The following is a 72,089-nucleotide window of genomic DNA, read 5'->3' on the forward strand; positions in this document are numbered from 1 at the left end:
TAACATCCCATTTCACAGAACATACTGTTAAAATTAAGCGAAGCATGATTGTAATACAAAATTTTGGCATAGTATATTAATAATGTAATGTAATGGTGTAATAAAATAATATACACAATAACATTACATTATACAGAAACCCTGGCAGCGTAGTAATTAAGTGCTATGGCTGCTAACCAAAAGGTCGGCAGTTGGAATCTGCCAGGCGCTCCTTGGAAACTCTGTGGGGCAGTTCTACTCTGTCCTACAGGGTCACTATGAGTCAGAATTGACTCGACTGCAACGCGTTTGTTTTTTGGTTTGTAATTAATTATATCAAAGTTTACTTTTTATATAACATATATGCTATATAATATATATTGTGTATATAACAATAAATAATATTATATTGCATATAAAACAAACAAAAAAACCCATTGCCATTGAGTCAATTCCAGCTCATAGCGACCCTACAGGACAAGTGGAACTGCCCCACAGGGTTTCCAGGGAGGGCCTGGTGGATTCTGACTGCCGACCTTTTGGTTAGCAGCTGTAGCTCTTAACCACTACACCACCAGGGTTTCCATATTCCATATGCTATTATATTATTAATATATTCTATTAAAATATTGTATTATAGTGGTAGATTGACTAAAAACACATAACATTCTGTTTATTAGGATCATTATACGTAAAATGTATATAACATATTTATATATAATTATATTATGTATAATAATTATAATTTGATAATTATAATATATATTACATATATACGATATTACATTATATATATTATATAGTAATATGATATAACATATATAATAATATATGTTATAATTATGATATATGTAATATATTATTTTACAATTTATAAAAATATTTTATGAATGTAATTAATTCCCACCAGCAGTGTAGAAGTGTTCCAATCTCTCCACAGTCTCCCCAACATTTATTATTTTGTGTTTTTCTGTATTATTTTTGTGTTTTTTGGATTAATGCCAGCCTTGTGGGAGTGAGATGAAATCTCATTGTGGTTTTGATCTGCATTTCTCTAATGGCTAATGACCATGAACATTTCCGCATATATCTGTTAACTATCTGAATGTCTTCTTTAGTGAAGTATCTATTCATATCTTTTGCCCATTTTTTAATTGGGTTATTTGTCTTACTGCAGTTGAGTTTTTTCAGTATCATGTAGATTTTAGAGATCAGGCGCTGATCGGAAATGTCATAGCTAAAAACTTTTTCCCAGTCTGTAGGTAGTCTTTTTACTCTTTTGGTGAAGTCATTGGATGAGCAGAGGTGTTTGATTTTTAGGCGCTCCCAGTTATCTAGTTTTTCTTCTACATTCTTTATAATGTTTTATATACTGTTTATGCCATGTATTAGGGCTCCTAATGTTGTCCCTATTTTTTCTTCCACGATCTTTATCATTTTAGATTTTATATTTAGGTCTTTGATCCATTTTGAGTTAGTTTTTGTGCATGGAGTGAGGTATGGGTCTTGTTTCATTTTTTTGCAGATGGATATCCAGTTATGCAAGCACCATTTGTTAAAAAGACTGTCTTTTCCCCATTTAACTGTTTTGGGGTCTTTGTCAAATATCAACTGCTCATATGTGGATGGATTTATTCTGGATCTTATTTATCCGGGGCCTCTTTCCCTTCCATATGAAGTTGGCCATTTGTTTCTTCATCTCATTAAAGAATGTCGTTGGGATTTGGATCGGAATTGCATTAAATGTATGGCTCGCTTTTGGTAGAATAGACTTTTTTAAAATAATGTTAAGTCTTCCAATCCACGAGCAAGGTATGTTCTTCCACTTATGTAAGTCTCTTTTGGTTTCTTGCAGAAGTGTACTGTAGTTTTCTTTGTGTAAGTTTTTTACATCTCTGGTAAGATTTATTCCTAAGTATTTTATCTTCTTGGAGGCTACTGTAAATAGCATCGATTTGGTGATTTCCTCTTTGATGTTCTTTTTGTTGGTGTGGAGGAATCCAACTGATTTTTGTATGTTTATCTTGTATCCCGATACTCTGCTGCACTGTTCTATTAGTTTCAGTAGTTTTCTGGAGGATTCCTTAGGGTTTTCTGTGTATAAGGTCATGTCATCTGCAAATAGAGATACTTTTACTTCTTCCTTACTAATTTGGATGCTCTTTATTTCTTTATCTAGCCTAATTGCTCTGGCTAGGACTTCCAGCACAATGTTGAATAAGAGTGGTGATAAAAGGCATCCTTGTTTGGTTCCCGATCTAAGTGGGAATATTTTCAGGCTGTCTCCGGTTAGGGTGTTGTTGGCTGTTGGCTTTGTATAAATGCCCTCTCTTATGTTGAGGAATTCTCCTTCTATTCCTATTTTGCTGAGAGTTTTTATCATGAACGGGTGTTGGACTTTGTCAAATGCCTTTTCTGCATCATTTGATAAAATCATGTGGTTTTTGTCTTTTCTTTTATTTATGTGGTGGATTACATTAATTGTTTTTCTATTATTGAACCATCCTTGTATAAAAAAAAAAAATCCTTGTATACCTGGTATAAATCCCCCTTGGTCATGGTGGATTGATTTTTTGATACGTTGTTGAATTCTATTGGCTAGAATTTTGTTGAGGATTTTTGCATCTATGTTCATGGGGGATATAAGTGTGTAATTTCTTTTTTTGTGCTGTCTTTAGCTGGCTTTGGTATCAAGAATATGCTGGCTTCATAGAATGAGTTAGGGAGTATTCCATCCTTTTCAGTGCTTTGAAGTACCTTTAGTAGTTGTTGTGTTAACTCTTCTCTGAAGGTTTGGTAGAACTCTGCAATGAAGCCATCTGGGCCAGGGCTTTTTTTGTTGGGAGTTTTTTGATTACCTTTTCAATCTCTTTTTTTGTTATGGGTCTATTTAGTTGTTCTACTTCTGTTTGTGTTAGTTTAGGTAGGTAGTTTGTTTCTAGGAATTCATCCATTTCTTCCAGATTTTCAAATTAGAGTACAATTTTTCATAGTAATCTGATATGATTCTTTTAATTTCAGTTGGGTTTGTTGTGATATGGCCCATCTCATTTCTTATTCGGGTTATTTGTTTCCTTTCCTGTATTTCTTTGGTCAGTTTGGCCAATGGTTTACCAATTTTGTTAATTTTTTCAAAGAACCAGCTTTTGGCCTTTTTAATTCTTTCAATTGTTTTTCTGTTCTCTAATTCATTTAATTCTGTTCTAATTTTTATTACTCGTTTTCTTCTGGTGCCTGACGGTTTCTTTTGTTGCTCTCTTTCTATTTCTTCAAGTTTTAGGGACAGTTCTTTGATTTTGGCTCTTTCTTCTTTATGTATGTGTGCCTTTATTGATATAAATTCACCTGTGAGCACTGCTTTTGCTGTGTCCCAAAGGTTTTGATTGGAAGTATTTTCAGTCTCATTGCATTCTATGAATTTCTTTATTCCCTCCTTGTTGTCTTCTATAACCCAGCCTTTTTTGAGCAGGGTATTGTTGGGTTTCAAAGTATTTGATTTCTTTACCCTGGTTTTTCTGTTATTAATTTCTACTTTTTTGACCTTATGGTGTGAGAAGATGCTTTGTAATATTTCGATGTTTTGGGTTCTGCAAAGGCTTGTTTTAAGACCTAATATGTCATCTATTCTAGAGACTGTTCCATGTGCACTAGAAAAGAAAGTATACTTTGCAGCTCTTGGGTGGAGTATACTGTATAAGTCTATGAGGTAAAGTTGGTTGATTGCAGCAATTAGATCTTTCTGTCTCTATTGAGCTTCTTACTGGATGTTCTATCCTTCACCCAAAGTGGTGTGTTGAAGTCTCCTACTATAATTCTGGAGGTGTCTATCTCACTTTTCAATTCTGCTAAATTTTGTTTTATGTATCTTGCAGCCCTGTTATTGGGTGCATTAATATTTAATATGGTTATATCTTCCTGGTCAATTGTCCCTTTAATGATTATGTAGTGTCCTTCTTTATCCTTTGTGGTGGATTTAACTTTAAAGTCTATTTTGTCAGAAATTACTATTGCCACTCTTGCTCTTTTTTGATTGTTGTTTGCTTGATAAAATTTTTTCCATCCTTCAAGTTTTAGTTTGTTTGTGTCTAAGTCTAAGGTGCGTCTCTTGTAGGCAGCATATAGACAGATAGTGTTTTTTAATCCACTCTGCAACTCTCTGTCTCTTTATTGGTGCATTTAGTCCACTTACATTCAGTGTAATTATAGATGAGTTTAGTGCTGTCATTTTGATGCCTTTTTTGGTGTGTTGTTGACAATTTCATTTTCCACTTACCTTTTTGTGCTGAGAAGTTCTTCTTTGTAAATTGTGTATCCCTCGTTTTCATAGTAGTTGAATTTATTTTTGCTGAGTCGTTATGTTTATCTTGGTTTTTATTTTGAAGTATGGAATTGTTAGACTTCTTTGTGGTTACCTTAATATTTACCCCCATTTTTCTAAGTAAAAACCTAACTTGTTTATCCCCCTAGATCTCCTTGATTTCCTCTGCATATGAAAGATCTATGCCTCCTGTATTTAGTCCCTCTTTTTTGCTTATTGTAATCTTTTACATAATGACATCAGTGATTCCCTGTTCTGAGCATTTTTTAGAATTAATTTTATTTTTGTGTGTGTGATTTCCCTATCCGAGTTGATATCAGCATATTCCGTTCTGTGACCTTGTGTTGGCATCTGATATTGATTTTCTGACCAAAGAATATCCTCTAGCAATTCTTGTAGCTTTGGTTTGGTTTTTGCAAATTCTCTAAGCTTGTGTTTATCTGTAAATGTTTTCATTTCACCTTCATATTTGAGAGAGAGTTTTGCTGGATATATGATTCTTGGCTGGCAGTTTTTCTCCTTCAGTGCTCTATATATGTCATCCCATTGCCTTCTTGCCAGCATGGTTTCTGCCAAGTAGTCTGAACTTATTCTTATTGATTCTCCTTTGTACGTGACTTTTCTTTTCTTCCTGGCTGCTTTTAAAATTTTCTCTTTATCTTTGGTTTTGGTAAGCTGATGATAATATGTCTTGGTGATTTTCTTTTGGGACCTATCTAGTATGGGGTTCGATGAGCATCTTGGTCAGATATCATTTCATCTTTCACAATGCCAGGGAAGTTTTCTGCCAACAGATCTTCAACTATCCTCTCAGTATTTTCTGTTATCCCTTCCTGTTCTGGAACTCCAGTCACATGCAAGTTATTCTTCTTGATAGAGTCCCACATGATTCTTATGGTTTCTTCATTTTTAAAAAATTCTTTTACCTGATTGATCTTCAACTATATTAGTGTCAGTTTGCCTTATCCTCCCTCTCCCCAACTCTGCATTCCAATTCCTCGATTCTGACTTCCTATTGAGTTGTCTAATTCTGTAATTTTATTGTTAATCATTTGAATTTCTGACTGCTGTCTCTCTATGGATTCTTGTAGCTTATTAAATTTTTCACTATGTTCTTGGATAACCTTTTTGATTTCTTCAACTGCTTTGTCAGTGTGTTCCTTGGCTTTTTCTGTAGATTCCCTTATTTCATTTCTGAGGTGATGCCTGTTGTCTTGAAGCATTCTGTATATTAGTTTTTTATATTCTACATCTGGCAACTCCAGAAATGTATCTTCATCTGGGAAAGATTTTGCTTGTTTGATTTGGGTGTTTGTAGAAGCAATCATGGTCTGCTTCTTTTGTGATTTGATATCGACTGCTGTCTCCAAGCCATTTATAATATATTGTAATGATTTATTTTATATTTGCTCACTGAGTCTTATCTTCTTGTTTTGTTTCAACACACCCAGATGAGCTACTAGATTGTGCTATCTTGATTGTTGTAGCCTTTGAATCACTTATGTCCTGTTACCAGCTGGTTTGAGCTGTTACCACGTATATGAGCTTGTGACTCCATTCACTATTCTTGAATAGATTCAGCTCTGGTGTCCTGATAGTGGGTCACCCAGTATGTGCTGTCAGTTCTCACCTATTAACTTAGAGGAGTAGTGGTGATGGTTGTATGCACCAGTTTCTAGTAACAGCAGAGGGTCACACTCCAAGGAGGGCAGGATGCTGACAGCCTTCCCCCAGGTGCCAGTGATACAGGAGTGTTCTATTCTCTAGAGCACTCTGTGCGTGGGCTCTGCAGCTGTACCTTAGGCATCCAATGCTTGTACCTCTAAAGATTGGTAGGCGCCACTATCCTCAGACCCCTTTAGCAGATGCCTAGTTGGTGTGGGTGGAGCCAGCCCTCAGTTCCCTGCTGTGGATTAGTGAGGGCTCTGTTTAATAGGTAGAGAGGTATCTGACCTACAAAACTTGCCTTTCCACTGCTCAGCTAAAACAATTACAGTCAGATTTCTATCAGAATAGCCTTTGCATTATAATAGGCACCTGGTTCCCAATAGCAGTGAAAGCCAAAAACTGTGGATCTCTTATGCCTGGATGGAGCTGGTTCTGCTTTGTTATTCCAGTTTAGGGAAGTCAGGGAAGGATTTTTCCTCTGATTGTTAATTGTTGCTTTTCTTAGTCCAGGAGAATGGGTTAGGAAAAAAAACCCTGCAGAGCACTTCATTCCCTGGCCCAGGGAATTCCAAAGTTAATGAAGACGGCTGGGGCAGGGAGGGGAGGGATAAAATAGATAGGAGAGAGTAGAGTGGCAAGGTAGACAAAGTTACTTATCATGTTTGGTGAGGACCGTTTTATCTGAGATTCCAGAGGGGTGTGTAGCCTGTGTGCACTGTCTGGGTCCCTGCTGAGATTGCCTCAGAGGGTTAGGGCTGCGTCCCGTGCTTGCGCAGTCTCAAGAAGCCATGATCAGCCCCTCCATGCTTAGTCCAAAGCCTAGCACCAAGGTCTCCTGGCTGGGATACTGCACTCCAAGCTCTGAAACCAGTCACTGCTTCCCCATGGCTTCTCATTCTCCTGTCAGTCACGTCAGCGTGCAGCCTGTGTGCACTGGCTGGGTCCCCGCTGAGGTTGCTCCAGGGGGTTAGAGCTGAGTCTTGTGCTTGCCCTGTTTCAATAAGCTGCGATCAGCCCCACCACTCTGGCACCAGGGAACCACTTGGGCTTAAGGCTGTGGCACGGCACGCTGGGTCTGGAAGCGGTCACTGCTTCAGCGGGTGGCTTTTTGCTCCCCTGTCACTCAGGTCAATTCCTTAGTTCTGTGTTTGATGGTCAGGGTTTGTAGATTGTCATGTATGTAATCAATTCTCTTGTTTTTTGAGTCTTTGTTGCAAGAGGGATCAGCAGAAGCTTCTACCTAGTCAGCCATCTTGTCCCGCCACTTTATAGTTTTATTTAGTTGTTCTATCTCTGTGTTAGTAGGTAGGTAGTGTGTTTCTAGAAATTTGTCCATTTCCTCTAGGTTTTCAAATTTGTTATAGTACAATTTTTCATAGTATTCTGTTATGATTCTTTTAATTTCAGTTGGGCCTGTTGTGATATCACCCATCTCATTCTTATTCGAATTATTTGCTTCCTCTTCTATTTTTCTTTGGTCAGTTTGGCCAATGGCTTATTGACTTTGTTGATCTTTTCAAAGAACCAGTTTTGGTCTTGTTGAGTCTTTCAGTTGTCTTTCTTTTCTCTATTTCATTTAATTCTGCTCTAATTTTTATTAATTGCTTTTTTTCTGGTGCCCAACAGCTTCTTTTGCTGTGCTCTTTCTATTTGAGTGGTAGGGGTAACTCTTTGATTTTGGCCCTTTCTTCTTTTTCAATGTGTGCATTTATTGCTATAAATTGACCTCTGAGCACTGCTTTTGCTGAGTCCCAAAGATTCTGGTAGGAATTTCATTCTCATTTGAGTCTATGAATTTCTTAATTCTGTCTGTAATTTCTTCTTTAAGGCAGTAGTTTTTGAGCAAGGTATTGTTCAGTTTCTATGTGTTTGTTTTTTTTCCTTGCTTTTTCTGTTATTGATTTCTACTTTTATGGCTTTATGGTCAGAAAAGATGCTTTATAATATTTTCATGTTTTGGATTCTGTTAAGGCTTGCTTTATGACCTAATATGTGGTCTGTTCTGGAGAATGTTCCATATGTGTTAGAAAAGAAAGTATATTTTGATGCTGTTGGGTGGAGTGTTCTGTATATGTCTACGAGGTCAAGTTGGTTGATTGTGGCATTTAGATCTTCTGTGTCTTTATTGAGCTTTTTTCTGGATGTCTTGTCCTTCACCAAAAGTGGAGTGTTGAAGTCTCCTACTATTATTGTAGACCTGTCTATCTCTTTTTTCAATGGTGTTAGAGTTTGTTTTATGTACTCTGGAACCCTGTTCTTGGGTGCATAAATATTTATTATGGTTATATCATCTTAGTATATTGATCCTTTAATCATTATATAGTGACCTTTGTGGTGGATTTTACTTTAAAGTCTATATCGACTAAAATTAACATTGCCACTCCCGCTGTTTTTGATTCTTGTTTGCTATGTATGTATTTTTCCATCCGTTAAGTCTTAGTTTGTTTGTGTCTTTAAGACTAAGTCATGTGTCTTGTAGGCAGCATATAGACAGACTTTTTTTTTTTTAATCCATTCTGCCACTTTCTATCTCTTTATTGGTGCATTTAGTCCATTAACATTCAGCATAATTATTGATAGGTATGAGTTTAGTGCTGTGATTTTGGTGTCTTTCTTTGTGTGTTGTTGACAGTTTCTTTTTTCCACTTAATTATCTGTGCTTAGTAGTTTTTCTTTATATATTGTCTTTCTTCTTTTTCACTGATGTTGCTTTTGTACTTGTTGAGTCGTTATGTTTTTCTTGTTTTTTATTTTGATGTGTAGTATTGTTCGTTTCCTTAATGGTTACCTTAATATTTATCCCTATTTTTCTAAGTTTAAACCAAACTTCCATTTCTTGATATTGCCTTGACTTCCTCTCCATATGAAAGATCTATGAGTATATTTTTTAGTCCCTCTTTTTTTGATTTAATAGTGTCATCTTTTACATAATGAAATCTCTGTTTCCCTGTTTTGAGCATTTTAGCTTTGATTCATTTTTGTGACATCCCTAATTGGGTTGATATCTAGTTGCTCTGCCCTGTGTTCTAGTCTTGGGTTGTTATCTGATGTTATTGGTTTTCTAACCAGAGGACTCCCTTTCTTGTAGTTTTCATTTGTTTTTTGAAAATTCCCTAAACTTCTGTTATCTGGAAATATATGAATTTTGCCTTCATATTTGAGAGACAGTTTTGTAGAATATATAATTCTTGGCTGGTAATTTTCCTTCTTCAAGGCTTTATATATGCCATCCCATTTCCTTCTTGCCTGCATGGTCTCTGCTGAGTAGTCTGAGCTTAGTCTTATTGACTCTGTTTTGTTGGCGACTTTTTGTTTAACCCTAAGCTGCTCTTAAAATTCTCTCTTTATCATTACTTTTGGCAAGTTTGATCATAAATCTTGGTGAATTTCCTTTGGGATTTGCCTTGTGTGGTATTTAATAAGCACCTTGGATAGATATCTTCTCATCTTTCATGAAATCAGGGAAGTTTTCTGCCAACAAGTCTTCAACACTTCTGTTTGTGTTTTCTCTTATACCCCCTGTTCTGTTACTCCCATCACTCATAGGTTATTTCTTTTGATAGAGTCCCACATGATTCTTAGGATTTCTTCATTTTTAAAAATTCTTTTATCTGGTTTTTCCTCAGATATATTGGTGTCAAGTGCTTTACCTTCAATTTCACTAACTCTGATTTCCATTGTCTCAATTCTGCTTCTATGACTTTCTATTGAGTTGTCTAATTCTGAAATTTTATTGTTAATCTTCTGAATTTCTGTTTGCTGTCTCTCTATGGATTCTTGCAGACTGTTAAATTTGTCATTATACTCTTCTCTAATCTTCTTAAGTTCCTCTAATGCTTTGTCTGTGCATTCCTTGGGTCGTTCTGCATTTTGCCTGATTTCCTTCTGCTGTCTTGAAGAGTTCTGTATATTAGTCTTTTGTATTCCACTTCTGGTAGTTCCAGGAATTTCTCTTCATCTGGAAGATTTCTTGGTCCTTTGTTTTGGGAACTTGCTGATGCCATCATGGTCTGCCTTTTTGTGTGGTTTGATATTGACCATTGTCTCTGAGCCACGAATAAGTTATTTGTATTAATTATTTTATGTTTGCTTACTGTGTCCAAGCTTCTTGTTTTGTTTTGTTTTGATATGCCCAAATAGGCTGCTTGAGTAAGCTAGTTTGATTATTTGTGCCTTTGAAACTCTAACATCCTGTTACCACTTCATTAGAGCTGTTACTTTGTATATGACCCAGGAGTCAGTTTACTTTTCTTGTTTGGTTTCAGCTCAGGTGTACATGTAGTTGGTCACTAAGTGTGTGGTGCAGGTTCTCACCTACAGTCTTAGACTAGCAGGGGTGATTTTTGTAGGCACAGGTGTCTGGCTGCAGTAGGGAGTCATGTGCTGAGCAAGGCAGGGGACTGACAACCACCTCTAAGTGCCTGTGATGAAAGTGTGTCCCTGTTCCCTAGAGCTCCCAAGTGGGTGGGTTTTGCAACCAGGCTATGGGCACCCTGTACTGCTGGCTGTAAGGATTGGGAAGCACCACTTATCCTTAGACCCCTGTCAAGGGTGGCCAGGCGGCAGGGGTGAAGTTACCAATTCTGAGGCCCCTGATGTGGATAGGTGAGGACCCTAATTTTAGGCATAGCAGTGTCATATGTTATGAACCTGCCTCTCCACCATATAGCTGAAACAGTTGAAGTTAGGCTTCAGGTATATGCCCTGTTGTACTGTGCTAATGAGGGCCTACTCTGTTGAAATGGGCCCACACAGGTCTATGCAGTGGTAAAAGGCATTCAAAGTCTGTGGACTGCTTACGCCTGTGCCTAGGCAAAGGAGCTGTTTCTTCCCTGAATTCTCACCTTAGGGGAGGTGGCAGATTATTTTTTTCCTCCTGTTTGTTAATTTGTTCTTTTTCTAAGGCCAGGAGGATGGATCAGGGTGCACGACAGGTCTTACTTCCAGCCTGGGGAAAGCGACTATCACTGAAGCTGGCTTGGGACCCAGTGCAGAGTGGGGAGGGGTCAGTTAATTGGGAGATCCTTTTTTCCAAAGGGGTGTTTTTTAGTCTCCCTGGTAGATTAGACACAAATACTTATCTTAGGCTGAGCATGCTGCTCTTTGCTGACACTGGAGGTGTAAGTGAGCTCTCTACCACTCAGTCTTTCACGATGTGGAAAATTCATCCAGAACACCATTGCTTGTCTCACCACACTCACACCATGCCAGTGGATCTGGCCTGCAGGGTGTTGGTGCCCACTGGGTCAGGTCTGGCAACTCCTTGCTGCTCTAAACCATCTCCCCCTCCCCCTCCCCTGCCACTCAGTCCAATTCCTCAACTTTGCCTTTGATGTTCAGGGTCCTAGATTGTTGTATATAATTGATTCACTTTTTTTTCCTGGTCCTTGTTGTAAAAGGGACCACCGGAAGCATTTGACTACTCTGCCATCTTGGCCCCACCTTTGAAAACCCTATTCTTAAATGGGATAACATCCAAAGGTATGTTGTTAGTGTCATCAGCTTGATTCTGACTCACAGTGACCCCATAAGACAGAATAGAACTGCCCTATGGAGTTTCCAAGGCTATAATCTTTGTAGAAGCAGACTGCCACATCTTTCTCCAGCAGAGTGGCTGATGAGTTTGAACCACTGACCTTTTTGGTTAGCAGCTGAGTGCTTAACCATTGTGCTTCCAGAGCTCTTTCCACAGGTATAGGGGTTAGGATTTACAACATATACTTTTGGAGGACAGTCTTAGTCATCTAGTGCTACCATAACAGAAATACCACAAGTGGATGGCTTTCACAAAGAGAAATTAATTTTCTCACAGTCTAATAGGTTACAAGTCCAAATTCAGGGCGTCGGCTCCAGGGGAAGGCTTTCTCTTTCTGTCATCTCTGGAAAAGATCCTTGTCTTCAATCTTTCCCTGGTCAAGGAGCTTCTCAGGCACAGGGACCCTGTGTCCAAAGGACATGCTCTTCTCCTGGTCCTGCTTTCTTGGTGGTATGAGGTCCCTAACTCTCTGCTTGCTTCCCTTTCCTTTTTATCTCTTGAGAGATAAAAGGTGGTGCAGGCCACACTCCAGGAAACTCTCTTTACCTTGGATCAGGGATGTTACCTGGCAAAGGTGTTAAAACCCCACCCTAATCCTTTTAACATAAAATTACAATCACAAAATGGAGGACCACCACAGAATACTGGGAATCATGGCCTAATCAAATTGACATATATTTTTAAGGGGAAAAAATTCAGTCCATGACAGGGACACAATTGAATCCATAACAAGAAGGCAATGAAATAATACATGTCATAGATTTAACACCCTTTCTGTCACATAATAACTGCTCAACAAATTAAAAGCTAGTTTTATAATTGTTGTTCTATCAACCTGATATTCCATTTCTCCATCTCCACGCCTTTCTGCCATCACCTCAAAGGGGGTTCTTTTGAGATGCTGATCTCCAGTAATGCCCCACCCTCACACCCTGCACCCAAACTAACCCTTGCCTGAGCAGTATCTCCCTTCTGCAACCATGTCATAGTTGTCAGTGGTTGCACACCAGGGCCTTAAAGTTAAGCCGTCAATTCTGGCACAGGAGGCAAATGGCTCTGAATGGTACAAAAATGGAATAATGCAGGGTTTTCTCAGGGTCACCAGGTCCTCAGCTGAAGAGAAGAAAGCAGTTGGAAAGTCCCTAGGTGGCACAAACAGTATGAGATTGACTGCTAATCTTAAGGTTGGAAGTTCAAATCCACTCAGTGTGCAATTGAAGAAAGGCCTGGGGATCTGCTTCTGTAAAGATTAAACCAAGAAATCAAACCTGTTGCCATGGAGTTGATTCCAACTCAGAGTGACCCTATCAGACAGAGTAGAACTGCTCCATGGGGTTTCCAAGGCTGTAATCTTTAAGGAAAGAGATTGCCACATCTTTCTTCTTCGGAGTTGCTAGTGGGTTCAAATCACCAACCCCTTGGTTAGCAGCTGAATGCTTAACCACTGTGCCACGAGGGTCCCTTCATTTGCACACACAGAGCTTCAAAAGCAGTTTGCCTCTGAACTTTCCACAATCACCCCTGGTGTGGCACTAAGGGTGCATTTCTTCACATGTTGCTAATTTGGAAATTGATCAGTCACCAATAGAGTTAGCAATTAATTACATTTATTGAATATCTTATGTGAACAAATAATGACATGAAGCATGTATTTTATGTTTCTCTATTTTGTGAAGAACATTTAAATGCTGGTACGGGGCCAACTGTGGAACAGACCATCAATTGCTCATATGCAAGTTCAAGCTGAAACTAAAGAAAATCAGAGCAAGTCCATGAGAGCCAAAGTATGATCTTGAGTACATCCTATCTGAATTTAGAGACCATCTCAGGAATAGATTTGATGCATTGAACACTAATGACTGAAGATCGGATGAGTTGTAGAATGACATCATACATGAAAAAAGTAAGAGATCTTTAAAAAGACAGGAGAGAAAGAAAAGACCAAAATGGTTGTCAGAAGAGACTGTGAAACTTGCTCTTGAAGGTCAAGCAGCTAAAGTGAAAGGGTAAGATGATGAAGTGAAGGAGTCGAACAGAAGATTTCAAAGGGTGGATCGAGAAGACAAAGTAAAGCCTTATAATGACATGTGCCAAGACCTAGAGATAGACAACCAAAAGAGAAGAACAGACTTGGCATTTCTCAAGCTGGAAGAACTGAAGAAAAAATTCAAGCCTCAAGTTGTAATACTGAAGGATTCTATGGGGAAAATATTAAATGATGCAGGAACCATCAAAAGAAGATTGAAGGAATACACAGTCACTATACTAAAAAGAAAGCGTCGAAGTTCAACCATTTCAGGAGGTGGCATATGATCAGGAACCGATGGTACTGAAGGAAGAAGTCCAAGCTGCACTGAAGACACTGACAAAAAACAAGGCTCCAGGAACTGAGCACTGTAGTTCTCTTTGCTGCAGAGGGATGGTGTGGTGCTTCTGTCCATAGTGCCATGTTGGCTCTGCCTCTAATTAGCAACATTGGGTGAAAGAGAAAAAAATGCTGGTGGAGTAATTAATTAATCTAAGTTTATGAATAAGAAAATCTCTCTTGAAATAAAAGTAAAATATCTATACTACGAATGTAAGTCCACATGGGAGACAAGTTAGCTAGCACCCACATGATCCATAAGGAAGTTCGGACCAGAAGAATCCTGTCTTTCACCTCCTCACACAGCAAGTAAGAAGCAGAATAGGGGTGTGTTGATCAGGAAAATTAGTAACTGACATCTTACTTTGGTTTTAAGGTTTTTATTACCCATAAAAGCAAATATTAACCTAAAATCCAGACCCAAACTACAAAGGCATTCATTTTCTTTCTGCCAGAAGATTCTCTAACCAAAAAAAAAAAAAAAACCCACTGCCATTGAGTTGATTCCAACTCATAGAGACCCTATAAGACAAAGTAGAACTGCCCCAGAGGGTTCAAGGAGTGGTTGGCGGGTTTGAACTGCTGATCATCTGTCTAGCAGCCATGCTCTTAATCACTTCACCACCAGGGCTCTAGAAGGTACTCTACAGCAATGTAAATTTAAAAAACCAAACAAACAAAACCCTTTCCTCTTGATTTAGTTAAAAAGACTCTAGGTTCTCCTAATTTAAATCTTCTAAGGTCTCAGGCTACAGGTGGGTGGAGGTCCAAATTTTTTAGCAGCCAGGTCAGGAGACACCTAGTAACATGATAGGCTGATCTCATTAAAAGGAGGAGGCAGGGTGCAATCAATCCCATTAATAATAGCCAGTGGTTGGTCTCTATTCTTCATTCTCCTATTCTCTTTATAACCGGAACAACCATTACCTACCTAATTTTCTAAAACAGCTCTTTCCAGCAGGAATGTTATTAGTTCTATCTTAGGAGGGCGTTGAGGCTTAGCAGTTTGCCCATGATATCTGTGGTTCTTTTAGATGGCTGATGTCTCAAACTCCTTCCCATCTGATGATTTTCCATCTTATTGGTCTTGGAAGATGGAACCAACCTCTCATTACTATTGCTCACAAAACAACTCTGACTCACAGGGACTCCAGGTTTGTCAGAGCAAAATTGCTCCACAGGGTTTTCAATGGCTGATTTTTTAGAAGCACATCACTAGGCCTTTCTTCTGAGGTATCTCTGGGTGGACTCAAGCCTCCAACCTTTTGGATAGCAGCTGAGACAGCATTAAGCCTGTTTGCACCACTCAGGTATCCTCCCAATGTTGTTATTCAGTGCTGAGGAGTCAGTCCATTTTTGACTCATAGCGACCTTATATGGAAGAGTAGAGATAACCCCTACAGTTTTTGAGGCTGTAATTTTTACCGGAGCAGATTCCCATGTCTTTCTCTGGAGGAGCCTTGAGATAAGTTTCAACCTCCAAATTTTTGGTTAGCAGACATAGATGGTGGTTTGCAGCTGGGGAGTGGGCATAAAACCTGGGTCTGATGATCAAACACCAGTCCCACAGCTGTGGGGCATCTGGGTAGAAAAATCCAGTACAGCTCAGATAGCAGAGGCATGAAGCCAAAGAGATCAGGGGAAAGGCCGACACAGGAGACCTGGTGGGAGAGGTCCACATGGTTGGGGAGGGGGGAGTGGACAAACACAGCTCTCTATCTTCCCCATCTCTCAAAGCTGGGCAACTGCCATTTATCCGCCCTGCCCAGAGCTGAAAGTTTCCTCTCTGGAGAGCAAGTGCCAGAGTCTGGACCGTGAACATGGGTCTGTGCTGATGATGCCGCTGAGAAGGAACACTGGAAAGAGAGTGTCTTAGGCTGGGTCACATAGAGAAGCAAAATGAGTGCAACATATAAATATATATAGAGAGAGGTTTATCTAAGGGAAATGGCTCACGTGGTTGCAGAGGCTGGAAAGTCTCAAGTCCATGAGTCATGCTGGTAGCTCTTTCTGATTCATGTGGCCACAGGTCTTGGCAGATACAAGATCAGAAGGTTAGATAGCAAGTCTCTGGCTCACAGATTGTGAAGGTAGGTGAATTCCAAGATAGGCAGGTAAGATGACAGGTAAGCTGCTAGCTCAAGTCCCAAGAACCAGAGGTCAGATGAACAGGAGCCAGTTGCAGGATTCACAGCAAGTAAAAGCCAGCAAGACTTGCCAGAGTGTCTACCTATATTGGATGCAGGCCACACCCCCATGGACGCTCCCCTTCAACTGCTCAACTGCTCGCAACGAATCTCATCATGGAGGTGATCACGTTATATCAGATATCATTACGGAGGTGAATACATTATTAAAAAGCTGCAAAACTACATCGTAACTGCCAAACCATTGATGGTCATGGCCCAGTCAAGTTGACACACAGCCTTAATCATCACAGTCCAATCCTTGCCAACTTGGCATGTATAGACATCTTCTTACCATACATAATCTCTGAATTAAGACAATTATAAAGTCATACTTGCACTTAACATGATACAACTAACACACATACAACCAAAACTGCACTAGCCCTGTTTACATCTTATATTTTACAAGTGAAAGAAACAAAAATATTTGACACACACATAAAAGGAAGAAATACTCATAACAATTACAGTCCTCATTTTTGCAATTGGTCACATGGTTGTAACTGATATTTAGAAATGCCTTCTTCTACCACCCATTCTGCACTTTCTTTGTTCTCAGCAAGCACCTCATCTGGCCCTGGTTCTTTGCCTGTTTGGGTGGCCCAAACCTTCATTCCTGAAGGATCTGGGTCATTAGTAGTCGTGTCAGAATTGAGTTGCTATAGTTTTCCATTAACTTTAACCACAGGGAATGGTAGTACAAAAAGATGCCCTAAGGGATCGCCTGCATTCCAGACATATTCTTCTTTACTGCTGTTGTGTAATATCATTCCTTATTTCCTTTTGGTAGTCAGGATCAATCACACCGGACAGCGTGGTAATGCCCTTCTTTGCTTGTTGATCCAGGGGTTTAAGGAACCCAAAGTGGCCGTGTGGTATTCTTAACTCCCACAACGGAATCAGTGATGGGTCTCCAAGTGGGAGCATTCCTCTCTTTGGAACTAAGATCTCTAGACCCCCAGAGGATAGGCTCATGGGACAGAAAACAAAAAGTTTATGAATAGGTCACAGTGGTAATAGTGAGTTGTGCCATCCCTTGATTCCTGGACCCATGAGTCCTGTCTGAGGGAGAAACAGCACTATATATTGCATGCTAGTTTAAACCATATACAGCCTCCTGGAGAACATTGCCCAAACCCTGCAAGATATTGCCACCTAGCTGGTGCTGTAGTGATGTCTTTAGAAGCCAACTCCATTGCTCTATCAAACCAACTGCTTCAGAATGATGCAGAACATGGTAAGACTAGCGAATTCCATGAGCATGGTCTGCACTTTATTTGCAGTCAAGTGAGTCCCTTGATCTGAGGTGATTCTGTGTGGGATACCATGAAGGTGGACAAGGCATTCTGTAAGTCCGTGGATGGTAGTTTCAGCAGAAACACTGCATGCAGGGGAGGGAAATCTGTGTCCAGAGTGCATGTCTATTCCAGCAAGAACCATACACTGCTCTTTCCATGATGGAAGCCATTCAATGTAATCGACCTGCCACTAGGTTGCTGGCTGATCACCTCAAGGGATGGTGCCATATCAGAGACTAATTGTTGATCTCTGCTGCTGGCAGGTTATGCACTCAGCAGTGGGTGTAGCCAAGTCGGCCTTGGTGAGTGGAAGTCTATGTTGCTAAGCCCATGCTTAATCTCCATCCCTGTCATCATGGTCACTTGTTTCATGAGCCTATTAGGCAATGATGGGGGAAACTGGGGAAAGAGAATGACTGGTTTCCGCTGAAATTGTCATCCTATCCACTTGGTTGTCAAAATCCTCCTCTGCTGAGGTCACCTTTTGGCGAGTATTCACATAAGACACAAATATCTTCACTTATTTAGCCCATTAAGAGAGGTTCAAAAAAAAAATTTTTTTTTAATTCACATATCTCTTCCCCTTACCTCCTTTTCTCCAATTTTTCATTCACTTTACTTCCAAGTCTTGACCATCCAGCCAAACCATTGGCTACAGCCGATGAATCAGTATACAGTTGCACATCTGGCCACTTCTTCCAAGCAAAGAGAACAACCAGGTGCACTGCTTGAAGTTCTGCCCATTGGGAGGATTTCCCTTCACTACTGCACTTCAGGGAGGTTACAGAAAGGAACGATAGTGCTGTCGCTGTCCACTCTCTAGAGATGCCTGGATAATACAAAGAACCATCCGTGAACCAGGCACAAATTTTCTGTTCATCAGTCAATTGAACATAAGGAATTCCCCACGGGGTCCTAGGTGCAGACTGGAGATGGAAGGTAGTGAGACAGAAGTGGAGACCACAGACATTTGGGCCACTTCCTCATGTAACTTGCTTGTACATTTAGGTAGTGCTGGGGCTTGATCTCTTATATACCACTTCCATGTAATGATGGAATACTGGTGTGCACATCCGACTTGATGGCTCTGTGGGTCAGGCAACACCCAGTTCACGATGGGTCAGCTCAGGCAACATGGTGACTTGGTGGGCCATGGCTAAGCATTCAGCCTCTACTAAGGTCTGGCTACAAGCCAGAAGCTGTTTCTTAAAAGGAGAGTGCAGAGAATGGTGGGTCTTTTCTGCAAAATCCTAAGGGTCTGCACTGTGATTAACCAATAGGGGCCTGCTAAAGACTCCAAAACAGCATCACTATCTGCCACTGACACTTCAAGCACCATTGGATAACCAGATCACATGGCCCAAGTAGCAGAGCCACTTGCGTGGCAGCTTGCACCTGTTCCAGAGCCTTCTCTTGGTCTGGGCCCCATCATGACTAGCAGCTTTTCCAGTCACTTGATGAATAGGCCGGAGTAGCACACCCAAATGAGGGATGTTGCCTCCAAAATCCAAAGAGGCCCACTAGGTGTGGTATCTTCTTTTTAGTTGTGGGAGAGGGCAGATGCAATAACTTATCCTTCACTTTAGAGGAAATACCTCAACATGCCCCACACCACAGAATGTCTAGAAATTTCACTGAGGTGGAAGATGTTTGAACTTTTGTCAGATTAATTTCCCATCCTAGCATACTTTTTTTAGTATGCTAATGTTTTACCAGTAAGTCCGGAGTCATTGGCACTTCTTCCTTACTGGGTCCAATTAGCATGTCATCAGTGTAATGGACCAGTGTGATGTTTTATGGAAAGGAAAGACATTCAAGGTCCCTGTGGAGTAAATTATGACATACAGCTGCAGAGCTGATATATCGCTGAGGTAGGACATTGAAGGTGTATTGTTGGCCATTTCAACTGAAGGCAAACTGCTTTTGGTGGTCCTTCAAAAGACGTATGAAGAAAAAGGCATTAGCCAGATCAATAGCTGTGTACTAGTAGCAGGAGATATATTAATTCATTCACTCAATGATACCGTATCAGAAAGAGCAGCTGCAATTGAAATCTCCACCTGGTTAAATTTTGATAATACAATGTAATTCTCCAAGATCCATCTGTTTTTTGCACAGGCCAGATAGGTGAATTGAATGGGGACGTTGTGGGAATCACCTCCCCTGCATCCTTCCGGCCCTTGATGGTGGTGCTGATCTCTGCAATCCCTCCAGGAGTGTGGTATTCCTTTTGGTTTACTGTTTTCTTTGGTCGGGAGGGGCCATTCTAATGGCTTCCACTTGGCTTTTCCTACCATAATAGACCTTACCCCACTTGTCAGGTATCCAGTTTGGGGGTTATGCCAATTGCTGAGCATATCTCTTCCAATTATGCATTCTGTAGCTGGGGAAATAACTACAGGATGAGTTTGGGGACCCTCTGGAAACTCTATGAGCCAAATCTGATCTAAGGCTCCATTAATAACCTGACCTTCATATGCCGCCACTCTCTGACTGGTGGGCCACAGAGGTGTTTTGGGTCTCCAGGAATTAGTGTCACTTCAGAGACAGTATCCACTAATCCCTGAATATTTGATTATTTCCTTTTCCCTAATAAACAGTCACTCTATCAAAAGGCCATATATCCCTTTGGGGAAGGCTGGGAGAAAGATAACAGTATAAAGAAAGATAACAGTATAAATTTTTGACAGTATAGTGGTATATTTCCTCAAGGGTCCCAGTCTCCCTGTCTTAGTCACCTAGTGTTGCTATAACAGAAATACCGCAAGTGGATGGCTTTAACAAAGAGAAATTTATTTCCTCACAGTAAAGTAGGCTAAAAGTCCAAATTCAGGGTGTCAGCTCCAGGGGAAGACTTTCTCTCTCTGTTGGCTCTGGAGGAAGGTCTTTCTCATCAACCTTGCCCTGGACTAGGAGCTTTTCTGCACAGGAACCCTGGGTCTAAAGGATGTGCTCTGCTCCCGGTGCTTCTTTCTTGGTGGTATGAGGTCCTCCTGTCTCTCTGCTTGCTTCTTTATTTTATATATCAATAGATTGCTTCAAGACACAATCCAATTTTGTAGATTGAGTACTGCCTCACTAACACAACTCCTGCCCATTCTCCCTCATTAACATCATAGAGGCGGGATTTACAACAAAAAGGAAAACCACACAATACTGGGAATCATGGCCCAGCCCAATTGATACATACATTTTGGGGGGAACATAATTCAATCCATGACACTCCCCTTCATTCAAAGGGTAATGGGTCTGCAAACTCTCTCAAGTCTGGGCATTGTTTAAGGGAATGTGATTCTCTATGCTAGTGATTTGAGTTAGACTGCTGTTCACTTGACCTAGAATTCTTCCGCTTCTACAGATCAAGTAAATATTTAGTAGATTTCCCATCTATTTCACTCCTAATGACACCATGGCTGAGTATCCAAAGCCCTAAATCCGTATGAGTAAGATTATTCTAAATACTGCTTTGACTTTGCTGTCCATTACAGTAACCATGCCCACCTTGTCTTTGTCCACTCAGTGTCACCACTTGGCTCCTACCACCAGGAAGTCCAATCAGCTCCATTGTAGTTAGGGGTCTTAATTTGATTATAGCATTTCCCACAGTCAAATCTGACTCATAAACTAGAAATCATAGCAGTCTTGAAGTATGCTAGGTGCGTCTTCTGGGCACTCCGTGTGTGGATCTGTGGATCTAACCTAATAAATCCACTCTAATATGCCAATTTCCCTAAGTCTTTGTATTCCTTTTTCTACAGTATACCAAGGCAGGCCTGCTATTTCTTCTTGATTTAGTGTAGGCCACCACAGAATCCATGCTTCAGTGATCCAGCCAAATAAGCTATTAGATCTTTTTCTAACCACTGGAGCTGGAACTGTGAATGAAGAATTTGTGGTTAGTGGGCCCATATCAATAAATTCAGCCTGATCCATCTTTTTCTGCCTTGAATCATTATTGCACACATTTAATAGCCATTTCCACACATATTTCCCAGGTTTCTATTTGTACATATTAGAGAAATCAAACAGTTCTTTAGGAGTGTAGTGTACCTCCTCCTAGGTCACACTTTGTACTTTGCCTTTTGGGGGTCACTGGGACTTAAGTCTTGTTATACGTCTAGAAGCCAAAATGGGTGGTAGAAATGTGTTTTGCGTATATTCAACATTGTCTCTTAAAGCATGCAACTCAGGCGATGCCCCAGGCAATGGCTAAAAAAAGGCTCTTCAGACACAGCTGGGTTAATCCCATCAGATGGGGTGGAGGGGCAAATGGTTTTATTGGAGGGGGAGGCTTAGCTGACAAAGATGGAGTAATGTCTTCAGATAGGAATGAGAAAGCTGGTTCTGTTGGCAGGAGTGATTCAGTGGAATTTAGAGGCTCAGTGTCTCCAGCTTCCTGATTATCTGCCCATATATCTCTATCTCAAGTTTCAGGATCCCATTTCATCCCAATCAATGTCCTCACATAAACTTCAGACACCAGTCGAAGTTGGGAATTCAGTTGACCTTGTAATTTAGTCACTCTTATGATTAGACTCTGGGTTTGGTTTTTGGCAATATCAACTCTATTGCTACTAGAAATAAGGCTTTCTTTCAAGGCACAAGTGGAAACTTTGAGATCATTCTTGCAACACTTGAGCTTTGACTCTGAAGCTCTGAGCTCATCTCTTTCTTTCACCACTATGTCTAGTGAAAGAAGGACCAACCAACCAGCTTCCTCATATTTCTTACTATGACAAAATTGTAGAAAGGTATTACACATGCAATCACCCAAAGCCTTGCCTTTCACCAATACCTGATCTTTTGGTGGAGATATTTTGCATATTTCTATTGCCACCTCACTCCATTAACACCTTTAAGACTAACCAGACTTGAGAGCCAGTTTAGAAAACTCATTCTTTACAATTTCTCTAGAACCACTCTTGGTACCAAATGTCCTATGTTTTAGGCTGGGTTCTCCAGAGAAGCAAAACCTTGCTATCTAGCTGTCTATCTGTCTGTCTGTCTATTATCTATCTGTCTGTCTATCTGTCTATCTATTTGTCTATCATCCATCTATCATCCATCTGTCTATCTATCTGTCTGTCTGTCTGTCTATCTATCTAGACAGGGAAAGCAAGAGAGATTTAAGTAAAGGAAATGGCTCATGTGGTTGTAGAGGCTGGAAAACCCATGTCCTTGGATCAAGCTGGAAGCTTCTCCTGACTCATGTAGCAGCAGGTGCTAGCAAATACAAGATTGGTAGGTCAGATAGCAGGCCTCTGGCTCACAGGCTGTGAAGGCCAACTAACCCTAAGATCAGCAGGTAAGACAGGAGGTAAGCTGCTCACTCAAGTCACAAGAACCAAAAGTCAGATGAACAGGCACCAGCTGTCAGATTCAGAGTATGCAAAAGCCAGAGAATCTTTCCAGAAAGTCCACCTGTGATGGATGCAGGCCATACCTCCAAAGAAACTTGCCTTCAACCGGCCAGTTGCTTACAACAGATCTCATCATGGAGGTTGATTATATCATTAAAAAGGTTGTAGATTCTAATCCACCAAGAAGCATCTCAGAAGAAAGGCCTGACATCTATTTCCAACAGGTGACAGGCACTGAAAATCCTTTGGAGCACAGTTCTACTTTGACACATATGAGGTTGCCATGAGTCAGAATGGACTCAACGGCAAGTTTTTTTTTTTTTCCCCATACTTTCTGCACATTTTTCTATAAATCTAAAGTTCTATAAAAATTAAAATTGATGAACTGTCTGTGTAGAAATTGTTGTGTTAGTGTGTTTACTTATGTGTATTTTCACCACAGTTTAAAGTCTATTAAAACAATGAAAAATTAAAATATGCCTCTCTCATACTGTTAAAATCTCAGCTGGAGACTAGAAAATCCACCTTGCTGAGATTCCCACCCACCCCTACCCCCCGCCCCAAGGACCTCTACTCAAACAGGTGAGTGGCTGGTGTGGACAAAATCCCGGATTCTGCACACACTGGCTCAGTGATTTATTACTGTGCATATGTTAATGTCATTGATCTTCAACTCACTCCCCCCAGCAGGCACTTCTGTCCATCCCATGTATTGTCTGGCTGCAAAGAGAAGACTGAGGGTCCCCTGCCAAGCCCTCTGTCCTCTCCCATCCCCCCTGTGTCCTGGGGTGGGCTCCACAGGACAATATCCAGCCCCTTCTTTCAGCTTCCTCCCAGGGAAGGTGTGTCTAACTTGTGGCTCCTTGTTGAGTGCCCCTTCAGAGCCCCCGGCACCCACTGCCCCTGATACATCGGTCCCTTAAGTGGTCTACAGGGCCTGATTTCTATACCCATATCCCAGTGTGGGGTGTCAAAGTTCCACAGAGAAAACAACCTTTGTTTTTACCTGTTTTACATCAAGAGCTTCTATTCCTGGTGTAATTTGTGAAGGAGATTCCCAGCACAACCGGAGTTTGAACTGCCTCCTACCCACATACACATACACAAACTCCTAATGATCCCCCGGTCCCAAGCCGCTGGCACCTTGGCCTTCACTGGCCTGCCTGAGGTGTGGAGGTGCTACAGTGGGTGGAAAGGTAGACTGCACAGAAGCACCTCTCCCGGATCTGGCGTTGACTTGCTGTGTGACTGCCCGGTGAGCTGCCTGAACTGTCTGGAGCTCATGTTCCCACTCTGTGACACTTGAGCAGAGCGTGACCTCTGGCATCCAAAATATGTAGAACATCTTTGTTTGATTTGAAAGAACAGTGATTTAAAAATGTTACAAATATTTTAATGTCAGACAATTTCACATTTAAAAAAATCCACTTTCGTGGTATTTATTAAGGAAAAATTGTAGATATACTGAAATCACATTCTTCCATTACAACCTGGGCTGGAAGAGAGTAGGGCTGGCTCCTTTGTGCTCTCCTGTTTGCCCCTTCATATCAAGGCCCTTCTCTTCAACCTGCCTTGTCTCTGTGGGTACCTGAACTTGAGATCCTTGGTCTAAGACTCCTTCAGCTCTGGGATAACTGCTTGTTAGATGTCGTTGAGTTCATTCTAACTCATAGCGACCTCATGCAACAGAGTAGAAATTCCAATAAGTTTTTCTCAGCTGCCACCTTTATGGGAACAGATCACCAGGTCTTTCTCCCATGGAGCCGCTGCTTGGGTTTGTACTGCCAACCATTCAGTTAGCAGCTGAACACTTAATAGTTACATCACCAGGCCTCCTTTCTGGACTAACTCTTGATGAATTTCCAAGGGCTCATCACAGGGACAGCAGCTGTTACCTAGCCACCCCCTTCTCAGCATCCTTGATTCCAAAGCCCCAATCTTGTCATCCAGATGCATACATCTGTGATGTACATACATACCTCAGTGATAGTTTTAAAATAGGCCGACCAGTTTTTAGATGCTTCTCTTTTCAAGAGCTGGAAGTCCATGACCCTTACCTTGTATTGAATCACCTTTAAGGAATAGAGCATAGTGGAAGTGATGATCGGTGTCAATGAAAGGCATTTAAAAATGGTCAACAAATACTATAAAACAAAGATGAGAATGTAAGGGAGTAGGAAACCTAGACTAATGGAAGTGGAACAACCACAGCGGAAATAATGAGAATGTTCCTGCATTGTGAAGAATGTCACTGAACAATTTGTGTAGAAATAGTTGAAAGGAAACCTAAACTGCTAAGTAAACCTTCACTGAAAACACAATAAAGTATTAAAAAAAAAAAAAAAAAGACAAGAAAAGCACAGCAACTTTACCTTGTTCTTTTGGGTCACTCCCTCTGGGAGAGGCCAGCAGCCATGTTTTGACACTCAAGCCTTGAGGTCTCCCACCAACAGCTTGACGGTCATGCAAGTGAGCCACCTCACAAGCAAATCCTTCAGCCCTAGTCTAGCCCTAAGATGACTACAACCTTGGCCTACCTCTTGACTGCAAACTCGTTAACAACCCCAAGCCAGAGCTACCTAACTAAGCTACTCCCAAACTCCTGACCCACAGGAGTTGTGAGGGACAATAAATGTTTATTGTTTTAAACTCCTAAATTTTAGGGTAATGTATTTTCATAATTCAATAAATGTTTCCTGTTTTAAGCACCTTAATTTAAGGGTAAACTCAGCAATAGATCACTAATAATCTACCCATGCTCCCCTTCCCCTTACCAGTCCAGTCTCACGGCCTCTATATAAACAAACAAACAAATTCTTTTGCCATCCAGTAGATTCTGACTCATGGTAACCCTATGGGGCAGGGTATAACTGTCCTATAGGATTTCCAAGGCTGTAATCTTTACAAAGCAGACTGCCACATCTTTTTCCCATGTAGTGCCTGGTGGGTTTGAACTACCAACCTTATGGTTAGCAGCTGAGCAATTAACCACTGCACCACCAAGGCTTCTTCTGTATCAATAGGGACAATAACATAAAGAACTGAATGGTGCCTGGCTACCATTACTGAACGTTTTGATAAACGATTTTATAGAAGAATTCTGATCAAAAGGGGGGGGAGGGGGATGAAGAGCAAAATTTCAAATCCTCATGGAATCCAGACTATCTGGTTCAAGTGAGGCTGAATGAATCTCTGAAACTATTGCCCTGATATAATCTTTAAAACTTAAACCTTAAAAGAAAAACCCCCTGAACTCTTTAAACCAAATAGTAGTTTAGCTTAATTAGTAAAGAATTTCTGCCTTGAGCATTGTGGTCTTTTAAAGAACTATCTATATGGGATCAAGTTGACAAAAACAACTCTAAAGTTTAGCTAGAAAACATAGGGGATGGCTTATGTTAATGGGGGAGGAAAGGTTCAGGAAAGGCAAGTGAGAATGATTGCACAACTCAAATAAATGTAATCAATGTCACTAAACTGTACATGTAGAAATTGTTGAGTTAGTGAATGTTCTGTTGTATATATTCTCAACAACAACAGAAATAAATAAATAACAAAACAGTCTGTTGATGTCTTGCTGAGGAAGGCTGAATGATAACTGACTATGGGAGGGCAGAGGCTTCAGGGTCATATCGCCTGGTTTAGATCCTGGATCTGCTCACACTTGATCCTGGACAGGTATTTCACTTGTCTGTGCCTCAGCTTCTGCCTTTATAACATGCAGATGAAAATGCCATAGATCTCAAAGGATTGTTGTGGACATTCTACTAGCTGGCTGAATGGCACCTGCACATATTAATTGCTAATACTCATGGCTCGTTCACTGCCCAGCAGCTTAGCTTCTGTCCTAAGTCTGACCCTGACGCCATGGGTACCTCCTGAACAAGGGTGTCCAATTCACCTGCAGTCCTGGTGTGTTATAGAACTCAGCTCCATAGTGTTTTCTTGGTTGTAATCTTTACAGAAACAGATTGCCAGGTGTCATGGATTGAATTGTGTTCACCGCAAATTGTGTGTATCAATTTGGCTGGGCTATGATTTTCAGTATTGTGCAGTTGCCCTCTATTTTGTGATTGTAATTTTATGTTAAAAAGGATTAGGGTGGGATTGTAACACCCTTACCCAGGTCACATTCCTGATCCCGTATAAAGGGTGTTTCCCTGGGGTATGGCCTGCACCACCTTTTATCTCTCAAGAGATAAAAACAAAGGGAAGCAATCAGGACCTCATACCACCAAGAAAGAAACACCAGGAGCAGAGCGCATCCTTTAGACCCGGGGTTCCTGAGCAAAGAAGTCCACGGGAAGGTTGATGAGTACCTTCCTCCAGAACAGACAGAGAGAGAAAGCCTTCCCCTGGAGCTGACGCCCTGAATTTGGACTTCTAACCTACTAGACTGTGAGAAAATAAATTTCTCTGTGTTAAAGCCATCCACTTACGGGATTTCTGTCATAGCGGCCCTAAATGGCTAAGACACCAGGCCTTTCTTCCATGGTTCCACTGGGTGTTATTGAACCGCCAACCTTTCAGCTAGTAGCTGAGCACAAATCTTTTTCACCACCCAGGGACCGGTGCCTAGCATAATGCCAGGCATATAGAAGGTGCCTCAGGAATGTTTAAGTAGCCCTGGTGGCACAGTAGTTAAGTGCTCGACTGCTAACTGAAAGGTAGACAATAGAAACCACCAGCCACTCTGCAGGAGAAAGATGTGGTAGTCTGCCTCCATAAAGATGACAGCCTTGGAAACGCCATAAGGCAGTTCTACTCTCTCCTATAGGGTCGCTATGAGTTGGAATCAAGTCCAAGGCAATGGATTTTGTTTTGTATTTTGAACCCAGCCCCCAAAAGTCCGTGGGTGGTGCAAAGATTTAAGCACTCAACTACTAACCAATGTTTTGTCAGTCAACCCACCTAGAGAAGCCTTGGAGGAAAGGCCTGGTAATCTCCTTCTGAAAGGTGCAGCCTTTGAAAACTCTATAGAATACCGTTCTATTCTGCCACCCATGAGACTGCCTGGAGTGGGAATGGACTGGATAGCAACTGACAACCACATATGTACTTGTTTTCTTGTGGACTGCATTCTTCCCTCTTTGAGAGCAGACTGTGAAACTGCCAAGGGGAGACTATGTCTGATGCTGTGCAGGTGGCAGATGAATGGATGCTAGAGTGCACAGCCCCTCCTCCCCCACTGTGCTCACCCACAGCTCTTCCAGCAGGGCCATGGCCTCCCCTCTCTGCCCCACTCCTAGGCCACCCGTCCCACACACAGCCCTGGACTGCAGCAAGCAGGGCACACAAGAACCACTTCAGTACTAGCAGCTCCAGCATCTGCTACTTGGTGTGCACCTCGGGCCACAGCCAGGGGGAGCACAGGGAGCACAGTAAGCCCGGCGCCTCCTGGAGGCTGGGCACTTCAACCAGGTGGAAGCGGTACCAAGGGAAGTCCACTGCCAGGGCCTAAGTGTTAGGCAGTTACTCCTGCTTCCTTGGCTGGTAGTCAGGGCCTGTTGGGGGGACAGGATCTCCATGTGGGCTGGAGTGTTGGACCGTGAGCCCATCCAGGCTGGAACCTAGATGTGGGGGGGACGACATCACATGTGGGGAAAAGGTCGGTGTGGCCATTCTAGAAACAACCGCTACCCCTCGCTGGGGAAGAGAGAGGGTGGTGGTGGTTAAGGGTCAGGGTCTGGAGCCAGACTGAAAACATGTGTCAGTGTGTATTTTATTGATGTTAAAATTCTCAGATGCTCACTCACAGATGCTTAATGTTATGATTTAACATTCAAATCACTGCTATATAGCAGGCTATGGCAATAATAATGAAAACAAAAAAAAGTGAGGTAACTATTAGACTTAGATCAGAAGTGACTTAGGACAGAGTCATTAGAACGGAACACCATTGTAAGTGGGGACTACCTGTGTTGTGTATATATAAACCAAAAACCAAACCCATTGCTGTCAAGTCGATTCCAACTCGTACAGACCCTGTAGCTACTCTCTCTCTCTCTCTCTCTCTATATGTACCTACTGAAGAGGTCATATATACTTATATGGTGTACATACATATATACATAGTGTACCTAGATATATAATCAAACCAAAACCTGTTTTCTTCAAGATGATTATAACACATGGTGATGTACATATACAGTGTATAGAAATACATATAGTGTATAAAACCAAACCAAACCAAAGCCATTGTTCTCAAGTGGATTCTGACTCATAGAGACGCTATAGGACAGAGCAGGAGTGCCTTGTAGGGTTTCCAAGGCTGTAAATCTTTAGGAAAGCTGACTACCACATCCTTCTCCTGAGGAACAGCTGGTGTGTTTGAACTGCTGACATTTTAGTTAGCAGCTGAGAACTTTAGCCACTGTGCCACAGCAGCTCCCTATGTATATATCCCAAGAGAGTGCAAACAGTTTTCCTTCAAATATTAACCTAAGAGTTTTTTTTTTTTTTTTGGTGGTTACAACCTACACAGTGGCATCGCAGAAGAAAGGCCTGGTGGTCTGCTTCTGAAGATATCACAGCCAAGAAAATCCCATGAATTTACCATATGCCACAATCAACTAGACAAGAACAGGTTTGATTTTTTTTTTTGAGGAGATACACATAAGTGTGTGTGTATATATATACATGTATACATATGTTGTTAGGTGCCTTTGAGTCGGTTCCAGCTCATGGCAACCCTACACACAACAGAACGAAACGCTGCCCTGTCCTGAGCCATCCTGGCAATTGTTGCTATGCTTGAGCCCGTTGTTGCAGCCATCTTGATGAGGGTCTTCCTCATTTTCACTGACCTTCCACTTTACCGAGCATGATGTACTTCTCCAGGGACTGATCTCTTCTGAAAACGTGTCCAAAGTACATGACACATAGTCTCAACATCCTTGCTTCTGAAGAGCATTCTGGCTGTACTTCTTCTGAGACTGATTTGTCCATTTTTCTGGCAGTCCATGGTATGTTCAGTATTCTTCAAGAACACCACAATTCAAAGGCATCAACTCTTCGGTCTTCCTTATTTGTCATCCAGCTTTCACATGCATACGAGGTGATTGAAAACACCATGGCTTGGGTCAGGCCCACCTTAGTCCTCAAGGTGACATCTTTGCTTTTCAACACTTCAAAGAGGTCTTTTGTAGGCAGTTTGCCAATGTATTGCATGTTTTGAATTCTAGACTGCTATTTCCTTGGGTGTTGATTGTGGATCCAGGTAAGATGAAATCCTTGACAACCTCAATCTTTTCTCCATTTATCATGATGTTGCATATTGGCTCAGTTGTGAGGATTTTTGTTTTCTTTATGTTGAGGTGTAATCTATACTGAAGGCTGTGGTCTTTGATTTTCTTCAATGAGTGCTTCAAGTTCTCTTCACTTTCAGCAAGCAAGGTTGTGTCATCTGCATAATTCAGGTTGTTAATGAGTCTTCCTCCAATCCTGATGCCCCTTTCTTCTTCATATAGTCCAGTTTCTTGGATTATTTGCTCAGCATACAGATTGAATAGGTATGGTGTAAGGATACAACCCTGATGCACACCTTTCCTGACTTTAAGCCATGCAGCAACCTCTTGTTCTTTTTGAATATTGCCTTTTGATCCATGTACAGATACCTCATAAGCACAAATAAGTGTTCCAGAATTCCCATTCTCTGCAATGTTATCCATAATTTGTTATGGCCCACACAGTCGAACACCTTTGCATGGTCGATAAAACATAGGTAAACATCTTTCTGGTATTTTCTGCTTTCAGTCAGAATCCATCTGTCATCAGCAATGATATCCCTGGTTGCATGTCCTCTTCTAAATCTGGCTTGAATTTCTGGTAGTTTCCTGTTGATATACTGCCGTACCCACTTTTGAATGATCTTCAGCAAAATTTTGCTTGCACGTGAAATTAATGATATTGCTTGATAATTTTTGCATTCGGTTGGATCACCTTTCTTGGCAATAGTATAAATATGGATCTCTCCCAGTCATTTGGCCGGTTAGCTGTCTTCCAAATTTATTGGCATAGAGAAGTGAGCACTTCCAGTGCTGCATATATTTGTTGAAACATCTCAATCAGTATTCCATCAATTCCCGGAGCCTTGCTTTTTGCCAATGCCTTCAGTGCAGCTTGGACTTCTTCCTTCTCTACCATCGGTTCCTGGTCATATGCTGTGTCCTGAAGTGGTTCAACGTCAACCAATTCTCTTTGGTATAGTGACTCTGTGTATTACTTTCATCTTCTTTTGATGTTTCCTGCGTCATTTAATATTTTTCTGGTAGAATCCTTCAGTAATGCAACTCTAGGCTTAAATTTTTTCTTCAGATCTTTCAGCCTGACGAATGCTGAGCATGTTTTTCCCTTTTGGTTTTCCATCTCCAGGTCTTTGCACATGTCATAATACTTTACTTTGTCTTCTTGAGTTGTCCTTTGAAATCTTTTGTTCAGCTCTTTTACTTCTTTTGCTTTAGCTACTCGACTTTCAAGCTTCATAGTCACTTCTGTCATCCACTTAGGTCTTTTCTTTCTCTATTGTCTACTTAATGACCTGTTGCTTTCTTCATGTATGATGTACTTGATGTCGTTTCTTAACTCATCTGGTCTTTGGTCACTAGTGTTCAATGCATCAAATCTATTCTTGAGATGGTCTCTAAATTCAGGTGGGATATTCTCAGGGTTGTACTTTAGCTCTTGTGGACTTGTTCTAATTTTCTTCAGTTTCAACTTGAACTTGCATATGAGTAATTGATGGTCTGATCTGCAGTCAGCCCCTGGCCTTATTCTGACTGATGATATTGAGCTTTTCCATCATCTCTTTCTACAGATGTAGTCGATTTGAGTCCTGTGTATTCCATCTGGCCAGGTCCATGTGTATAGTCACTGTTCATGTTGGCGAAAAAAGGCATTTGCAGTGAAGAAGTTGTTGGTCTTGGAAAACTCCATCATGAGATCTCTGGCATCCTTTCTATCACCAAGGCCATAGTTTCCAACTACTGAGCCTTCTTCTTTGTTTCCAACTTTCACATTCCAATCGCCAGTAGTTATCAGTGCATCCTGATTGCATGTTCGATCAACTTCAGACTGCAAAAGTTGGTAAAAACGTTCAATTTCTTCATCTTTAGCCTTAGTGGTTGGTGTGCAAATTTGAGTAATAGTCATATTAACTGGTCTTCCTTGTAGGTGTATGGATATTTTCCTATATGGACAGTGTTGTACTTCAGGATAGATCTCGAAATGTTGTTTTTGATGATGAATGCAATGCCATTCCTCTTCAAGTTGTCCTTCTTGACATAGTAGACCATATGACTGTCCAATTCAGAATGGCCGATGCCAGTCCATTTCAGCTCATTAATGCCTTGGATATTGATGTTTAAGCATTCCTTTTCATTTTTTACTATTTCCAATTTTCCTAGAGTCATATTTTGTACATTCCACATTCTGATTATTAATGGATATTTGCAGCTGTTTCTTCTCATTTTGAGTCATGCCACATCAGCAAATGAAGGTCCGGAAGGCTTCACTCCATCTGCATCATTAAGGTTGACTCTACTTTGAGGAGGCAGCTCTTCCCCAGTCATCTTTTGAGTGCCTTTCAATCAGAGGGGCTCATCTTCCAGCACTATATCAGACAATGTTCTGCTGCTGTTCATAAGGTTTACACTGGTCAATTCTTTTCAGAAATAGACTGTGGGGCCCTTCTTCCTAGCCTGTCTTAGTCTGGAAGTCCACCTGAAACTCTGTCCACCTGGTTGACCCTGCTGATATTTGAATACTGGTGGCATAGCTTCCAGCATCACAGCAACACACAAACCCCCACAGTATGATAAATTCACAGATGAGTGGGTGATATAATGTATATATATATATGTGTGTGTGTGTGTGTGTGTCTATATATATATGCAGGTGAGGCATAAACTTGGAGAACAAATTTACCAGTATAAAAATGGGAAAGAATATGTAATGTTGTAGCAGGGAGGGGACTTGGGAGACAGCAGAGAGTGACTGGTTGAGGAGGACACTGCTTGCATGGTGGAAGGGGAAAGAGCTGACAGCTCTCATGGGCAGAGCCTAGGAGGGGCTTTGGGAGAAGAACCATTACTGTAAGGGTTTGTTATTTTCTGTGGGTGTTCCACCATCTCTCCTCTGTGTCATCTTATGATGTCTGTCACAAAGGCCACATGGTTCACTAAGGGTTTTTTATTTCTTAAACTGGAGTCTTTGGGAGATAAGAAAGGGAAGACTAAGCTCTGTTATTGGGTTGGTATCAGACATAGGTAGATTTTGCAGGGAAGTAAAATTTTAATAAAATGGAGTCCTGAGAGTGTCAATTCCTGGGAATTAGAAGAAAATCCTGGGAAAACTTCAAACTTCCAAGGACTTGGAAATCATGAGGGTCAGAACCGAGGTTTCTAAGCAGGTGAAGATAGACACAGCTGATACCTGAGTTTTGTGTGAAATAACACACCTTGAAAAACTAGTTATTCCAAAGTAGGTTTAAGATGGGATGAGTGGATGGCATGATCTTCTTCCTTTACTTGTACCTCTTTAAGATTCCTTAGGTATTTTGTCCGATTCCATTTTTCTCTTCATAACTTAAATGACGGTGCAGCTCATGGGCTGAAGATGAGAAAAGATTTGGGCAGGGGAACTTCTCAAGGGAGCAGAGAATCCAGAGAGACTCATGTTCCCCACATGTCAGACTTCAGCATTTCCTGCTCCCTTCATGGGAGGCCATGTCTGTCTCCAGGATCCTGGACAGAAAGAGCCTCTCACAAACACTTCCATGGCCTCTTTGGAGATATTTACTAGAAACTTGTAATTGGTTTTGGTAATTAGCAACTGGGGAAATATTTTATAGAGAGGTTGTCAGCTCTCCAAGCCTGCACGGCCAATGCCACTGGAGGTGAAATGGTAATTTCAGTTCTACGAGGAGGAGAGGACACAGAATCAAATACCAGGACCTCAGCATCAGGCTGCCTCCCTCAGACATTTGCCCTGGATGTCATGACTGTCACACTGAGTCCACTGTCCTGGCAGTGGGAAGCAGTTGGGTATTTTCTATTTCAGTCTGAGAGGCAGAATCTGTAAGAGAAGGTTTATCAGGGTGTGGGTAAGCAATCGTATTGGAATAAGGAAATCTTCTGATTTCAAAACTGACCCAGTGTCATAGAGAAAGTAGTACTGAGTTCTGGCCTTGAGCTGAATGAGAACAGAGAGATGAGGCCATGGACCCTACTCCAGTCTCTGATGGCTCCTATTGTCTTTTAGCATCATCCTCAAGAATCATGATTTTTAGTGTTTAATCCTAGTGACCATGAAACCTGATTCTGAAGGTGTTTAAAGGCTGTGGTTCTGAACCAAGCTGCTGTTGAACCTACTGCACAGGAACCATAAGCATTTTCAGGATTACTAGAGGTGTGTCAGTAACACCTCCAAACTTGTAATACAGACCAGGATGTATCTACATGAATCATCAAATCCTGTGCAGAAATCGTTGCTGCTGGAATAGAAATGTTTTCTCTAAATTTGGCGTATGATGCATTAATGGGGACAGTAATTGTGTCTCTCCTGGAAATATCCATGATCTGTCAATTATGGGGAGAGTATTTTCCCTCTAGAAGTTAGGGAAGCAGCATTTTAGAAAAAGGTAATTTTGTAATAATGGGTTTCACACAGCAGCTATCAAGTTCAAATGTATCTTGTTTTTTTTTTCTATAGTTGAAAGGTGTTCTAATCTCAAACAAAATAGTCAACCATTTCAATTTATAAAATGCACAAGATACCTTGCCTTAAAGATTTCATTTTCCGCATGTGTCTTATATGTCAATATCTTTCACATATCTCACCTTCCTGATAATACTTTTACTTTACTTATGTATTCACTAACTGATGAGTACACGAGATGAAAGTACCAATATTTTAGTTTCTACTCTCCATATTTTATCACTTATTGGTGTTTCATGTCCCATAGTTTTGGGCATGATGTTGGATTGCTCATTAGCCCTGTGATAGGTGCCTTTATAATTTGTTCCTGGCATAAAAGCTTGTGTGTCATTATGGTACCATTTTTATGGTAAGTCAATCTTGAATTCTTTAAACCCAACTTGTTCATGAGGCAGGTTCCTTTGTTATTCTACTGTAATCAGTGAATTTATATTTTATTAAATTTTTAAAATTTTATTCATAATTGATCTTGGCTTATGGAATATATTATTAAACATCAGTGTAAACTTGTTACAGCCAATATTATAAAACAAAATATCACCGATGTAAGTCAAAATGACAAAATGTCAACACAAAACTAAACAGGGAACTGAATTATTGGAAGAACACATTAACTAGCTTGGTGCTATAAGATGAAACACTTATATATGGCCTTTCTCGCCATGGTCTTGTAGCTCCTACAATGATTGTGTGGTACTATGCAAATAAGGTACCTGTGGCCCACCAAGGGGATTGGACAGCCTGCTGTTAATGCAAATAGGGTGCTCGGAACACTTGTAGGGGATTGGTCAATTTTGCCAAGCTGCTAGGCTTAAAGGGAGCCAATTCCAGGGGCTCTGGGAGACCTCACTAGCACTGAAGAAGAAGAGGCAGGAGAAGAGTGTATCTTTTGGACCCAGGGTCCCTGTGCTGAGAAACTCCTAAATTCAGGAGACAGAGCTGTGATACTGGATACAGTGAGAGGCAACGGCAAACGTGGCAAAATTCAGTGGCAGAAAAACGGCAGCAACAGAAGGAGGAGACCAATAGGAGATGGCTGTCTGGACTTCCTGGCCCACTAAGCAAGTTAGCTAAAGTTGGCATGTGGACCCACAGAGAGAAAGAGCTGAAAGTCTTCAGGTAGAAGTCTTGCTGGCAGAGTGAGGTGCCTCTGGGTACTTATCAGCAGAGCTAAAATGTCTTTGTAACACTTGCCCAAGCTGGGCAGAGGCCAGGCCTAGGGATGAAGGCCGAGGACTGAGTGCCAAGAGGAGCCTGTCCTGAGGTGGCTGCATGGAGCCCTGAATGCCTGAGTGGAGTTGAGAGAAATGTCCTGCACTGGAGAAGGGAAGAATGCTTACATGCTTCCTGATCCTGATCTCAAGTTGTAGACTGTTACTTCCACAACAAACCCCATATCTGTGAGTATGGTCTGTGAGCTCTGTGTGGCCATTACAACAAACTATACAACACAGCAGAGAAATAGAGAGTGCTGTGGGAGGGATGGCTGGTGTCAGAGTTAGTAAAAAATTTGGAGAGAGAGGTATGTCTGACCTACACATCATAGTAATCAGCTTCAGGTTGGTGCTGATGGTGATTCTTCTCCCTCATGAAGTTAGAGAAAGTCAGACACCTCCATTGCCACAACATTTTTCGCGCTTGATTAGTGGAGCATTGTGATCAGATGCTCTGTATTTGCAACCAGCTCAGCCAGATTCAAGTTCCCAGTCTTTCCTGAACCAGCATGTAAATTCAGACAAGCAGCTTAACCTCTCTGCACCTAAGTTCTCCTTTTCTTTGTAATAAAAATAATAGTAGTGCCTGTCTCATAGATTGGCGAAAAATAAAGAAGTTACCACATGTAGGATCTTCATAGCTTACAATTCAAGTGCTTTTTAAAGGTTATTCATTCAACTATTGGAAACTTCTTAATGAAAGAAAAACTTTAAGTCAATGTTTCTAAGTCAAAATTAATTGTAGGTGGAATATAGTAGATTTCAGTTGACATGACACATGTGGCCCATGTTTCATATTTCCACACAGGACCCTCTGGCTCTGAAGACAAATACAAGTCACTGGGAAATGATGAAATGGAGTCCAGGGATTTGACAATAGCAATGATCCTCTTATTACAGACTACAGTTGGTATCCTGGGGAATTTCTCTCTTCTTTGCCATTATAACCCATTTTAACTTCCTCTACTTAGCCAGGTGCAGGTTAAGGTCCACAGACTTGATTCTCAGGCACCTGACTGAAGCAAACCCCGTAGTCATTCTGTCTAGAGGAATTCCAGGGACCATGGCAGCTTTTGGGTGGAAAGATTTCCTTGGTGATTTAGGATGCAAATTTCTTTTCTATGTTCACAGAGTGGGCAGGGGTGTGTACACTGGCAGCACCTGTCTCTTGAGCATCTTTCAGGCCACCACCATCAGCCCCAGAAACTCCAGGGGGACAGAGTCTAAGGTGAAAGCTCCCAAGTACATGGGCTTCTCCATTTTCCTGTGCTGGATCCTGCACATGCTGGTGAATATCATTATTCCTATATATGTGACTAGCAATTGTAGCAATGAAACCATCACTAACAAAAAGACGATGGTTACTGTTCTTCAGACAATAATGTCAAAACAACATCCTCACTTTTTGCAACATTGTTATCATTCCCTGATATTTTGTCTTTGGGACTCATGCTGTGGGCCAGCAGCTCCATGGTTTTCATCCTGTATAGACACAAGCAGCGGGCCCAAAACATTCGTGAGAACGTCTCCCTCAGATCCTCTCCTGAGACCAGAGCCACCCAAACCATCATTGTCTTAGTGAGCACTTTTGTATCCTTTTACACACTCTCCTGCATCTTTCAAGTTTTTATGGGTGTTTTTAATCAGTCCAGTTGGAGGATGGAGAACGCAGGTGCACTGACTTCTGCGTGTTTCCCAACTGTCAGCCCCTTGGTTCTCATGAGCCATGACTCCAGTATCTATAGGTTCTGCTTTGCCTGGATAATAAATAAATAAATATTTTTTATTTATTATTATTATTTTTTTATAAGGAAGACGAAATCCTCTCGTCTTATCAGAAATTCCTAATTGTGTGTTTTTGCACAAGGTTCAGTTGTTTTTTTATTCATCACACAAAAATCCAAGCACATATAAAACAATCATATTACAAGAGCCCTGGTGCACACACGCATGCACACATTGATATATACGTAAATACGTGTGTATGTGGGTATGTGTGCATATTGGCCAGATTATGTTTCTAATTCATTCAGTAATAATACCAGAAATTTGCCATGTAAGAAATGTAAAAATGACACTAATTACAACAATGGTAAACTGCTTTAACTTGATTTTATCTGACTTTTATATTGCTGTGCCAACTTATCAGTTGGTCAAAATTACACAGGATGATTTTTCATTTTTCTACTTTTATCTTTCCGTTTTATCTGTATTGTATTCCTTGAAAAATATATCCAGCTGAATGTGTTGTTGCTGTTAGGGGCCATTGAGTTGGTTCTGACTTATAGCGACTCAATGCACAACAGAACAAAATGCTGCCAATTCCTGCACCATCCTCACAATCCTTGTTGTGTTTCAGCCCATTGTTCTAGTCACTGTGTCAATCCATCTTGTTGAGGGTCTTCCTCTTTTTTGCTGACCCTCTATTTCTCCAAGCATGATGTCCTTCTCCAGGGACTGGTCCTTCCTGATAACATGTCCAAAGTACGTAAACCAAAGTCTCACCAACCTTGCTTCTAAGGAGGATTTTGGCTGTACTCTTCAATATTGTAAAACAACATTTGACTTTGGTGGAATCAATTAGTATTTTTGTTAAATATTATAATGGATATATTTTAGGGTTGGATTTATGAATTTATTTTTGCAGGTTGAGCGTTAATTTTCTCTTAGCTTTTTTTAAAAAAAAATTTTAACATTTTATTTTGAGATGATTTCAGATTAACATGCAGTTTTTCTCGTTTTCTCTCTCTTTTTTAAAATTTCATTGTTTTAGGTGAAAGTTTACGGCACAATTTAGTTTTTCTTTCAACAAATTTATACACAAATGGTTTTGTGACATTTGTTACAATCCCCACAATGTGTCAGCACTCTCCCCCTTGCCTTTTTCACCCTGGGTTCTCACTGTCCATTCATTCAGTCTTCTGTCCCTTCCTGCCTTCTTGTATTTGCTTTTGGGCAGGTGTTGCCCATTTGGTAACAATGCTTGATTGGGCTAAGAATCATATTCCTCATGTGTGTTATTGTTTGTTTCATAAGCCTGTCTAATCTTTGGCTGAAAGGTGTACTTCAGGAGTTAAGTCATGTCTGAGTTGGTGAAGTGTCCTAGGACCACAATTTCGGCGTTCCCTCCAGTCACCACCAGACCAGTCAGTCTGGTCTTTTTTTGTGAATTTGAATTTTGCTCTACATTTTTCTCCTGCTCTGCCTCTGACCCTCTGTTGTGATCTCTGTCAGAGCAGTCAGTGGTGGTAGCCGGGCACCATCTAGTTCTTCTAGGTTCAGGCTAGTAGAGCCTGTGGTTCATATGGTCTGTTAGTCTTTGGACTGATACTTTGTTGTGTCTTTGGTTTCCTTCCTTCTTCTTTGTTCTGAATGTGCTGAGACCAATAGGTGCATCTTAGTTGGCCACTCAAAAGCTTTTAGGACCCCAGACACTACTCACAAAAGTAGGAAGTAGAACATTTTCTTTATGAACTATGTTATGCCAATTGACATAGATATCACCCGAGACCACGGTCCCCAGCCCTTAGCCCCAGTAACTCAGTCCCTAAGGTTTTTGGATATGTCTAGGAAGCTTCTATGACTTTGCCTTGGTCAAATTGTGCTAACTTTCCCCATATTGTGTGTTGTCTTTCCCTTCAACAAAGTTGACACTTCATTACTATGTAGTTGGTGATTTCTGCTTCCCACCCCTCCGATTCCTAGCAACCATCAAAGTTTTTTTTCTGTGTGTAAAACTTTTTTTTGGTTTTCATAATAGTGTTCCCAGTATTTGTCCTTTTGTGATTGACTAATTTCACTCAGCATAATGCCCTCCAGATTAATACATGTCGTAAGATGTTTTGTGCATCCATCGTTGTTTTTATCATTTCATTATGCATATGTAACATAATTTGTTTATCCATTCATCTGTTGACGGGCTCTTAGGTTGCTTCTTCTCTTAGACTTTAACCTATAAATTACAGCATACTTTTAGAAACTGATCACAGTGTCAAGGTATTTAATACCTTTAAATTCCACCTTGAAAATATATTATGACACTAATCTATTCACCTTCTCTCAACCTAAAACTAAATTCTGGTATGTATTTAAAGTATTCAAATATGTATTTAATGTTAAAAATGCATTAATGAAACAATTAAAGATACATTACGTTTGTCTCCTTTACCCCATCTCTGTTAATACTCTCAAGGGTAACCACTACTCTGATATTTAACTGCATAGATCATTTTCTATTCTTATGTATTTCATATAAATGAAATTATACAGCATGAACTCTTTATTTTTTTAAGTTCCATATACTGTTTTGACTTTATCTGTATTTTAAAATATTTTTTCCTTTTTCTTTTAATTGTGGTGAACAATGAGTAGCAAAACATGAGCCATTTCAACCATCTTTACATGTACAATTAAGTGATATTAAATGGGTTCATCATGTTCTTCAGCCATCAGCATGAATCATTCCCCATTTTTTCCACCTCCCCAACAGAAACTCAGTGTCCCCTAAGTTTTCCATCTTTCTTTCCCCCTCGCTTCCACTCAGCCCTGCTAGACACTAATATACTTGGGTCTGTAAAGTCTTAACTATTCTAGGTAGTTCCTATAATTGGGATCATACAATATTTGCCCATTTGTGATTTTTTTTTTATTAATACTTTATTTTGATAATGATAACTTTTTGCTGAAGGTCTATTGTCAGCAAAAATTGTGTTCCTTTTGCATACTGTGGGGAAGTAGAATTCAAGTGGGTGGTGCAAATGGTTTGAGCTTGACTGCTTACCTAAAGGTTGGTAGTTCGAACTGACCAAGTGGTGCCATGGAAGATAGCCCTGTCTATCTGTTTCTGTAAAATTACTTCCAAGAAAAGGTGGAAGAGGTGGGGGTAGAAAGTTGAGAAAAACCAAACATGCTTACATTTACCCAAAAGCAATAAGATTTTAGCAGAAATATTTCCGGGGTGTGAGTAGGGATGAGGCATGATACACGTTGTCTTCAAGTCTATTCCAACTCACAGTGACCCTATACGACAGAGTAGAACTGCCACATAGGGTTTAGAAGGCTGTAATCTTTACAGAAGCAGACTGACACATCTTTCTCCTGCCGAACAGCTGGTGGTTTCAATGGTTTACCTTAAGGTTAGCAGTCTAGCACTTAACCGCTGTGTCACCAGGGCTCCTTAAACATTTCCTAGGCACTTTCTATATGCCTGGCATTGTGCTAGGCACTGATCCCTGGTTGGTGAAAATGATTTGTGTTCGGCTACAACCTGAAGGGTTAGTGGTTCAAACACACCCACTGGCACCATGGAAGAAAGGCCTGGAAATCTGCTTCCATGAAGATTGCAACCAAGAAAACACTATGGAGCTCAGTTTTACAACACATGTGATCACCATGAGTTGATTCAATTAAAACAGGTTTATTTTTGGTTTGGTGTTAGTAACTGGACTGATAAAGATAAAACACTTAAGAGTTAATACACATCCTTAGCTATGAGACCAGAAGACCTAGGTGGTGCCCAGCTACCGTTACTAAGCATTTTGATGAAGTAATGAGCACCTGAACCCTGAACTTAAGGGGAAAATGTGGAACAGAAGTTTAAATTCATAAAGAATGTGGATTTATTAGACCTATTGAGACCAGAGGAACCCCCAAATCTATTGCTCTGAGAAAATTTTCAAACCATGAACCAAAAATATCCCCTGAAGTCATCTTTAAACTAAACAACAGTTCAGCTAAGTTAGTAAAGGTGTTCACCATAAGCACTGCATTCTTTTAAGGAATTAACTGTATGAGATCAAATTGTCAACAGGAACCCTAAAGCATAGGTGAGAAGTTTAGGGGATAGTGAGTCTAAGTCAATGGTGGTAAAACAGTATGTGTAGAGATGGCAAGAAAGATGACACAATGTGAAGAATGTAACCAATGTCGTTTAACTGTATGTGTGGAAACTGATGAATGGATGTATGTTATGCTGTGTATATTTTCAATAAAATTAAAAAATAGAGATACAAGACACATAAGAGTTGTTGCCCAGTGAATTCATGCTAAGTTGGGGAGGAACAACTAGGGAAAGGTGGGTGAGAATGATTGTACAACTCCGAGAATGTAATCAATGTCACTGAATTCTGCATACAGAATTTGTTGAATTGGTGTATATACTGCTGTGTGTATTCTCAACCACAAAAACAAAAATAAAATGAATTATATTAAACAAAAAGAGTTGCTTCCCTAATGAGTCAGCCTTCCATATAGACACCAAATCCGTCTCTACTCTGCAAACAGTGGCATCTCATCAACCTTCTCATCAGTCTGTCCAATCCACCCAAACCCCTCACTCTAATAGAGAGCTTTGAAGAGGTCACCAGCGATATTTCAAAGACGATCCCAATGTTGGGGAGCAAGAGAGGGTGAGAGGCCTCCAATCCCTTGATCACCACCCATGGCTACCCCATCATCCTGCTCTTTACTTTACCCATGTTAGCAGAGATAAAAACTCCTGTGGTAGTCATGGTCATAAACGCCAGTGATGGCATACCAGAATTTGTGGTGCAGCTCCTTCATGGTGATACAACTGCTATACAGGACTGCCCGGTTCAGAAACAGCAACACACAAGGAAAACTTCCCTCTAAGACCAAAGATAGAAAACATTATTTCAGTGGCTGTTGGAAGTAAATATGAATCAAAGGCTACATTCTCAGTGAGAAGCTGGCTGTCTAAAATAATGTTATTTGAGGGTCCAATTTCCCTCTATAATGGCCCCCTTTCGCAGGGCAGTCTAAGTTCTGCTTGAACTTCCCGAAAGATGAAACACTAGTACCTACAAAGAAAGCCCCTTCCTCCTGAAAATCACTCAGCATGTTGGAAGGGTCTTCTGTAGTATCATTTTGTGCCTTTCTCATAAAAAAAAAAAAAAAAAAAAACTTGTTGCCATTGAGTTGACTCTGACTCATGGTGACTTAATGTGTGTCAGCGTAGGACTGTGCTCAACAGGATCTTCAATGGCTGTTATCTTAATGGAGGAGCCCTGGTGGCACAGTGGTTACAAGCATTGGGCTGCTAATCAAAAGTTTGGTGGTTTGAACCCACTAGCCACCCTGTGGACTCTGTGGGAGAAAGATTGGCAGTCCACTCTCATAATGATTACAGCCTTGGAAACCCTATCAGGCATTTCAATTCTGTCCCATAGGGTCTCTGTGAGATGGAATGGGCTCTAGGAAAATAGATTTTTTGGGTAATGTTTATGGGAGCAAATTGTCAGGTCTTCTGCAGTGCTGCTGGGTTGGCTTCAACCACCAACCTTTCTATTAGTAGCGGAGCACAGACAATGTGTACTACCCAGGACCTTTTCCATCAACACACTCCCCTTACATAGTTTCCCTTTTCCTCCCCAGATTTCCCTGTTGGCTTGCTTTCATCCAGCCTTTCAACAATGACCCTTTGATTCATTTTTAACCCTTCTCCCAAATTCTGCCCTTCTCCTCCCTACCTCCACACATAACTCCAGCAAGTTCTTTCAATGGTACTCTTGGGCACAGATGCCCTGAAAAGAAGGAGATGCTTCTGCGTGACAGACAACAATATGCTCACTGCCTATCCACATCGTAGTCCTAGGGCAGGGAACAGCACGGGCATTGGAGCGCATGCCCTCTGCTGATGTACATGTTGTGTATCTGCCCCTGAATAAGAAGAGAAAGACAACACTTGGGTCCATAGTACAGCTCACTCAGAACTAGGGAGACAGAAAAAGGGTGGCAATTGTTGATTTTCTTTTTATGAATTTGGTCATTTGTTCATTAGTTGATATACTAATCAGTAGTTTGTGAGTTCATTCATTTGTTCATTCCTTTCTTTCATCATCAGTTACACGGACAACCACTGTTATCTGTTTTGTTGCTGTTGTGTGTTGTCAAGTCCATTCCAACTCATAGCGACCCCCTGTGTTGCAGAGTAGAACTATTCCATAGAGTTTTCTAGGCCGTGATCTTTATGGAGAAGCCCTGATGGCACAGTGGTTAAGCATTCGGCTGCTAACCAAAAAGTGGACATTTCGAATCCACCAGCCATTCCATGGAAGAAAGAGTGGCAGCCTGTTTCCATACAGATTTCAAGCTTGGGGCAGCTCTACTCTGTCTTATAGAGTTGCTAGGAGTTGGAATCAACTCAGTGGCACACAACAATAGCATACCCGTGGGCGTGACCCCATTCTGAATAGAGTTTTCTTTCTTATGTTAATGAAGCCATGTCAGTGTAGCTTAGAACGCTCCTTAGAAGCAAGGATGGCAAGACTATGTCTCACATACTTTGGACATCTTATCAGGGGGAATCTGTCCCTGGAGAAGGACATCATGTTTGGTAAAGTAGAAGGTCAGGGAAAAAGAGGAAGACCCTCAACAAAATATATTGACATAGTGGCTGCAACAATGGGCTCAATCGTAGTGACAGTTGTGAGGATGGCAGTGTTTCCTTCTGTTGTGCATAGGGTCACTTTGAGTCAGAACTGATTTGATGGCACTTAACAACAACAATGAAAGTATAGGGTGTATCTTAAACCTACTCTCTTTTGAGTTATAAAAAGTGCAGATTAGGCACAGAGAAATGAGTGCAAACAGAGGGGAAGATACATGCCACATGGAGATCACCAAGGAATCAAGGAAAGCCAGAGTTACAGGAACTGAAATAGAACTTCTCCCCAAAAAGCAGAGAGTCTTCCCCAGAAATGTCACACTGAATTTGGACTTCTAGCCTCCTTACACATGAGAAAATATATTTCTGTTCTTTAAAATCACCCACTTGTGGTATTTCTGTATTAGAACCACTAGCAAGCTAAGACAATAACAAACCAACAAACCAACTTGTAGTTACCTTATTGGATGGAGAAGAACTTCCCCTAGGGATACCTAGGCTATAATTTTTAAGAGAGCAGATCATCAGATCTTTCTTCCACATAATGGCTGATAGGTTTAAACCATCGACCTTAGGGTTAGTAGTTGAGCATCAGGACTTTATTTCTCTTTATGGAGAGTATTATTTCATGGTGTGTATGTATCAGATTTTGTTTACCCATTCATCCGTTGATGGACTTTTAGGTTGTTTTTGCCCCTCTGTTTTTAACTCATTACTTGCATCTGAACAATAACTCCAAGGCTTGTTTTCATCATGATCATGACTTGCGGTGGTCCCACATCAGGGGCTCCCTTTCTGCTCCTCACCCTCCAGACAGTGCTAGGGCTGGGTTTTCTTGTGAAGGAAAGGGAAGACACAGTCTTCTCCATTACTGTTGCCCCCATAGGCTGAGAAAGAAGCATAGAGTGAGGATTGACATTTGGAGACAAAAAACTTGGGTAAGGGGCATGAGCTTTGGGACTTATTCATTCATCTTTTAAATAGTTATTGAGGTGAGTCCCTGTGTGGTGCAAATAGTATATGTGCTTGGCTACTAACCAAAAGATTGGGGTGCCTCAAAAGAAAGATCTAGCAATAGGTGTCTCAAAAGAAAAATCTAGTAATCTACTTCTGAAAAATCAGTCATCGCAAACCCTTTGAAGGGCAGCTTTTCTCCAACACACATGGAGTCACCATGAGTTGGAGTTGACTCCACAGTAACAGATACAATTTTTTTATTTAAGTGCCTGTTACAAGTAAGATCCTTAACCTCATGGGACTCGAAATTTACATTGTCTTTAACATTATGTTAAAAAATAAATTGTCCTAGGAAAAGATAGTGAGTATTATGGATTGAATTGGGTCCCCCAAGAAGGTGTGTTGACATTCTAACCCTGGTAACTATGAGTGTGACTTTGTTTGAAAATGAGTTCCTTGTTTAAGATATTGTCAGTTAAGCTAAAGAGATCTTACTGGAGTAAGTTGAACCCTAATCTAATCTGAGTGCTGTCCTTAGAAAAGAGGAGAACAGACATGCACAGAGACACACGGAGGAGGACAGCCACTTGAGGACGTGTCTACACACCAAGGAAGACCAAGAAACACCTGGGACTACCACGTGCTGGGAGAGACAAGGAAGGACCTTTCCCTAGAGCAGACAGACTGTGCATAGCCCTTTAAACACCCTGAATTCAAACTTCTATCCTCCAGAATGATGGGGGGAAAAAAATTGTGTTCTTTAAAGCCCCCACTTTGGGGTATTTTGCTATGGCATGCCTAGAAATCTAAAACAATGAGCAAGGAGCCCTGGTGATACAATGGTTAATCACTCGGATGCTAACTGAAAGGTGGGTGGTTCAAACCCACTTAGCAGCTCCTCGAGAGAAAGACCTGGCAATCGGCTCCTATGGGTCAGTTCTACGCTATCACATGGGGTCACCTACAGTGAAGAATTGACTCTATGGCTGTCAACAAAAACAACAAGGCAATAAGCATGAGTCAAAATATATTTAACTCATTGAAGTGGGAACCAAAAGAAAGACAAGAAAGATGATTCATTGAGTGTTGCAGGAAATACAAACACTCACACATTCATACACTCACACTTATATGTGCATATAGTAAGAAAAGAAAAATATTGCTGGATTAGATACAAAACTATTGGTAAATAAAATCATACCATCTTTGGGACTAACTTGCACATCAGGCTGATCAACAGGGCCTCTATAATTGACCTAAACTTTCAATGTCCAGGTTGCAAGAAGCTGGTTTAAATGCAGGACAGGACACTGGTTAAGAGCCTGCTTTTTGGAGACAGGCTCCCTGGGTTAAAATCCCACCTCTGCCACTGACTGGTTGGGTGACCTGGGGCAAGTTACCTCTTCCTGCCTGATTTTTTCTCACTTGTAAAATCATGATCATCATCATCACCTCTAACCTCATGACACTGGTTGGGTGACCTGGGGCAAGTTACCTCTTCCTGCCTGATTTTTTCTCACTTGTAAAATCATGATCATCATCATCACCTCTAACCTCATGACACTGGTTGGGTGACCTGGGGCAAGTTACCTCTTCCTGCCTGATTTTTTCTCACTTGTAAAATCATGATCATCATCATCACCTCTTACCTCATGATCATCATCATCACCTCTTACCTCATGATAGTTGTTAATAGTATTCCAAAAAACCAAACCAGTTTGACTCGACTTACTGGCAACCCCATGTGTGTCAGAGTAGTGCTGGTCCAGAGGATTTTCAGTGACTCATCTTTTGGAAGCAGATTGCCAGGACCTTTTCCCTAGATGTCTCTGGGTGAACTTGAACCTCCAAACTTTCCATTAGCAGGCAGAAAGAGTTGTTTGAAGCTAGGGCATGGACCTGAAACCTGATTCTAATGATCAAACACTAGCTCTGCAGCTGTGGGGGATCTGGGTGGAAGAATCTGGCCCGACTAACACTGTGGAGGTTCAAAGCAAAAGAAATCAGGGCAAGGTCACATAGGAGAGCTGGTGGGATGTCCACTTGGGGGGCTGGCAGTCACAGTTCTCTTTCTTCCCCATCTCTCAAAGCCAGGCAACTGCCCTTCATCCGCCCTGCCCAGAGCTGGAGGTTTTCTCTCCGGAGAGGAAGAGCCAGAGTCTGGACCCAGGGACATGGGTCTGAGCAGAGGATGCAGCTGAGAAAGCACCCTGGAAATAGGGGTTAGCCAAAGTCTAAGGCCCTGGGTGGCACAAACACTTAAAGTGGTCAGCTACTAACCAAAAGGCTGGCAGTTTGAATCCACCCAGAAACTCCTCAGAAGAAAGCCTTAGTGATCTACATCTAAAAGGTCGTAGCCACTGAAAACCCTAAGGAACATAGTTCTACCCTGATACACATGGGAATGCCATGAGTTAGAATACACTTGATGTCAATTTTTTTCTTTTTCTTTTTGGTACTTTCTGAACAATTTTTCTATAAACCTAAGCTGCTATAAAAGTTTATGAATCGTCCATGTAGAAATTGTTCAGTTTGTGTCTTTTCTTATGTATATTTTCACCTCTATTAAAAGCCTATTAAAAACATGAAAAAGTAAAAAATGCCTCCCTCACGCTAGGGAATTCCCAGTTGGAGACCAGGAAACCCACCTTCCTAAGCACCACACTCCCTCAAGCCCTCTGCATTGACTGGTGGGATGATGGTGTGGACAGAACCCTAGACTCGACACACACGGGGCCAGTGGCTTCATTACTCTGTGTATGTTAAATACCATGGTCACCTATTTGCTCCCCCAGAAGGCACGTCTGTCTAACCCATGCTTTGTCTGGCTGCAAAGAGGAGTTGGAGTGTCCCCCACGAGGTGCCTGCCCTATCCAGTACCACACTCTGTCCTGGGACGGCTCCATGGGACAAGATCCAGCCCCTTCTCTTCAGCCTTTTCTTGCAGAAGGGGTGCCCAGCCAGTGGGTCTTTTTGAGTTCTTCTTCACTACCCCTGGAATGCCTGGCCCAGGGGATCCCCAGGGCCTCATCTTTGCTCCCACATCCCCAGGTGGAGCAGGGCAAGGGAAAGAAGGAAGGAGGAGGGAGAGGGAGGCTAGGCCATGAAGAGAGAGAAGAGGGGTGAGAAGGAAGGTCATATATGGAGGCACCATTTGCAGGGTGAGAGAGGCAGGAATCAGTAAAGGTGGAAATGGGAGAACCAAACGGGAAGGTGAGATGTGGAAGGCAAGGAATGGAGAACAGAACACTGAGAGGTTCAGACACACGAGAGGGTGAATGAAAGAAGGAGAGAATGGGAAGAATGAAAGGGTCTAGAGGTGAATTTCAGCCATGGATGAGGGTCCATGGACAGTACCAGGACAATCAGAGTGATGCGAGGTCTCACTAGCCCAAGAGACAGGCAGGGAAAGGCCCCTAGCATCGTTCCAGGGCTGGGCATGGATTTCATGACTGCATGCCCATGGATCCACTGGTGGTGCAGCACGTGTTAATGGTGCCTGAACCTGAGTAAGTAGTCTTGTGGTAGCTCACCAGGTGCTTGTGCCAGTAGAAGGTCTTGCTGCACTCGCAGCAGGAGTGCTGCTGGTTGTGTGTGGGCAGCTGGTGCAGTGTGAGGCCAGGATCACCAGAGTGCCTACGTGATGGAGCTGCAGGTGTTCCTTGTGCTGGAAGGCTTTGCTATGCTTGGGACCATCATGCGGCTTGTTGGCCTGGTGGCTTTTCTGGTCGCACACCAGTTGTGCGGGTTTTGCAGCCCTCTTGTTGCACCCCTGGCAGGATGCGGTGTCCTGGGGCTCCAGAAGCCAGGCAGGCCAAGAGCTGTCTGGACCAGTGGCAAGCTTCCGGAATCCTGCTTGTATGGCTCAGTGGCCTGCAAGTCCTGTGTCTCCAGCACCCTAGGTCTTGGCATTGTGTCTTCTGCTGGACAAAGGCACAGAATCATGTTGGACAGCTTTGGGCAGGCTCAGGTGGGGCACAGGCTGGCCAGGGACTCCAGCAGGTCACAGTTAGGGGGAAAATCCAGATGGTGTCAGAAACAGGGCAGGGGCAGGTGGGAATATTATAGCCAGTGGGCTGTTGGAGTGTCAAGAGGGTTGGGTTGTGAGCTCCATACGGGCAGGCTCTGTAGGCTTCCTGTTCATCCCTGTGTCCCCTGTACATAACCAAGCAGAACATAAAGTAAATGGCAAAAAGCAGGTGGAGGGATGGATGGATAGATGGATGGGTGAGTGTACTGGGGAAGTGGGTAGACAGATGGATAGATGCGTGGAAGTGTAGACTGATGTATGAATGGCAGGTGCATGAGTGGATGGACGGATGTGTGGGTGGGTAGAGGGAGTAAGTGGATAGATGACTATATTGGCAAGAAGGTGGAATGATGGATGAATGGCAGGTAAATGTATGGATAGGTGACTGGATGGAAGGGTGGGTATAAGGGGTAGGTGGCAGGAAGGTAGGGTGATGGATGAAAGACTGGTAGATGGTTGGGTCGGTTGGTGTATAATGTATGAGAGGGCAGGTAGGTGTTTGTTTAGGTGTCTGGGTAGACAGATGATAAGTACATGGGTGGGTGGATGGAAGGGGTAAGCAGATGATTAGATCTTCAGAATGGAAGAGTGATGGATGGTTGGGTTGATGGCATGATAAGTGGGCAGGCAGGTGTCTGAGTGGCTATCTAGGTAGACACATGGGTGGTGGGTAGGTGCAATGGACAGATAATAAATAGGTTTGAGGGTAGAAGTGATGGATGGTGGGATGAATGGGTGGGTGGATGGTCGAAGGTGATAAGTGGCTAGATAAGTAGATGAGGGGGAAGTAGAGTGATGGATGAATGGAGAGACGGATGTATGGATAGATGGAGGGATGGAGGGATGGATGGAAAGGTCGATGAATCAATGAATACATGACAGGTTGCATGGATGGATGCATGGATGGGTGGGTGAATAGGTTTGTAGTATGATGAGTGTCTCAGTAGGTATCTAGGTAGACACATGGGCAGGTTGGTAGGTGAGATGGACAGATGAAGAGGTGGGCGGGAGGGTAAAGTGATGGATGACTGGCAGGTGGGGGTTTGGAAGGATGGAGGAATGGATGCATGTATGGACAGATGGGTTGGTGGTATGATATATGAGTGTGTGGGTAGGTGTTTGAGTGAGTACGTGGGTAGACACAGAAGTAGGTGGGTATGTGCAATGGACAGATGAATGGATGGTTGGGAGGGAGGAGTTATAAATGAATGGCATGATGATGGATGGATGAGTGGGTCAATGTATGGGTTGGTGGTATGATGTACAAACGGGCAAGCAAGTGTCAGAGTGGGTATCTGGGTAGGCACATGGGTGAATGCATAGGTGCAATGAACAGATGAATACATGGGTGGAAGGGTAGAGTGATGGATGAATGGAAGGCGGATGGATGGATGGAAGGGTGGGTGGGTTGGTGGGTAGGTGGTATGACGAATGGGCAAGCAGGAGTGTGAGTGGGTATCTGGGTGGACACATGGGTGGGTTGGTAGGTAAGATAGATGAATGGGTGGGAGGGTAGTGCGATGGATGAATGGCTGGTGGATGGATGGATGGGATGGTGGTATGATGTATGAGTGGGCAGATACATGTCTAAGTGTGTATCTGGGTAGACAATAGGTATGTGCGTAAGTGCTATGGACAGATGAGCTGTGTATTTCCTTGCTCCGCTGGTTTTCAAACTGCCCAATGGAAGTCCAGGGAGATAAGCAATCTTTGTTTTTACCTGTTTTACATCAAGAGCTTCGGCTCATGGTGTAATTTGAGGAGGTTACCAGTACAACCAGAGTTTGAACTGACACACACACACACACACACACACACACACTGACACTCAGGTCCCAAGCCGTGGAAATCATGGCCTTCACTGACATGTCGGAGGTGGGGAGGTGTTGATGTGGATGGAAATATAGCCTGGGCAGAAACATCCATCCCCCTCTTGGGCTCTGGCCTTGACTTACTTACTGTGTGACCCCAGGAGAGCTGCCTGAACTCCCTGGGCCTGTTTCTGCCTCTGTGATACCTAAGACTGCAGAAAGCGGAATGTGCCCTCTGGTGACCAAAAGACGTAAAACAGCATCTTTCTTTGGCCTCATAGGGGGTCAGAATTGACTCCGTGGCAACAAGTTTGGTTTTTTGGTTTTTCTTTGACTTACAGCAGTGTTTTTAAAAATGTGAAAAATATTTCAAAATTAGACAATTTCTTGTTTTAAAAAGCCACCTTTGTGGATATCCTTAAGGAAAAATAGATGTACTGGGATCACATTCTCCTATGACAACCTGGGCTCGAGGAGAGCAGGGGCAACCTCTTTTGACCCTCCTGTTTGCTACCTCACAACCAGCTCCTGCTCCCTAACCTGCCTGGTCCCCGAAGGTACCTGCATTTGAGAGCCCTGATCTAAGACATGTTCAGCTCTGGCCTGTTTGTTAGATGTCATAAAGTTGATCCCAACTCATAGTGATACCATGTGACAGAGTAGAACTGCCCTATAGGGTTTTCTAGGCTGTAATTTTTACCAGAGCGGATCACCCCAGGTCTTTCTCCCATGGAGCCGCTGGGTAGGTTGGAACTACCAACCTGTCAGTTTAGCAGCCGAGCACATAACACTTGTACCACCATGGTTCCTTTCTGGACTAACTCTTGATGGCTTTCCAAGGGCTCTTTACAGACACTGTTGCTGTTACACAGAGGCCATCCTCTCTCAGCACCATTGCTTCCAAAGCCCCACCCTTGTCATTCAGATGCACACATCTGTGATATACATAATGCTCTGTGCTGGTTTTTAAATAGGTCCACCAATATTTAGACACTTCTCCTTTCAAGAGGTGAAACTTAACTACCCTTCCCTTGAACATGAACTAGACATATTAAATAACCTCTAAGGAATAGACTATTGAGGAAATAACAGTCAGTGTCGGTGAAAGGCATTGAAAAATGGTGAACAATTACTTTAAAAAAAAGTGAGTAAGGGGGCAGGGAAACTAGACTAATGGGAACAGAACAACCAGAACTGACATAATAAGAATGTCTACACATTGTGAAGATTGTAACTAATGTCACTGAACAATTTGTGTAGAAATTCTTGAAAGAAAACTAAACTGCTTGTAAACATTCATGGAAAACGCAATGAAGAATTATTTTAAAAAAGAAGTAGAAGAAAGTCATTGCAGCTTCGCCTTGCTCTCTTTGGATCCCTCCCTCCAGGAGAAACCAGCAGCAATGTTGTGAGGAAACTCGAGCAGCCTTGAGGGCTTCCACCAACAGCTTGATGGTCGTGCATGTTGGAAGCAAACCCTTCAGCCCTAGTCGAGCCCTAAGATGACTACAGCCTTAACTGACTTCTTGACTGCAACCTCATGAAAACCCCAAGACAAGAACTACTCAGGTAAGCTTCTCCCAAACTCCTACCCACAAAAACTGTGAGAGATAATAAGTGTTTATTGTTTTAAGATTCTAAATTTTAGCATAATTTGTTTTTATAATTCAATAAATGTTTACTATTTTAAGCACCTTTATTTTGCTGTAAACCCAGCAGTAGATCACTGATACTCCACCCATGCTCCCCACTCCCCAACCACTCTCACAACTGAGGGAAAAAAACAAAACAAAGCTCAAACCCATTGCCATCGACTTGATTCTAACTCATAGTGACCCTATAGGACAGAGTAGAGCTATCCATAAGGTTTTCAAAGATTACAGAAGCTGATTGCCACATCTTTCTCCCTTGGAGTGGCTTGTGAGTTTGAACCACCAACCTTTCGGTTAACAGCCAAGATCAACTCCTCTGTGCCACTAGGGCTACTTTACTATGTACCGGACACTATTATTCTAAGCACCTAGGACACATCAGTAAACCAGAAAGACAAGGCTGTCCTCACTGGGCCTTCATTGTAGTTACGAGTATTAGTTTCCACAGAGTGAATTCCAAGGCCTACACATATCATAAAAAATAAGAAACAACCTCTACTTTCATTTTGGAGGTGGCCTACATGCAATTTTCCAGTTGTCTAGCACCTGGGTTCATCCAACACCCTCTGCCTGGCAGTGGACCACAAGTTTGGTCCCAATGCAATCAAAGTCATGGACCTGAGGTTCACAGGCAGGAAAGTTGGTGCCATGTTCTCCCCGGCCCCCAATATCAGTCCCCTGAGTCCATCTTCGAAAAAGGTAGGGTATATCACCTGTGTGTACTGTGCTCCTTTAAAAAAAAAAAATCACTGATATGAAACCAAACAGTCAATGATTACTTTTAAAAAAAAAGATGAGAATGTAAGGGGGCAGGGAAATCAGATTAATGGAAACAGAAGAACCAGAAAGAAAATAATGAGAATGGTCATACATAGTGAAAAATATGACTGATGTCACTGAACAACTTATGTAGAAATTGTTGAATGGGAATCCAAACTGCTATATAAATCTTCAACAACAACACAATAAAATATTATTTAAAAACAGAAAAGAAACTTATGATATTGCCAAAGCAACTGGTGACTGGAAGGGTTTAAAGTTTACTGTGAAGCTGACCATCAGAACAGACAGGCTCTGGTTGAAATGGTATCATCTGCCCCTACCCTGATCAACAAAGTCATCATGGAATTACCCAGAGACAGGAAGAAGTAGCAAAATATTAAGCACATTAAAAATAGAACTTTTGATGAGGTTGTCAATGCTGCCTGACACATGAGGCAGCAATTTTTAGCCAGAGAACTCTCTGGAACTATTAAAGAGATCCTGAGGTTTGACCAGTCTGTGGGCTGCAATGTTGATGGCTACAACTCTCATGACATCCTTGATGACATTGACAGTGGTTCGGTGGAATGCCCAGCTAGCTATGAATACAAAGGAAAATATTTCAATAAAGTATTATTTGATAACAACAACAACAAAAAAGTGACAAATGCAACTAAGGCCTGCTTAATCATTATGGAATGTGTAAGGGAATTTTAAGAGTTGAGGTACTTGAGAAGATCTGAAGTGGCCAACTTGAGGTTTGAGTGTGGTCCTCTGTGGCTAGTTCCATTTCCCTCCTAGCAACAGCAATTTCCCATGTAGACATAATCATGAAACTAAGAAATATCTGGTAATGGTGATGTAACTACATTCCTGAGAAAGGAATGTCAAATAATGATAACAACACTGGGAAACACCCCCATCACGTATTGTGATTGCACATTGTGATCAGTCTAAGATACATATATCCTTTTAAGCTAATCGCCTTACAAGGTTCAGCTATAGGACATCCTACCTTATGAGTTCCTGTCACAGGAAATCCCACCTCAAAATCATCTACTACCAATCTGGCACAGGTACACCTCATTTTATTGTGCTTTGCTTTATTGTGTTTCACAGATATTGCGTTTTTCACAAACCGAAGGTTGTGGCAACCCTTCTTTGAGCAAGTCTTTAGGTGCCATTTTTCCAACAACACGTGCTCACTTTGTGTCTCTGTGTCACATTTTGGTAATTCTTGCAATACGTCAAATTTTTCATTAGTTTTATGTCTGTTATGGGAATCTGTGATCAGTGATCTTTGATGTTACTATTGTAATTGTTTTGGGGCGGCATGAAGCATGCCTATAAAAGACAGAACTTAATCAATAAAGGTTGTGTGCTTTCTGATTGCTCAATGGATCTACTGTTCCCACATCTCTCTCCCTTTCCTCAGGCCTCTCTATTTGTAGAGACATGACAATATTGAAATTAGTCCAATGAATAATCCTACAACGGCCTCTAAGTGTTTAAGTGAAAGGAAGAGTTGCATGTCTCTCGCTTTAAATCGAAAGCTAGAGATGATTAAGCTTGGTGAAGAAAGCATGTCAAAAGCCCACATGGGCCAAAAGCTAGGCCTCTTGTGCCAGTTAGCCAAGCTGTGAATGCAAAGGAAAAGTTCTTGAAGGAATTTGAAAGTGCTACTCCAGCGAACACAAGAATGATAAGAAACCGTACTAGCCTTATTGCTGATATGGAGAATGTTTTAGTGGTCTGGATAGAAGATCAAAGCAGTCACAACATTACCTTAAGCCAAAGCCTAACCCAGAACAGGACCCCAGCTTTCTTTTAATTCTATGAAGGCTGAGAGAGGTCAGGAAGCTGCAGAAGAAAAGTTTGAAGTTAGCAGAGATTGGTTATTGAAGTTTAAGGGAAAAAGTCCTCTCTAAAACGTGAAAGTGCAAGAAGAGGCAGCAAGAGTTGATGTAGAAGCGGAAGCAAGTTATCCAGAAGATATAGCTAAGATAATTAATAAAGGTGACTATTCTAAACAACAGATTTTCAATGTAGACGAAACATCTTTATACTGGAAGAAAATGCCATCTAGGACTTTCACAGTTAGAGAGGAGAAGTGAATGCCTGGCTTCAAAGCTTCAAAGGGCAGACTGACTCTCTTGTTAGGGGCTAATGCAACTGGTGAATTAAGTTGAAGCCAATGGCCCAAAAATCCTAGGACCCTTAAGAATTATGCTAAATATACTCTGCCTGTGTTTGTGCTGTGTAAATGGAACACAAAGTCTGAAAGACAGCACATCTGTTTGCAACATGATTTACTGAATATTTTAAGCCCTGTGTTGAGACTTACTGCACAGCAAAAAAGGTTTCTTTAAAAACATTACCGCTCATTGATAATGCACCTGGCTACCCAAGAGCTTTGATGGAGATGTATGTGGAGATCAATTTTTTTTTTTTTTAAATGCCTGCTAACACAATATCCATTCTGCAGCCCATGGATCAAGAAATAATTTCTATTTTCAAGTCTTATTATTTAAGAAATTCATTTCAGAAGGCTATTGCTGCCATAGCTAGTGATTCCTCTGGTGGATCTGGGCAAAGTAAATTGAAAACCTTCTGGAAAGGATTCACTATTATAGATGACATTAAGAATATTTGTGATTTGTGGGAGGAGGTAAAAATATCAATTCCTGAAAAGTCTGATTATTTCCTTTTCCCTAATGAACAGTCACTCTCATAAAAGGCTTAGATTCCCTTTGAAGAAGGCTGGGAAAAATATTAACAGTATAAGTTTTTGATAGCGTATTGTAATCCTTCCTCAAGGGGACCTGGCCTTCCCTTCATTTAAGTGGTTGTGGGTCTTTAAACTTGTTCAAGTCTGAGAATTGATTAGGGGCTGTGACTCTCTGTTCTGGTGATTTCAGTTAGATTGCTGTTCATTTGAACTAAAATTGTCCCACTTATACAGATCAAATAAATATTTAGTAGGTTTCCTATCTGTTTCAATCCCAGGGACAAAATGAGTAAGTAGCCAATGCCATAAATCCATGAGTCAGAATCTTCCGATGACTGCTTTGACTCCTCTGTCCATTATGGTAACCATGCTCCCTTTGTCTTTGTTGGTTGAGTCCTGCCACCTGGAACCATTGAAATTAGATGTATTAATTCACTGAGGGCTGTTCCCACTGTCAAATCTGACTTACATAAAATAGCAATCACAGCAGTTTTCAAGGATGCTGGGGCTTCCTTCACAATTTTGTTGCTCTCTGTTGTGGTAAAAAGTACGTCCTCTGGGCAGTCTATGTGTAGGTCTGTGGGTCTTACCTGATAAATGCACTCTAACATGCCTATTTTCCTAAGCCTTTGGATACCTTCTTCTACAGTACACCAAGGTAGGTCTGGTACTTCAACTTGATTTAGTGTAGGCCACTTCTTAATTCATGCTTCAGTGACTCAACCAAATAAACTATCAGATTCTTTCCTAACTTCTAGAGATGAAACATTGAATGAAGAATCTGTGCTTGGTGGTCCCATATCAATAAACTCAGACTGATCCATCTTTATGATCCTTGTGCCATTATCCCACAGTCTTAACAGCCATTTCCATACATATTCCCCAAGTTTCTGTTTGTATGTAATAGAAAAATCAAGCAGTTCTTTTGCAGTGTAGCATACCTCTTCTGGGTCACACTTTGTACTTCACCTTTTAGGGCTCACTGGGACTTAAGACTAGTTATAGGTCTAGAAGCCAAAAAGAATTGGTGGGGAAATGTTTTGGGAACATTCTGCATTGTCTGGTAAAACATCTGCCTCAGGTGATGCACCAGGCAATGACTCAGACAAAAGCTCTTTAGAAGCAGCAGGGTAAATTTCATTAGATGAAGGTGGAAAGGCTAATGGTTTTTCCAGGTAGGGTGGCTTAACAGACGAAGATGGAGTAAACTCTTCAGATAGGAATGAGAGGGCTGGTTCTGTTGGCAGGAGTGATTCAAGGGAATTTAGGGACGCAGTGTCTCCATCTTCCTGATTATGTGCCCATATGTCCCTATCCCAAGTTTCAGGATCTCATTTCTTACCAATCAATGCCCTAATTTTAACTGCAGACTCCTCTGGATGTTAGCAACTGAGTTAGTATTGTAATTCAGCCACTCTTATGATAAGATTCTGGGTTTGGTTTTCAGCAACATCAGCTCTGTTACTACAAGAAATAAAGCTTTTTTTCACAAATGGAAACTTGAGGTCATTATGCAGTACTTGAGCTTTGACTCTGAAGCTCTGAGATCATCTCTTTCTTTCAGAAGTTTGTCTAGAGAAAATATGACCAGACAATGAGCCTCTTTATACTTTTTGTTATGACAAAGTTGTAGAGAGATATCACACATGCAATTACCCAGAGCCTTGCCTTTCCCCAGTACCTGATCTGTTGGTGGTGATACTGTGCATATTTCTATTGCCACCTTTTGCCATAGATTAGCATTGCCCTCTTTACTACTGGAAGCAGAGTTATCAATATCTTTAAGACTAACCAGACTTGAGAACCAATTTAGAAAACACATCCTTACAATTTTGCTTCTCTAGAACCACTTTTGGTACCAAATGTCTTAGCCTGGGTTGTCTAGAGAAGCAAAACCAGTAAAGTGTATAAATATATATAGAGAGATTTATATCAAGGAAATAGCTCACATGTTTGTAGAGGCTGGAATGTCCCATGTGCATGGGTCAGTATAGAAGCTTCTCCTGATTCATGTAGCTGCAAGGGCTGGTGAACCCACGACTGGCAAGTCAAACCATAGATAGGCTGTTAGGCCAAGTCCCAAAAAGTGAGGGTCAGATGAACAGGAGCCAGATGCAGGATCCAGAGCGAGCAAAAGCTGATAACCCTTGCCAGAATGTTCAATTTACTTGTATCTCTTTAAGAATCCTTAGTTATTTTGTTTGACTCCATTTTTCTCTTCATAACTTAAAAGATGGTGCAGCTCATGGGCGGAAGATTATAAAAGATTTTGGGTAGGAAAGCTTCTCAGGAGAGCAGAGAATCCAGGCCAAATCGTGTGCCCCACATGTCAGACTTTTCCTTTTCCCTCCATGAGACATGTCAGCATTTCCTTTTCCCTCCGTGTAAGACCCTGTCTGTCTCCAAGATCTTGGACAAGAAAGCTTCTCACAGACACTTCCCTGGTCTCTGGAGATACTTACTAGAAATTCGTAACTGGTTTTGGTAATTAACAACCAGGGAAACATTTTCCAGAGATGTTGTCAGCTCCCCAAGCCTGCACTGCCAATGCCACTGGAGGTGAAATGATAATTTAAGTTCTATGGGGAGGAGAGGACACAGAATCAAATACCAGGACCTCAGGGTCTGGTTGCCTCCCTCAGACACTTGCCTTGGATGTCATGACTGTCACACTGAGCCCACTGTCCTGGCAGCAGGAAGGTCTTCTGTGAGTATCTTATATTTCAGTCTGAGAGGCAGAATCCATAAGGGAAGGACTTGTATCAGGGTATAGGTAAGAAATCATATTGCAATAAGGAATTTCTCTGTGTTCAAAACTGGCCCAGTATCACAGAGGAAGCAGGACTAAGTCTTCATCTTGATTCACGGACCCTGTCCTAATCCCTAATGGCTCCTAGTATCATTTAGTATCATCCTCAAGAATAGTGATTTTTGGTGTTTAATCCTAATGATCATGAAACCTGATTTTGAAGGAGCTTAAAAGCTGTAGTTTTGAATCAATCTGCTGTTGAGCTTACTGTACAGGAATCATAATTATTGTCAAGATAACTAGAGGCGTGCCCATAGCACCTTCATGCTCGTATTACACAGCAGCATGAATCTACAAGGATCATTGAGTCCTATGCAGAAATGGTGTATTTTAATGTCTGTTGCTAGAATAGAAATGTTTTCTCTGATTCTGGTGTATGCCACATTAACGGAGGCAGTAATTGTGTCTCTCCTGGCAACTTTCATGGCCTGTTGGTTCTTGGGAGACAATTTTCCCTCCAGAAGTCAGAGAAGTTAGCATTTAAGGAAAAGCTAACAATAATGGGTTTCACATAGCAGCTGCAAGCTCAAATGTATTTGCTCTTTGCTCTGGTTGAAAAGGATTATACTATCAAACAAAAAAAATTAACATTTAAATTTATAAAATGCACAAGATGTCATGTCTTGCAGGTTTCCTTTTCCACATGTGTCTTATATGTCAATATCTTTCACAAACCTCACCTCACTGCCTATAGTTTTACTTATGTATTCGTTGATTGATGAGTATATGAAGCAAAAGTAGCAAAGGTTTAGTTTCTACTCTACACTATTTTATCACTTAGTCATGTTCCTTGCCCTATAGTTTAGGGAATGATATGAGATCATTCAATAAATGCTAATATGTCATCCTGTGGTCATTCTAATATGGAGCCAATCTTGGATTCATTAAATCCAGCCTGCACATGAGGGGGGTTCTTGTTGTTTCTACTGCAATTAGTGAATCTGTATTTTATTTAAACCTTTAAAATTTATTCACAATTGATTTTGGCCTCTGGAATAAATTTATACACATCAATGAATGTTTGTTACAACCGACATTATATGATATAGTATCACCAGTGTAAATGTAATATCACCAATGCAGGTGTCAATGCAAAACTAAATACAAAACTGAGTTATTGGAAGAACACAGCTAACTAGCTTGGTGCAGTGCGATGTATACTTTTATATGACCATTATCACCATGGTCTTTTAACTCCCACAATGATTGTGTGGGATTGTGCAAATAAGGTGCCTACAGTCCATCCAGGGGATTGGACACCTTTCTACTAATGCAAATAAGGTGCATGGAACCCTTGTTTGGGTGGCTGTTTTGCCTTCCCTCTAAGTTTAGAGGGAACCGATTCCAGAGGCTTGCTGGGACATCACTACCCTTCACAATAGAAGAGCCAGGAGTGGAGTGTGTCTTTTGCTCGAGATCTGTGCACTGAGACCCTCCTAGACCCAGGAGACAGGGAGAGCTGGAACACCAGAGATGGTGAGAAGCCACAGCAAGCATGGCAGGATCAAGTAGCAGAGAAAAGGTAGCTGACCCACCGAAAGAGAGCTGAGCGTCTCTGGGCAGGAGGCTTGCTGGTGGAGTGGAGTGCTTCCAGGCATTTATAAGCAGAGCTAAAAGGCTTTTGGAACACTTGCCCATGCTAGGAAGAGGCCAGGCCAAGAGCCAAGGGCTGAGAGGAGCTTGTCCTGAGGGGGCTGAAAAGAGCTAGGAGAGCTGTACTGCACTGAAGAAGGGAGACTTTGTCTATATGCTTCCCGATCCTGATTCAGAGTTGTAGCCTGTTACCTCCCTAATAAACCGCACAACTCTCACTATGGTCTGTGAGTTCTATGTCGCCATTGCAACGAATTATCAAACCCAGTAGAGAAGTAGAGAGTGCTATGGGCAGGATGGATAGTGTCAGAATTGGTAAAGAGGTTGGAGAGAGGAGGTATTTCTAACCTATGCCTCATAGGAATCAGCTTTGGGCTTATGCTGGTGGTGTTCTCTCCCCTTGTGAAGTTAGAGGAGGTTAGATGCCTCTATCACCATGCCATTTTTCACTTGGTTAGTACAGAATTGTGGTTAAATGCCCTGTCTTTTAAAACAGGTTGGCCAGGTTCAAGTTACCACTCTGCCCGTATTCAGCATGGGAATTTAGACGCATCAGTTAACCTGTCTGTGCCTAAGCTCTTCTTTTCATTATAATAAGCATAGCAGTAGGCCCTGCCTCAAAGACTGGTGAATAAAAAAAAAAAATGTTTCCACATGTATGGTCTTCATAGCATACATTCCAAGTGCTGTTTAAAAGTTATACATTCAACTCTTGGAATCCTCTTTTTTAATTCTCTTTAGATGAAGGTTTACAGAGTAAATTAATTTCTTATTAAACAATAATGCACATATTGTTTTGTGACATTGGTTGCCTACCCACGACATGTCAACACTCTTCCCTTCTCCACCTTGTATTCCCCATTACCAGTTTTCCTGGACCCTTCTGCCTTCTTATACTTGCCCCTGGTATTGTGTGCCCATTTAGTCTTGTTTTATTTGATGGGCTTGTCTAATCTTTGACTGAAAGGTGAGCCTCAGTACTGACTTCAGTACTGAGCCATAAGTGTATCCAGGGCGATACTCTTGGGATTTCTCCAGTCTCTACTAGATCAGTAAGTCTGGTCTTTTTTTTGTTGTTTGTTTGTTAGAATTTCATTCTACATTTGTCTCCAGCTCAGTCTGGGAGCCTCTATTGTGATCCCTGTCACAGCAGTTGGTGGTGGTAGCTGGATTCCATCCAGTTGTGCTGGATACAGTCTGGTGCAGGCTGTGGTACCTGTAGTCCATTAGTCCTTTGGACTAATCTTTCCCTTGTGTCTTTGGTTTTCTTCAAACTCTCTTACTCCAGTGGAGTATATTACATGGCTGTTTACAAGCTTTTAAGACCCCAGATGCTACTTACCAAAGTAGGTTGTAGAATATTTGTTTATAAACTATGTTATGCAATTTAACTTAATGGTCTCCAGCCCTCAGAGTGGTAATTTGGTCCCTCAGGGAGTTTGGTTATGTCTATGGAGCTTCCATGACCTTGCCTTGGTCAAGTTGTGCCGGCATCCCCATCATAGCATAGTGTCTTACCTTTCTCCAAAGTTACCACTTAGGTATTGTCCATTTAGTATCTTTTCCCTCTCCATTCCTCCCCTCCTTTGTAAACATCAAAACTACTTCTTTTTGTGTGTAAACCTTTTCTTGAGTTTTTATAATAGTGATGTCATACAATATTTGTCATTTCATGATTGACTTATTTCACTCAGCATAATGCCCTCCAGATTTACCAACGTTGCGAGATGTTTCACAGATTCATCATTGTTCTTTATTGTTGCATAGTATTACATTGTGTGTATGTAACATAGTTTGTTTATCCACTCATCTGTTGATGGGCACTTAGGTTGTTTCCATCTTTTTTGCTATTGTGAATAATGCTGTAACAGACATGAGTGTGCATATGTCTATTCATGTGACAGGTCTTATTTCTCTAGGATATATTTTAGGAGTGGGGTTGCTGGATCTTATGGTATTGCTATTTCTAGCTTTTTAATGAAGCGCCGTATCGTTTTTCCAAAATGGTTATACCATTTTTCATTCCCACCAGCAGCAGTTCATAAGAGTTCAAATCTCCCTGAAGCCTCTCCAACATTTGTTGTCTTCCATTTTTTTTTTTTTTTTTTTGGTTCGTGCCTGTGATGTCAGGGTGAAATGCTATCTCACCGTGGTTTTTATTTGCATTTCTCTAATGGCTAGTGATCTTGAGCATTTCCTCATGTGTCTGTTAGCCGCCTGAATATCTTCTTTGGTGAAGTGTCTGTTCATATCCTTTGCCCATTTTTAATTGGATTATTTGTGTTTTTGTTGTAGGGGTATTAAGATTTTCTGTAACTTGGAAACATCTCAATGGAAGAAAGGCTTTAAGTCAATGTTCCTATGTGGGAATAAATGGTAGGTGGAGAATAGTGGATTTCAGTTGACATAATACAGGTGGCCCATGTCTCATCTTCCCATGTTGGACCCTCTGGCTCTGAAGATAAATATCAGTCATTGAGAAATGATGGAATGGCCTCCAGTGACTTGACAATAGGAATGATTTTCTTATCACAGACTACAGTTGGTGTCCTGGGGAATTTCTCTCTTCTTTGCATCACTGGGTGCAGGTTAAGGTCCACAGACTTGATTCTCAGGCACCTGACTGTAGCCAACTCCATGGTCATTCTGTCTAGAGGAATCCCAGGGACCGTGGTAGCTTTTGGATGGAAAGATTTCCTCAAAGATTTTGAGGAAAACAGTCAGTCCCTTTGTCCTCATGAGCCGTGACACCACTGTCTCCAGGTTCTGCTTTGCTTGGATAAGGAAGACAAAATCCCTTCATTTTTATCAAGAATATCTAATTGTATTTTTTGCTCAAGTTTCAGTTGTTTGTTTATTCATCACAGAGAATCTTGTTTTCTATGTTTACAGAGTGGGCAAACGTGTGTCCTTTGGAAGCACCTGCTTCTTGGGTGTCTTCTAGGCTATCACCATCAGCCCCAGGAATTCCGGATGGGCAGAACTTAAGGTGAAAGTTCTCAAGTAAATTGGCTTCTCCAGTATCCTCTGCTGGATCCTGCACATGCTGGTAAATGTCATTATTCCTATGTATGTGACTACCAGTTGGGGCAATAAAACCATCACAAACAAAAAAGACTATGGATACTGTTCTTCTGTGTGTCATGACAAAACCGCAGGCTCACTGTACACTTTATCTTTGTCACTCCCTGATGTTGTGTCTTTGGGACTCATGCTCTGGTTCAGAAGCTTCATGGTTTATATCCTGCAGAGACACAAACAGCAGACCCAACACATTCATAGGAACAAGGTCACTTCCAGATCCTCTCCTGAGAACAGAGCCACCCAAACCATCCTTGTCATGCTGAGCACATTTGTCTTTGTACACCCTCTCCTCCATCTTAACGTTTTGATGTCTCTTTTTAATTATCCCAGTTGGTGGTTGTTAAACATGAGTGTACAAACCGCTTTGCGTTTCCCAACAGTCAGTCCCTTTTTCCTCATGAGCCATGATACCAGTGTCTCCAGGTTCTGCTTTGCTTGGATAAGGAAGACAAAATCCCTTCATTTTTATCAGAAATATCTAATTGTATTTTTTGCTCAAGTTTCAGTTGTTTGTTCATCACACAGAATCTAAGCACAATGAAGCAATCATTTTACAAGACAGCAGTGGTAAACACACATATGCATACATTTGGATATATGTAAATGTGTGTGTATGGGGGGCATGTACACATATCTGCCTGATTATGTTTCTAATTAATCAAGCAATATTGGAAAATTGTCCAGTAAGAAACGTAAAAATCCTGCTAATTGCAACAATAATAAACTGCTTTCCCACTAACCAAACCAAACCAGACCAAACCAAACCCATTGCCATAGAATCTATTCCTACTCATGGCGACCTTATAGGACAGAGTAGAACTGTTCCGTAGAGTGTCTGAGGATTGACTGATGTGTCTGAACTGACAACTTTTTGGTTAGCAGCCAGGCTGTTAATCACTGCCCCACCAACTTTACCACTAAAGTCTTTTTTTATCTGACATTTATTCTCTCATGCTATTTGATCAGTTGATTAAAATTACACAGGAGACATTTTTCATTTTCGTACATTAATCTTTCTGTTTTAGCTCTATTGTATCAGCTGAAAAATATATTGCATTGAATATGGTCAAACAATATTTGACACTGACAGAATCAATTAGTATATTTATGTTGAATGTTGTCATGGATATATTTTAGATTGGATTTATCGCTTCTTTTGTGCTCTTCAGGATACCTGCTCTGTTTTATTATTTTTCCTGTCTTCTGCTCTTTTCTACCCACTGCTTTTCTATCACTGAAATTATTTTTGAAATAATTCTACATGTTACCCTTTTATGTAGAAGTTGAATATTAATTTTCTCTTAGATTTTAATCTAGCAATTACAGTATACCTTAAAAAACTGATATACAGTATACTTTAAAAAACTGATATTTAATACCATCAACTGCCATCTTGAAAATATAAGAACAGTATTATAACACTAATCTTTTAACCTTCTCTCAACCTAAAATAAAATTCTGGTATGTAATTAAAATATTTAGACATATATATTAAATATTAAAGATATATTAAATTTACCTCCTTGTTTTCCCCATCCCAGTCACTACTCTCAAGGGTAACCTCTATTCTCCTATCTAACAGCATAGATAATTTTCAATTCTTATGTTTTTTTATTGTGCTTTTAAGTGAAAGTTTACAAATCGAGTCATTCTCTCATACAAAAACTTATATACACCTTGCTATTTTTTTTATTTACTCCTAGCTGCTCTCCCGCTGAAGAGACAGCACACTCCTCCCCTCCACCCTGTATTCCCCGTGTCCATTCAGCCAGGTCCTGTCCCCCTCTGGCTTCTCATCTTGCCTCCAGACAGAAGCTGCCCACATAGTCTCATGTGTCTACTTGAGCCAAGAAACTCACTCCTCACCATTATCATTTTCTGTCTTATAGTCCAGTCCAATCCCTATTTGTAGAGTTGGCTATGAGAATGATTCCAGCCTTGGGCTAACAGAAGGCCTGAGGACCATGACCTCCATGTTCCTTCTAGTCTCAATCAGACCATTAAGTCTGGTCTTTTTATAAGACTTTGCATCCCACTGCTCTCCTGTTCCCTCAGGGATTCTCTGTTGTGTTCCCTGTCAGGGCAATCATTGGTTGTAGCTGGGCACCATCTAGTTCTTCTGGTCTCAGGCTGATGTAGTCTCTGGTTTATGTGGCCCTTTATGTCTCTTGGGCTCATAATTACCTTGTGTTTTTGGTGTTCTTCATTCTCCTTTGTTCCAGGTGGGTTGAGACCAATTGATGCATCTTAGATGGCCGCTTGCTAGCATTTAAAACCCCAGACGCCGCTCTCCAAAGTGGGATGCAGAATGTTTTCTTAATAGATTTTATTATGCCAAATGACTTAGATGTCTGCCGAAACCATAGTCCCCAAACCCCTGCCCCTGCTACACTGGCTTTCGAAGCATTCAGTTTATTCAGGAAACTTCTCTGCTTTTGGTTTAGTCCGGTTGTGCTGATGTCTCCTGTACTGTGTGTTGTCTTTCCCTTCGCCTAAAATAGTCCTTATCTACCATCTAACTAGTGAAACTCTCTTCCTCCCTCCCCCCTCTCATAACCATCAAAGAATATTTTCTCCTCTGTTTAAACTATTTCTCAAGTTCTTATAATACTGGTCTTATACAATATTTGTCCTTAGCAACTGAATAATTTCACTCAGTATGCCTTCCAGATTCCTCCATGTTATGAAATGTTTCACGGACTCATCACTGTTCTTTATTGATGCGTAGTATTCCATTGTGTGAATATATCATAATTTATTTATCCATTCATCTGTTGATGGGCACCTTGGTTGCTTCCATGTTTTTGCTATTGTAAACAGTGCTGCAATAAACATGGGTGTGCATATATCTGTTCATGTAAAGGCTCTTATTTTTCTAGGATATATTCCAAGGAGTGGGATTGCTGGATTGTACTATTCCTAGTCTTTTGCCCAAAAAAAACATAAGGAAGTGCCAAATCCATTTCCAAAGTGGTCGTACCCTTTTACATTCCCACCAACAGTATATAAGTGTTCAGGTCTCTCCACAACCTCTCCAACATTTATTATTTTGTGGTTTTTGGATTAATGCCAGCCTTGGCGGAGTGAGATGGAATCTCATTGTAGTTTTGACTTGCATTTCTCTAATGACTCATGATCATGAGCATTTCCTCCTGTATCTGTTAGCTACCTGAATGTCTTCTTTAGTGAAGTGTCTGTTCATATCTTTTGCCCATTTTTTATCGGGTTATTTGTCTTTTCGTAGTTGAGTTTTTGCAGTATCATGTAGATTTTAGAGATCAGATGCTGATCGGAAATGTCATAGCTAAAAACTTTTTCCCAATCTGTAGGTAATCTTTTTACTCTTTTGGTGAAGTCTTTGGATGAGCATAAGTGTTTGATTTTTAGGAGCTCCCAGTTATCTAGGTTCTCTTCTGCATTGTTAGTAATGTTTTGTATACTGTTTATGCCATGTATTAGGGCTCCTAACTTTGTTCCCATTTTTTCTTCCATGATCTTTATTGATTTAGATTTTATATTTAGGATTTTGATCCATTTTGTGCATGGTGTGAGGTCTGGGTCTTGTTTCATTTTTTTGCAAATGGATATCCAGTTATGCCAGCACCGTTTGTTAACAAGACTGTCTTTTCCCCATTTAACTGACTTTGGGCCTTTGTCAAATATCAGCTGCTCAAACATGGATGGATTTATGTCTGGATTCTGAGTTCTGTCATTGGTCTATGTATCTCTTGTTGTACCAGTACCAGGCTGTTTTGACTGCTCTGGCGGTATAATAGGTTCAAAAATTAGGTAGAGTGAGGCCTCCCACTTTGTTCTTATTTTTCAGTAATACTTTACTTATCTGGGACCTCTTTCCCTTTCATATGATGTTGGTGATTTGTTTTTCCATCTCATTAAAAAGTGCCATTGAAATTTGGGTTGGAATTGCATTGTGTCTATAGATTGCTTTTGGTAGAATAGATGTTTTTATAATGTTAAGTCTTCATACCCATGACTAGGGTATGTTTTACACTTATACGGGTCCCTTTTGGTTTCTTGCAGAAGTGTTTTGTAGTTTTCTTTGTATAAGACTTTTACATCTCTGGTAAGATTTATTCCTAAGTATTTTATTTTCTTGGGGGCTACTGTAAATGATATTGATTTGTTGATTTCCTCTTCGATGCTCTTTTTGTTGATGTAGAGGAATCCAACTGATTTTTGTATGTTTATCTTGTATCCTGATACTCTGCTGAACTCTATTAGTTTCAGTAGTTTCCTTGAGGATTCTTTAGGGTTTTCTGTGTATAAGATCATGTCATCTACAAATAGAGATACTTTGACTTCTTGCTTGCCAACCTGGATGCCCTTTATTTGTTTATCTAGCCTTATTGCTCTGGCTAGGACCTCCAGCACAATGTTGAATAAGAGTTGTGTTAAATGACATCCTTATCTGGTTCCGGATCTCAAGGGAAATACTTTCATACTCTCTCCATTTAGGATGATGTTGGCTGTTGGCTTTGTATAAATGCCCTTTATTATGTTGAGGAATTTTCCTTCTGTTCCTATTTGCTGAGAGTTTTTATCATGACTGAGTGTTGAACTTTGTCAAATGTCTTTTCTGCATCAATTGATAAAATCCTGTGATTCTTGTCTTTTGTGTTATTTATGTGATGGGTTACATTAATTGTTTTTCTAATGTTGAACCATCCCTGCATACTTGGTATGAATCCCACTTGGTCATGGTGAATTTTTTTTTTTTTTTTTTGCTGTGTTGTTGAATTCTATTGCCTAGAATTTTGTTGAAGAAATTTGCATCTAATTTCGTGAGGGATATAAGTCTGTAATTTTCTTTTTTTGTGGTATATTTACCTGGTTTTGGTTTCAGTGATATGCTGGCTTCATAGACTTGAGTTTGGGAGTATTCCATCCTTTTCTATGTTCTGAAATACGTTTAGTAGTAGTGGTGTTAACTCTTCTCTGAAAGTTTGATAGAACTCTGCAGTGAAGCCATCCAGGCCCTTGCTTTTTTTTTTTGTTGGGAGTTTTTTTTTTTTTTTTTTTTTTCACCTTTTCAATTTCTTCTTTTGTTATGGGTCTGTTTAATTGTTCTACCTCTGTGTTTGTGTCAGTTTAGGTAGGTAGTGTGTTTCTAGGAATTCATCCATTTCTTCTAGGTTTTCAAATTTGTTAAGAGTACAGTTTTTCATAGTAATCAGATATGATTCTTTTAATTTCAGTTGGGGCTGTTGTAATATCATCCATCTCATTTCTTATTTGGGTTATTTTCTTCCTGTCCTGTTTTTCTTTTGTCAGTTTGGCCAATGGTTTATCAACTTTGTTAATTTTTTCAAAGAACCAGCTTTTGGTCTTGTTAATTATTTCATTTGTTTTTCTGTTTTCTATTTCATTTAGTTCTGCTCTAATTTTTATTATTATTTTTCTTCTGGTGCCTGAGGGTTTCTTTTGTTGCTCTCTTTGTGTTTTTTCAAGTTGTAGGGATCATTATTCGATTTTGGCCCTTTCTTCTTTTTGTGTATGTGCATTTATTGATATAAATTGACTTCTGAGCACTGCTTTCACTGTGTCCCAAAGGTTCTGATAGGAAGTGTTTTCATTCTCAGTGGATTCTGTGAATTTTTTTTATTCCATCCTTAATGTCTTGTATAACCCAGTCTTTTTTGAGCAGGGTATTGTTCAGTTTCCAAGTGTTTGATTTCTTTTCCCTGCTTTTTCTGTTATTGATTTCTACTTTTATGGCAAGGATGGAGAGACTGCATCTTACATACTTTGAACATGTGGTCAGGAGGGATCAATCCCTGGAGAAGGACATCAAGCTTGGCAGAGTACAGGGTCAGGGGAAAAGAGGAAGACACTCAATGAGGTGGATTGACACAGTGGCAGCAATAATGAGCTCAAGTGTAACAACGATTGTAAGGATGTCTCAGGACTGGGCAGTGTTTCATTCTGTTCTGCATGGTGTCGCTATGAGTAGGAACCGACTCAATGGCACCTAACAACAACAAACAACATGGTCAGAGAAGAAGCTTTGTAATATTTTGAGTTTTGGAATCAGCTAAGGTTTGCTTTATGACCCAATATGTGGTCTTCTAGAGAATGTTCCATGTGCACTAGAAAAGAAAGTATACTTGACTGCCGTTGGGTGGAGTGTTCTGTGTATGTCTATAAGGTCAAGTTGGTTGATTGTGGCCTTTAGATCTTCCATGTCTTTATCAAGCTTCTTTCTGCATGTCCTGTCCTTCACCAAAAGTGCTGTGTTGAAGTCTCCTACTATTATTGTGGAGCTGTCGATCTCGCTTTTCAATGCTGTTAGAGTTTGTTTTATGTATCTTGCAGCCTTGTCATTGGGTGCATAAATATTTAATATGGTTATATCCTCCTGGCAAATTGTCCTTTTAATCATATATAGTGTCCTTCCTTATCCTTTATGATAGATTTAACTTTAAAGTCTATTTTGTCAGAAATTAATATTGCCACTCTGGCTCTTTTTTGGTTATTGTTTGTTCGATATATTTTTTTCCATCTTATGAGTGTTAGTTTGTTTGTGTCTCTAAGTCTAAGGTGTGTCTCTTGTAGGCAGCATATAGTTGGATCATGTTTTTTTATCCATTCTGCAACTCTCTGTCTCTTTATTGGTGCATTTAGTCCATTTACATTCAGCGTAATTATGCATAGGCATGAGTTTAATGCTGACATTTTGATACCTTTTTTTATATGCTGTTGACAGTTTCATTTTTCCACTTACTTTTTTGTGCTGAGTTTTTCTTTGTACATTGTGTGTTCCTCTTTTTCATTGTAGTTGAATTTGTTTTTGTTGAGTGTTTATTTTTATCTTGGTTTTCATTTTGAAGTGTGGGATTGTTAGTCTTCTTTGTGGTTACCTTAATATTTACCCCTATTTTTCTGTGTGTAAACCTAACTTGTGTCTCCCTATATCGCCTTGATTTCCTCTCCATATGGAAGATCTATGCCTACCTTATTTAGTCCCTCTTTATTGAGTATTGTCTTCTTTTACGTGATGACATCACTGATTCCCTGTTTTGAGTATTTCTTCATCTCATTTTGTTTTTGTGATTTCCCTGTCTGAGTTGATACCTGCATGCTCTGTACTGTGTCCTAGTGTTGTGTTGATGTCTGATATTATTCATTTTCTAACCAGAGAATTCCCTTTAATATTTCTTGTAGCTTTGGTTTGGTTTTTGCAGATTCCCTAAGCTTGTGATTATCTGTAAATGACTTAATTTCACCTTCACATCTGAGAGACAGTTTTGCTGATATGTGATTCTTGGCTGGCAATTTTTCTCCTTCATGCTCTCTATATATGTCATCCCATTGCCTTCTTGCCTGAATGATTTTTGCTGAGTAGTCCAAACTTATTCTTTTTGATTCTCCTTTGTAGGTGACTTTTCACTTATCCCTGGATGCTCTTAAAATTTTCTCTTTATCTTTGGTTTGGCAAGTTGATGATAATACATCTTGGTGACTTTCTTTTGGGATCTACCTGGACTGTCGTCTCCAAGCCTTCTATAAATTATTGTGTTAATTTATTTTATGTTTGTTTATTGTGTCCTAGCTTCTTGTTTTGTTTTATATGCCCAAATAGGCTGGTTGAGTGAGCTAGCTTGATTATTTGTGCCTTTGAAGTTCTAACATTCTGTCACCACAGGGCTAGAGCTGCTATCAGGTATATGGGCCTATGGAGTCCATTCAGTTTTCTTGTATGGATTCAGCTCAGGTGTCCAGGTAGTCGATCACCAAATGTATGGTGCAGGTTCTCTCCAACAGTCTTAGAGAAGCAGAGGTGATTGTGTAGACACAGGTACTGGTGGCAGCAGGGGGTCACGATCTGAGTAAAGCAGGGGGCTGACAACTGTCCACTGAGTTTCTGTGAAGAAGGCACATCCCTGTTCTCTAGAACGCACAGGTGGGTGGGTTCTGCACCCAGACCGTGGGCACCCAATGCTTTTGGCTGTAAGAACTGAGAGGCACCACTTATCCTTGAACCCATGTAATGGGTGGCTAGGTAGCTTGGGTGCAGCCATCAGTCCATAGGCCCCTGATGTGGGTAGTTGAGGACTCTGTTTAATAGGCTGAGTGGTGTCAAATGTCAAAAAAAAAAAAACCCTGTCCATCACCCAGCTGAAATAGTTGAAGTCAAATCTCAGGCACATACTCCATTGCAGTCTGCCAACAAGGGCCTAAACTCCTGAAATGGGCCCACACAGGCCCCTGCAGGGGTGAAAGGTATTCTGTGTCCACAGACCTTTCATGCCTGCACAGGAGCCACTTCTGTTCTGAGCTCTCCAGCTTAGGGAGGCTGGCAGATTATCTTTTCCCCCAATTATTAATTTATTCCTTCTCCAAGACCAGGAGAAGGGCTCAGGATACACATTGGCTGCATCTCAGGCCTAGGGAAATCCACAGTCAGCTTGGGGATTGGGGCTGCAGTAGAATAGACTCAAATACTTAGCTTTTGCTGGGAGCGCTGTTCTTCTCTGATTCTGGAGGTGTAAGCAGACTGTCTGGCTCGTTATCTCTCTCTGAGGAAACCAGTTCCCAAACACTACAGTCAGCACTGCTGCAGTTGTGCCAGGGGGTAGTTCCTGAGGGGTGCTGTTTC

General features: G+C 41.1%; 2 pseudogenes; both read left to right on the forward strand.

Annotated features, from left to right (window-relative positions):
- Positions 1-35,678: 35,678 nt before the first annotated feature.
- On the forward strand, positions 35,679-37,526 carry LOC100673745 (vomeronasal type-1 receptor 4-like; annotated as a pseudogene).
- Positions 37,527-48,646: 11,120 nt separating this feature from the next.
- On the forward strand, positions 48,647-53,975 carry LOC100674026 (uncharacterized; annotated as a pseudogene).
- Positions 53,976-72,089: the final 18,114 nt, after the last annotated feature.

This window comes from Loxodonta africana, chromosome 11, assembly GCF_030014295.1.
Source record: "Loxodonta africana isolate mLoxAfr1 chromosome 11, mLoxAfr1.hap2, whole genome shotgun sequence".
Lineage (NCBI taxonomy): Eukaryota > Metazoa > Chordata > Mammalia > Proboscidea > Elephantidae > Loxodonta > Loxodonta africana.